Here is a 72,089-nt window from a genome sequence, read left to right on the forward strand (position 1 = left end):
GTTACCTAAAAAACCCTACGATATAGCTAATCTCGATACTTACTTCAAATTACGGCCTTAATTAGAGTTTATAGACAATGGGCTACAAGGCCAACCTAGCCCAGCCGGTGTGGCTCACACGGCTTAACACGCGCTCGTGTGATCCATATGGCTTACCACATGCTCGTGTGACCTACACGATCTAACACATAGTCGTGTGACGTCGATAGTGAGTTTTTGGCTTTGCGTCATTCACTATTTTTACGAGTTCGAGTCACACGCTTAGTCATTTTTTGATGCCATCACAACAACAACAATTCTAACACCAAAAACGATAATCGAAGCAACCAAATTAACAACGATACGAAGTCCAAAATAATTATGCATCCCTAAATGTAAGCAAAAACTTACCCGAAGAAGAATAACTACTTGGTAGCACGAAACGATGAAAACCAAAAAAGAAAAAGAAAAGAAAAGAGAAAATAATATGAGAAATGAAAAAGGAGGAAAGTCGAAAGAGAAAATGACAGAAAACTCAATAGAAAAAATTGAAAATTGAAACATGGAAAGAGGGGTGACAAGGACGAAAGTGGTGGATAGAAATTATGAGATAATTTTCAAAAAGATTTAAAAAAAATATTACCCGTATTCCCCCACACTAAATCTGATTAGTTATCCCATTAAATTTTTCCCTAGAGTTCAAATTCAAACCAATTTCTACCACATGGGCGGCACAGATAGGAAATAGCAAAAATATTTCTATTTTACACACACAAGATTCGAACACAATACCTCTAAATAAGCTGAAGCCTTACCACTGAACCAATAGGCTCATTCTTATTAACAATTGAGCAAAAATAATATAAAAGCTAGATATTCAAGGATAAAGGTTGGAACAAAAATAACATAAATTCAAGGGAAATGGCTTGAACACAAAACCTCCCACACACAACTAGAACACTTAGCCACTGAACCAAATAAATTAACATGACATGTTTCAATAATTTAAAAACAAGAATTTTGGGAAATTCAACTCTCCACTCCTTAAAAAAATTTCGACCTTGAAATTTACCTAACTCAAATAGATATGGGTATTGTTACCTAATCGAGTCTTCAAGTTCCCAAGTGGCTTCCTCAGTACCATGATTTCGCCATAGAACCTTAACCAATGAATATCTTTTCTTCACAGAACTTTTACCTCACAATCTAAAGTCTGAACCAACTCATCCTCAAAAGTCAAATCCAACCTCACCTCAATCTCTTTATTAGGCACACTATTAGATGGGTCAAACTGATACCATTTTAACATAGAGACGTGAAAAGTATCATGTATGCAATCTAGCTCCACAGGTAACTCCAACTGATAGGTGACCAACCCCACTCATCTCAAAATTTGATAAGGCCCAATGAACCTAAGGCTCAATTTGCCCTTACATCCAAATCTAAGGACTTTCTTCCATAGAGATACCTTAAGGATAACTTGATCTCCCACATCAAACTCAGTATCTTTCCTCTTAAGATCTGCATAAGACTTTTGTCTGTCAGAAGCTGCCTTAAGTTGATCCTGAATCAGTCTAACTTTTTTTTTAGTCTCAGTAACCATATCCGGACCCACAATCCTCTTTTTACCCAACTCATTCCAACAAAATGGAATGCGACATTTACGACCATATAGAGCATCGTATGGAGCCATTTGACTATTGGGTTGAAAGCTATTATTATAAGAAAATTCAGCCAGTGGTAGAAACTCATCCTAACTACCTTAAAAATCAATAATGCAACTTTGTAACATATCCTCCAATACATGAATCACCCTTTCGGACTGTCTATCAGTCTGTGGATGGAATACAGTACTAAAGTCCAACCGAGTACCCAAAGCCTCATGAAGATTCTTCCAAAACCAATATGTAAATTAAGGGTTTTGATCTAAAATAATTGATACAAGAAACCCTCAAAGTCTCACTATCTCGAAGATGTATAACTTCACTAACTTCTATAAAGAATAATCGGTTTGAACCTAAAGAAAGTGAGCAGGCTTGGTCAATCGATCCATGATGACCTAAATAGAATCCTTCTTAGTGGGTGTCATGGGCAACCCACTACCGAATTCCATGGTTACCTGTTCCCATTTCCACTGCAGAATCTTAACGAGTTGAAGCAAGCTAAAAGGAAGTTGGTACTCACGCTTAACCTGCAGACACATCAGACATCGAGACACATAATCGATCACTTCTCATTTTAAATCGAGCCACCAAAATAACTCCCAGAGATCACGATACATTTTGTTACCACTGACACATATTGCATAAGGCCTACTATGAGCTTTTCGTAGAATAATCTGCCTCAAATCCACATCACTCAACACACAAATCTGACATCGGAAACACAAAATACCCTCACTGTTAAACTCGAAAACCAAAGTCTTACCCTTTTCAATCTACTGAACCCGACTAACCAATGACTCATCCAAAAGTTGTTTATCCTGAATCTTATCAACCCAAGTCTGCTTAACCTGCAACTCAACCAATAATCCACCACCCTCAAACAGACTTAGGTGAACTAACATCACCCTTAACTCTTGCATCGATCTTCGACTAAGAGCATCAACCACCACATTGGCCTTACCAGGATGATACTCTACAGCGCAATCGTAGTCTTTAAGCAACTCAATCCATCTACGTTGCTTAAAGTTCAACTCTTTCTAAGTGAGGAGGTACTTGAGGCTTTTGTGATCAGTGTAGATGATACACCTCTCACCATACATGTAATGCCTCTATAGTTTTAATGCGAAGACAACCACAGCTAAATCAAGATCATGCATCAAATAATTGCCTTAATGTGGCTTAAACTGTTTAGATGCGTAAGCCACCACCTTACCCTGTTGTATCAAAACACAACCCAAATAGATGTGATATGCATCACATACATTATGAACTCTCTCTCAGATTAAGATAGTATCAAAACAGGTGCCTAAGTCAAAATTAACTTAAGCTTTTCAAAATTTGAATGTTTCTCATTAGTCCATGAGTGCCTTGCGTGGCACAACACAGGTCGACGTCCTTCCCAAGTAATTCGGGGTTATTTTCATCCCTGCAATCAAACTTATATGAAGACCTAGGACATGCCAAAGACCAAAGTTAGGTTGTCAACACCTCTATAAATAAGACATTAGGGGTATGTAACGAAGTCGTCCTAGATGCCTTAAAAAACCGTAATAGTTAAGAAGTAGATTTATATTAATTTTCTTTTGAATCTTCATAACTCTTTTATTTTCCTATTGAAATCAATTTTGATTCAAGAGTTTATCTATTTAGTTAAAATATTTCAGTTTATTTTCTTTTGCATTTGATTTAATTCTTTATTCCAATCAAGAGATTTACTACTCCTTTCCTCATTCGATATTTAATCCACGATTATTCAAATCTCTTTTCTTTCCCTAGTTGGTCATGTCTTCACATGATTCATGCAATCGAAGTTGTGATTATGAATATCATGAGTGGTTAAATCCTTTAGGGGAGATTTACTAGTGGATGAGGATGTGATTAACGGAGGGTTTAGGGTTTCTTGAGAGGCATTAGTTGGTATGAATTATGTGTGCTTAAACTACTAGGATTAACAACCGTAGGAAGTTATCTTAAGCTAGACGAGGTCGAAAGATAAGTCAAGCCAAGTAAATCGTAATTTATCCTTGTTGAGAAAGTAAGGTAGGGAGATAAGTGAGTATCAACCAATCAATTAGTTAATTAGAGGTCTGAAGGTAATAATTGGTTAGTCGGTAGCTAATCCACCCTAAAATCCTAATTCGAAGTTAGTTACAAATCCTAAAGCGAGTTAATATTCCTGATTTTTTTATTAATTTAGTTCATTTTTTTTATTTTTCTTATTTATTTAATTTCGTTATTTATTTATTTTTATCACATCAACTTATTTTATGGTTTATCATAATATATGAATTAATTAGTACTATTTATACTTATTATCGTAAAAAGCATTTTTATAATTTATTCTATCCTACCTTGGGTACGATCCTCGAAATACTTTCAAAGTATTTTATTGTACTAAACTATATTACAATTTCACTCATGCACTTGCAGACACTGCTGTTTTCAATTCCTATATTTTTTGTGTTATATTTTTATTATAAACGACTAAACGGTCAATAATAATTTATTAAATTCACTTAGTAAGGGCTCATGGATCTATTCTTTTTCACTTCTTTCACTTTTACTATTTCACATTTCACTTAGGTGATTTACCAACACGTATTCAAGCAATTATACACATTTATACAATTATTTTAACTTTCTCAACAAGGATTTATAACCATCACTTGACAATACCACTAATAACACTTTATAAAACCATCATGTCACTCAACTATAAATATTGTACATGCAACACCCTATACCTGACCCGGTTGTTGGATTCGATCTACGGGATGTCACATATATTTCCAGAACAACTATGATAAATTATATACATAATGCTACCATTTATACATGCAAATATGTATAATAGACATTTATAATATGTTACATAATCATTTCTGAGTCTTATAAGAGCTTACAAAAGCTCTTTTACTAATCTGAGATTAAATTTGGATCAAATTTTAAAATTTGTAAAATATCGAGTAGAAGTTGCGGCTTTTGGGGTTCCTCGTTGCAATACAACTTATTAACGATTTCTTGTCACGATAATAAAGGTTTGACATTGTGATGTGACCGTTTATTTCAAAAAGAGGACATTCGGTACCTATTCAAATCACCTAAACACATAATCAATTCTTGCATTTAGACATTTAATAAAAAATGGCACATTCATAGGCTTAATGCTAACCATTAAACAACAGTTATACATATACATTACACAAAATGTCATTCAATACTTTGATACCCATGAAAATTCTTCGTTTTTAACCATTTGAGCATTTGACACCAATTCATTTCATTTAACATAACATAACACATTCATATTAAGTTCATTTCATTTTCAACCATCTCAAAACATGTCATTTACAATACCGTTTGACCATATCAAGTTAACCATTTCCAATTAAATATCAACTTATCCATATACGATATACAAAACTGGCTCGAATATAGGTGCATGTCATATATTAAAACGAAAGGGACTATACAAACATTGCTAAGTTGAGGATCGCTAGCTGATGTTTAATCATGTCTTGAGACTTTAAGATTTACTTAAACCTGTGCACCAAATAAACAAATCGTATGTTGAGCGATAAAGCTCAATGGTACTTCCATGATTCAAGTCAATTAAACATTTATAACATCATATATATAAAATTTTTTATGAACATCTATTAATAACCAAAACTTTTATCATTCATGTATTAAAATCGGGATTATACACAATTTCAATTAACCAAATTCATAAACTTTCATCATTACAATCAAAGTAAAAAACACATACCATATCATCTACTAAACATTAATACATTCAATTCCAATTCAAATTTAAACATTTATATATACCATAATTCCATTTCTGAATTGAATTCATTGATTCACCAAGTGTAACATCCTAATTTTGGGCCTAGTCGGAACAGTGGTTTCGGGACCACAAACCTGATGAGGAAAAAAATTATTTTATTATATTTTTATGGTCTAAAATTTCACAAAATGATTTTTTGAAAATTTCGTTCGAAAATTTCGACGTTTGGGCACTCAATTTAGTCAAAAGAACTAAATTGTAAAAAGTGCAAAAGTTGTGTTCTACATGTTAGAGGTGTCCAATTGTTATGAAATTTTAAATTGGAGGTCCTTATATGGTAATTAGACAATTGGTAAAGTTTTTAGACAAAAATTGATATGGTTAGGCATGTTTCCAAAGTTTTTCATTAAGGGCATTTTGGTTATTTAGTTATTAAAATGAATTAAAAACAAAATTAAAAGCCAATTTTTGTCCATCTTCAACCCCATGGACGAATTTCACAAGGGGAAACCATGGCTAGGGTTTTTCAAGCTTCCAAACTCTATTGTAAGTCTGTTCTAGCCCTGTTTTTAATGTTTTTTACGTTTTCGGAGTCCCGGTAACTTGATTTAGCTTATTCTAGCAATAGTTTAACCTAGGGTTCATATTTGGAAAAATAATAATAGGTGAAATGTGTTTATTTTTATGTTTTATGGTAGAATATGAAGCTTGAAATTATGTTAAATAACTTTTTCTAAGTGATTTTAAGTGAAAACGAGTAAAACGACATAATCGGTAAAAATACCTAATGTTCATAAGTAAGTGTTAGAGTGGGAATTTGATGTTGCCATAGAAGGGAAAAATGTTTAGCATGTCATAAAACATAAGAATAATGGATTAAGTTTAATTTCCGAGATTTGGGAAAAAAGTGTAAATATGCAAAAGTTTAGGGGCAAAAATGTAATTTTGTCAAAGTTCGAGTTAAGGACTGTTTTGATGAATGTGAGTATTAAATAAGATAAATTTTCTATTATAGATCAAGAAGAACAAAATTCGGAGTTAGACCGCGGAAAGAAAAAGGTTGAGGACTAAAGTGTTAGATTTGATCATATTTTGTACCGAGGTAAGTTTACAGTAAATAAGTGCAATATTTTGATAATTATTATTAATGCTGTTATTTTCAGCAATTATGTATTTATTTCATGGAAATATCTAATGTTAACTCAAGTATGAGATGACAGAGAATTAGTGTTAAAAGGTCCCGTTGAAACATGATGAATGTATTGGATACAAATGTCATGACATTTGGGTAAAGAGATCCCATGTAAGACCATGTCTGGGACATGACATTGGCATCATTGAGATTATGAGAGGTCACATGTAAGACCATGTCTAGGACATGGCGTTGGCACCAAGATGAGAGGTCACCCGTAAGACCATGTCTGGGACATGTCATGGGCACCTATATGAGAACTCTCATGTAAGACCCTATCTGGGATATGACATTGGTAGTTCAAGAAACATCCCATGTAAGACTATGTCTGGGACATAGCTTTGGCATGTTATATTCAGACAGGAGACCGAGTATCCTTAGTATTCCAAGTGATTCAACGGGCTAATAAATAGACGATGTTACATGAAAGTTCAGGTAAAAGCCTAATAGACAAGTTCAGGTGAGTTAATAAGATTAAGAGTATCTTAGTTATCAGTTGAGAAAAGAAATTTCAGCAATGAAGGAGTAAGTTAAGCAAGCAAGAAAGTAAACGAGTAAGAGAGTAAGTAAAGAAGAAAGTAAAGATCTTAACGCTTAATAAAAATTTATGAATATAATTGTTTATGATAAATGTTGTTATTTATTTACTTGTAAACTTACTAAGGTTTATGCTTATTTCTTTTATTTCTTTTTCTTTCATATAGTATTATCAAGTATAGTCGGGATCTTGAAGGCGTCAGAGAGCGTTCACACTATCAACCACCACAACTCGGTATTTTAAGACGATAAATGTTTTGAGCTATGACATGTATAGGGACTTGGTCATTTCGGTTGTATATTCTTAAGATATGACCAAAAGATGATATGTAAATATTTTATGATGAATAGTTATTAAAATGGCTAAGTATGTAGGTGTTTCTTGTTATAAATGTCTAGGTGATAAATTATGCATAGAAATTATGAAAAAGTAAAAATTGGTAGTGAATCAGTTTTGAGACAACCGTAGTGACATGATTTTGAAAAATCACCAAGGATAGTAGAAAATGAATTAGAGGGTGGATGAGATATAGAATTAAATATTATTTAGTCTATTCTCATATAAAAATAACGGTGTAGACAAAGGAATTATGTATTCTGAGATATTTTCATTTTAGTTAGACAAGGTCAAAGTGATTTTTAGAATCCCCTGTTCTGACTTTGGAAAATCATTAAAATTGTACAAAAATATTTATAAGTTGTAATTTATATTTATAGATTCCTTATTGAGTCTATTTTCTGTAGAAACAAGTGAGAACACCATATGAAGTCTGTATAACAAGATAATTGAATTTTAGTGACGAGAGGTCAGGACAGTTGATCAGTGAAATAGGGGAGAATTTAACTAATAAACTGTACTAATTGGCTGAACCAAAAATTCTAAAAAATTTATGGTAAAAATATATTTGAGTCTAGTTTTAGGGAAAATTTACAGATCTAAATTTCAAGGTTTTTAGCTCATGTTATAATTTATTTAGTGACTACTGTGCAGGTGGACAACCTTATTATGAACAGTGAAATAACTTTTAAAAGTGAAGTTTTATGCCCTGAACTTTTAAGTTAAGTCAAGTAATGCCTCATGCTCGACTCTGGCAACGGTCTTGGGTAAGGGGTGTTACACCAAGTTTCCATATCGGCCCTTTGGGCTCAAATAATCGTTTCACATGGTCTTTCACATGCTATCGATATTCATATATTGCCAATATGCATCTGTAGTATCATTACTTATTATCAAATAAATATTAGCATGATTTAAGCAATTTACATTTTATATTCCCTATTAACATGACTTGGATTCGAACGGATATACGGATTCTAACCAACACACCAAATTAGCATCCAATGCATCATTAAAACGTCAGAAGTATAGAAATTACGCCCAATACTCATCGGTATAACCAACAAAAAAGTTATGCCTATCACTTATCGGAACGTTTGAAGGAATATACACCCAATGCTCATCGATATATAGTCAAAGTAACCCATACTCAATCTATCCCATGGCATGCCAACTATATCTAAATCTGCTTGAACAATTAATAGTGTGCCAATAATCCAATTTTCATTATATCATCCAGTTTATATATAATTTCACATTCAACTTCATAATCTTATTTCAGTTCATCATCAAAACACAATTATCTGATATCATGTAACATATTTCAATCCATTTTCATATCATATATCATATCTCAAATAACTCATGCTACTTTCTATTTTATTCAATCCCGTTCACTACCTCGATATTCAATATCAATCACAGAAAATAAATTCTTTTAACTCACCTCGATAATCAATCATGCAATTTAACATGAATATGCAAATAATTAGCTTGGTCTCAAATCATAGTAATACAAATCAAATTCCCTCGTCACTCATCGACAACTCTCGCTTTTCCTTTCATTCTCGATGACCTGATGTCATCTTTAGCAACTTCCTTGAGTATCGTAGTAATACACTTTTTGTACTTTGTGAATAGTTACTTTTCTCTCAGGATTTGCAACACAATTCTCAAACGAGTATCGTGCGCTTCCTCAGTTAGCGAATACACCGAAATATCATCAATGAACACTACCACACATCTATCCAAGTATTTATGAAATACTCGATTCATCAGGTCCATGAAAGTAACATGTGTGTTTGTTAACCCTAAGGGCATCACCAAAAACTCATTGTGCCTATACCTCATTTTGATTGTTATCTTCAACACATTAGACTCTTTCACTTTGTGTTGGTAGTGACTAGATAGCAAATCGATCTTGAAAACACAGTAGCACCTCGCAACTAGTCAAACAAATCATTGATTCTTGGTCAATGATACTTGTTTTTGACATTATATTTATTGAACTGCCTATAGTCGATACACATCCTTATGCTATCATCCTTTTTCTTCACAAACAGCACTGGTGAATCCTAAGGTGATATGCTTGGTCGAATGAAGTCTTGATCGAGCAACTCCTGAAGTTGTATTTTAAGCTCTCTAATCTCCTTGGGTGCCATGCGATATGGTGTAATAGACACTGGTGAACTACCAGGGTATAGCTCGATGGTGAACTCCACTTTGAGGTCTATGGGTAATCTAGGTAGCTCATTAGGAAACACGCCAGGAAAGTCTTTCACAGTTCGCATCTCACAAACCCCTTTTGCCACATCTTGCGAACCCATCAGACAAGCGAGATAAGCTTCCCAGCCTTTACCCAACATCTTTTATGCTTTCAACACTGAGACCATATTGGACATAAACTAAGTTTGCTCACCAACCAAAATAACTTACTTGCCTTCACTGCTTCGCAAGGTAACTCTTTTCAGCTCAAAGTCGATCTTGGCCTTATGTTCAATCAACCAATCCATTCCCAAAATCACGTTGAACCCATAAAATGGTAACTCCATCAACTTCACATAAAAAACTTGACCTTAAAACTTCATGGACACTTACAATATACTTTATTGACTAACACACAGTCCCCAAACAAACTAGTGATAGTCACACCCTTATCTATGGTTTCTACTGGAATTCCCAACTTACAAGCTAGCTTTTTTAAAACATATGAGTGTGTGGAACCAGAGTCAATCAATGAGAACAATGAAATAGTTCGTAAAGTAAAAGTACCTATAATAACATCAATGGCACCTTACTCATGGGGTTCCCTTACAGTATAGACTCGTGCGAGGCCTCCTAACACCTCTTGGGTCACAACAGTGTGAGCTAACGTTCGCTGCCGAACTGCTATTGTTTCACCTCCTCTACCTGTTCCTCGTCCGCGAACACCTATTCACACTTAACTAGAGGTCGCTGTCTAAGCTTGCGAACCCTCCCAAATTTTTGGACAGTCTTTTTATCAAGTGATCCTTAGAACCAGACTTTGAAAAAGCTCCAGTCATCTTATGACATTCCCCAAGATGTCTTCGCTCACAATGCTCACAAAAGGCCAACTCACAGACCTATATGAACCCTACTTTGCATCCTAGGTGTTGCTCCTCTATCGCAGACGTTCTTACCTGAGGCTTCACTTAACACTCTTACCAGAATTTTGTGAGTCGCGATCCCTCTTGGACACTAACCCAGACGCTTGCTTCCTAGCTCTAGTTTTAGTTCGCAATGCCTTCATCTCTTCAAAAGCTTTAGCTTTTGTCCACCAGATCATTAAATTTCACAGTATCATAAGTTACCAGGTATAGTTGGATATCATGATGTAGACAAAATGAAACCTTTGAAAATGATCCTTACCTTACGAAACCATATCTGCTACATTTAGGCTTAGTCGCACAAATCCTACCTCGTACTCAATCATAGACAATTCACCTTGTACCAAATTGATAAACTCACGCTTGCAAGCTTCCAAATATTGCTCACTCATGAACTTTTTGTTGGAAGTTTCTAGAAAAAACTCCTATGTCAATTGGTTCTCAGCAGTCTCTTACTCACGGTATTCCACCAATGATAGGCTTCACCTACAAGTAAGGACATAGTGCATCCCAACTTCTCATCCTTAAAAAATGCCATCTGCTCAAGGATTTTCTCAACACCTTAATGCCAATACTCAACTTTTGTAGGTCTGAATCCTCTAACACCACTGAATTCCCTACCACCTAGAGCTCGCAGAAGCTTTAGTGGCAGCCCTGATTTATAGGTGCAATGTTGGCACTAGAAACTCACTGAAAAGCCCCAGTCATGGCTTGCACTAGGGTCTCCATGCCTTATTCCAAAATATTTGCTCTTTGAGGTCGGTCTTGCGTAGCCAAAGTCTAGTCACCTTCAAAGGGGTTGCCAGCTCCATTCGCACAATTTGCATTCACTCTACGATGAGGCATTCTTACTTACTCTAAATGTACAGGAGATACTGAATAAGGTAAGACTTCAAACACACATAACTGGTATCCACAACATAGTATACATACAAGCGGACACGGTTCACACTTGACAAACTTACATGTGAACACAGTTTGCCAAAACACAACAAAATTACTAAGGTAACGAACAACAAAGGGAGGATCTAAGGCGTAATCCTACAAAAGATACTGCTAAGCCAAGGCGATATTGTTCCCAATCCTACCCCAATAAAGAAGCACACAAGCATACATAAGATGTCTAATACACACAAATTTGGCGAACTTACCTTATCAACTTCTGGTGAACACACCTCGTCATCTTGGCGAAGTTACCTGTCGAATGTTCAACCCGATGAACCTACTTGGCTAGCTTACTAACCTGAAAAAACTTTGCTCTTGTACCAACCAATGTAATACCTCAAATCCTACCGAGTAAGTTCAACCCAAATCCGGCGTGCCACATTAGCCATCAAAGTGACTCTCCATTAATTCCCAACCTAACTTCCAATACGTCATAGATTCACAACATGGAAGTTGTGCTGAGTTTCACACATTGCAGTGAAATGACATAACATCATGCATAAAACATGTGACCTTATAAAAAAAATAGAGGAAGTGTTTGCATGTCAATCTACAACATCTTAAGGGTTCACAAACATCACTCAATCATAAGTTTGCATAGCAACATTCAATGTGAGTTTGCATCACACATAAAGTATGAGTTCGCACATCAACCTAAGTTCACATATAGTATTATAAATTCGCATCCTAACGTTCATTATAGGTTCACTAAATAAACAGACTTCACAACAAAAGGAATTGTACATGCATAGGTTATCATAATATAATAGAGTTTGCATAAACACATGGGTTTGCTTTTTCCTGGGTTCACTAAGTAGTAAGGTTATCACTATCAAGGGTATGCATGTAATTTTTTGGAGTCGCAAACATCTAAGGATCGTAAAAAATAGTACCTAAAATCTGACTCGTATATTTTTGTAAAAGTTAAGGTAATACAACGTAGTACTTATGCATAAAAAACATCAACTTTATTCATAATAAAAAGATAATTAAATATTTTAGGACATGTTTCAAAAAACAAAAATAAACTTAAACTTTAAAGAAATTATTTCAAGAATCAAAATATAACAAGTCTAAAACCCCATCGCCTATTTTCCCAGGCTAGCCAATATCTATTCAAGGATGAGCTTTGCCAAACCATCCGCGACCTACTTACCTGCGATGTAAGAGAAGAGTGGATGAATTCATTGAGAATTAGTGAATAATCAAGAATCGATAAGGTATGCTTAAAATAAAGATTTTAAAGCAAAAAGAAGATTTAGTTTGAAAATCATGTCAGAAGTTGGGTTCACCGTAAAGATGCAAGACCCAAATCATTGTTTGTTTGCTTATCTGAAAAACATATAAGTTTGTAAAAACAATTTCAATTGTGCGTGTAGAAAAATCATACTTGAAAACTTAGTTCATAAATAAAGCTTGTATAACATGAAACACGCATACTTGTCTTATCAGAATGGTTGAGAAATATAAGATATATTCTCGCACTTAACACACTTATCAAAATTTGTTGGATATGCGGATTTCCTTATAACGCCACAGCATGACTTAAAAAGTCTTTATAACCTATCTTATAGGTGTAGCGCGAATCTATGCTGTCACGCCCCATATTTTATTTATTTCATTGTGTTAGTTTATGACACAAGGAATTAAATGGCCTAGTGGTTAAGTGAGTGAATTATTTTCAAAATGTCCCATGTTCAAGCCCCTACACTCTCACATTTTTATTTAATTTTTGACAATTCTAAGTGGGTCAAACCCCCTTAGCCGTCCACCTCACTTGCCTTGTGGGAAAAGATTCCTTTCGTTTTCTGTCTAGCAAAATTACCTTACATAGCCCCCTTTTCACTCCCATGATCCACTTTTGGTGCCTTTGTCCCCCTATTTCCTTTTTCCTCCCTTACAATACCTTGGTCAGCCATGTACCTAGACACATTTTTCTTTTTCTTTTTCTTTTTTCTCATCTTTTCTCTCCTCTTCTTTCTTTAGTTGCCCCTCTTCCTTGCTCATCCTTTTTCTCCTATTTTTTTTTGTTTTTACTACCCCTTCTCTTTATTTCTCCTCTATTCCACCACATCTAAAAGCCACCTCACCATTGCCGTTATTGTCGCTGTCACACTACCATCGCCATCAACCACACCCAAATTCTCTAATTCTTCTTATTTTCTCTTCCTTTTCTCGTAACTAATTTCTCTAATCCTTAAATTCTAATATTTTGTTCATAAAAAGGAGTATTTCACATCCTATTTCTAATTCTTTTTTTTTGTATATTATGTTATTTTTTGTCTAGTTGTGAATCCTCCTATTTATTAAACTCTCTGTGGGAAATTGTTGAGCCTTTATTCCTTCGATATTATGCAAGTTTTGATGATTCTTTGTCTACAATATTTTTTTTGCTTATTTATATATATTCGATAAGGACAATATTAACCATTTGGTTTATTGGATATTATGAAATGTTATTCGAAAATCTCGGATTCGTACCCCCACTTTTGGAAGTGTGCGATTGTACAATCGATTATATAAGTATTTCACCAAATCATAAATTGAGGGTTATTCATTAAAATAACTTGTTCTAATATGGTATGAATTGTTTATACGTAAGGATTCTAGATTTGATCTCTTCCTTTAGAAGTTGGGAATAGAGTCGTTGTTATCGGATTTGCGAAATCAAGTGTGGGGATTTTTCTTGATAAAATATATGATATTGTTTCTATTCGAGATAAATATATATATGAAAGGATTAAATAATTATTTAATAAAATTTTTAAAAAGTGAAAATGGGTGAGTACACTAAGTATTCATATAGATTGATAAAATCCGATAAAAATGAGGATTCCAAGTAAGTAATTCCAAAACTTCAGATCTATGATGTTTGTATGTGATTATGTGATTTTTCTAGTAAACGTGATATTGTATGTTTTCCTAATACTCATGATATGTGATGTATGGCGATATTGGTTATGCATGTATTATAAACATGACATTGATTTATTGATATTCTGATTCGCATGTTGAGCATGCTATTATTCTGATTCTGATTCACTTGTTAAGCTTGTCATTGTTCTAATTCTGATTCGCATATTAAACATGCCATTGTGATAAATCGTAATAAGATTTGATTCGCATGTAAAGCATGCCTACTGAAATTATGTTCTGTATGCCATATCACATGCATAGGGTTGGGATAATGTTGTACGGAGAAAGATTCTGACAGTTTAATAATCCACAATTTTTGGTGGCTTGACCACAATATTCTATATCTAGTAGTATATCTACATTATTTGGTGGCTCGACCACAATATTTTTTTCTGGCAACTCGACTACAACATCTGGTGGCTTTTCCACATTATTGGTGTGTTATTGGATGTACAAGTTCTAGGGAACTCATTATGGTGTGTAGCGGAGATGGGTAGGAACTCATTTTCTAAAAAATCTGCATTGTTTCTGTAATAGCCCAATTTTAGGCTTAGTCGGAACAGTGGTTTCGGGACCACAAATCTGACGAGGAAAAATTTATTTTTTATTATATTTTTATGGTCTACAATTTCACGAAATAATTTTGTGAAAATTTCGTTCAAAAATTTCGACGTTTGGGCACTCAATTTAGCCAAAAGGACTAAATTGTAAAAAGTACAAAAGTTGAGTTCTACATGTTAGAAATGTCCAATTGTTATGAAATTTTAAATTGGAGGTCCTTAAATGTCAATTAAACCATTTGTTAAATTGTGGACAAAAATGGACATGAGATAAGTGAAAGAGGAAATTTTTAAGTTAGGGGCATTTTGGTAATTTGGTAATTAAAATGTATTAAAAAGACAAAATAGGCCAAAAATCATCATCTCCAACCTCATGGCCGAAATTAGTAAGGGGGAAGCCATGGTTATGGTTTCTAGCTTCCAAGCTTGATAGTAAGTCCGTTCTAACCCCGTTTTTAATGTTCTTTTCATTTTTGGAGTCCCGGTAACTTGATTTAGCTTATTGTAAGAATAATTTAACCTAGGGTTTATATTTGAAAAATACCCATAGGTGAAATGTGTTATTTTGATGTTTTATGGAAGAATATGAAGCTAGAAATTATGTTAAACAACTTTTGCTAAGTTTGATGTTTAGCATGTCATAAAACATAAGAATAAGAGATGAAGTTTATTTTCCGAACTTTGAGGCAAAAGTGTAAATATGCAAAAGTTTAGAGTCAAAATCGTAATTTTGCCAAAGTTCGAGTCAATGACTGTTTTGATGAATGTGAGTGTTAAATAAGTTAAATGTGTTATTATAAGTCCAGAAAAACAAAGAATTGACTTTGATTAGTGAAAAAGAAAAGTGAGAAAAAGTGAGAAAAAAATGAGAAATTCCAGTTGAACATTCGGAATAAAAAGGGATACGAATGAAGTGACAGAAATGATCACATGTGTGGCACGGACTGTGTGTAGACCATTATGTGAAAGTGAAAGTGATGGTCACGTGTGTAGTAGTATGTGCAGGCTACTACGTGTACCAGAATGATAGGTCGCATGTGTAGTACTATGTGCAGGCTACTATGCGTACCGAATAGCTTCGATCACGTGTGTAGTACTATGTGCAGGCTACTTCGTGTATCGGATAGTGATGGTCACATGTGTAGTATTATGTGTAGGCTACTATGTGAACCAGTATCATTAATTATAAGGTGGTTGCTATGTGCTGATCCCACCGGATATCATTGATTAGAAAGGATGGTTGCTGTATGCTAAATCCACCGTGTATCTGTTATTATTCCGAAGTGCTCATCGGGAAATTGACTAAGTGAAAGTACATGATATCATGTAACGATTAAGTGTAATTGAATAATGAATATATGTGTGGAATTTAATTGAATATTGACTTGAAAATGGAAAAGAGAATTTTGAATTGAATAGTGAATGAAAGTGAAAAAGTGAAATTATGAAAAAGTAGAATTAACAACAAAATAGTTTTGGACAGTAACAGTTGTGTAACTTTTAAAAATCACCAAAAATGGTGGAAATTTAATTATAGAGTGAATAAGATATGAAATAAAATCTTAATGAGTCTATTTTACATAAAAGAAATAGAACAAGCAAAAGAGTTATATATTTTGAGATATTTGAATTTTAATGAGACATGGTTGGATTGATTTTGGAATCCCCTGTTCTTATTTTGGAAAATCAGTAAAAATTGTAAAACTATAATTATGAGTTATAATTTATATTACTAGAATCCTTAATGAGTCTATTTTCAAGATAAACAAACGGGAACACCATTTGAATTCTGTACAGTGAGATAATTCATTTTTAGTGAGGGTGGTGAGAACTGTCAAACTGCATAACAGGGTAAAATTTAAAGAATAAACTGTACTATTTGGCTAAACCAAAAATTCTGAAAATTTTATGGTAAGAATATATATGAGTCTAGTTTTAAGGAAAATTAACAGTTTTTAATTTGGAGTTTTGTAGCTCCAGATAAAAATAATTTAGTGATCCTGACTCGGATAGATAGCTTTGAAGATACATATGAGTGAATAATGAAACTATAGAAAATGTTATTTCTAAGAGTGTTAAGTACACTAATGATGTGGAATGGAGAGGAGGAGGATGAAAATTAAATATATGTGAATGATTTGTGTATAATTGGTTATATGATCGATTATAATCGATAAACGTGGAACTAGAAATAATGTTTACATTTGTATATTATTGATCATGGTTTAAGCTCTTATGGGAAAATAAAGTTTCATAGTATGTATGTATGGTATATTTGGTATATGATTTGGTATGAAGTAAGGCCATGAATGGTATATGGAGTAACCCATGTTGGTAAGTTATGTGTAAATAATAACAATATTTTTATATAAATTGTGAATTATATTTGATATGTTATTGTTTTGTGTGATATTCGTAGGAAATGGATGTGGAAAGGAAATGAAATACTAAATTCACACTTGAAGAGTAAAATGACGAAAAAGAGGATGATGAGTTGATTCAATGTTGTTATTTAAGCTTAAATGATGTTTGCATTGCAATACTAAGAATTTTATAAATGTGTTAATGAATGGTAAAATCGATAAACGTTGAGTTAAATGGTGAATACGTATTAGTATTGAACTTAATGATATTGAATTGTACGTGAATTAAACGGAAATTTCTAATGATTTTTTTGAATTAAAAGAATAATTGTGGTAATGAAATGTATATTTGGATTGATAAATTGATTTGAATTGTGAACATGAAAAATTGTGAATTAAATGAAATGGAAATGAAGCATTGAATTACATGAGTAAGTATCGGGTCTCGTAGGCCCTATTTGTTATAATTATAGTATTTTGAGTTATAATGTGAAGATTTATAAAAGCATGTTAATAATTTGGAAAACCTTAATTTGAATGAAATTTTGTAACTCGGTTTAATACGTATGCAAATGTATGTGTTCTAGTAATGCCTCGTACCCTATTCCGGCGTCGAATATGGGTAAGGGGTGTTACAGTTTCTGAAAAAGTGTTGAATTGATATCGTCATTATACATTCTGATAAATGTGATTCTATGGTTGTATATTTATCTATATATGTGATATGTTAAATTGATGATGTTTTGTATTAATTTCTGTTGATATGATTTGTAACCACACTAGACTTTAAAAAGCTCACCCCTTTAGGTTTCTGATTTTTCAGATAATAATAGATGCTAGGATGGGTTCAACTGACGGAGATGCACTAAAAAATTATCAAAAAAGCTATTATATTTTGATACTTGATATTTTGGGATTTGTTTTTATGTCTATGGACTATGGCTTGGGACTTTCTTTTGGATTTTGGTTTTTGGATTGTTTCACTTGATTTGAATTTTTTTTAAACTATCAACGAAGACAATTTACGAAATTGATAAGCAAAACTGGACTTTTCATAATAATGTCAAACTCAACTCAATGATTGTATTTTCAAACTCAATACTTCATTTTCAAAACTCAACACTACCTACTCATTAAACTGAAAATTTACTCACATGTTTTCAAAATGACGAATGTCTTATGTTATTTTTTCACTGCGACATTTACTTGAAATATGATGTTTTCTGTAAACCAAAAATACTTGAGTTTTTCTAAAGATAAACAATTTCAACAATACTTAGCTTTCTTTAAAGCAAATCAAAATGACGTTTTAAATAGATGTCAATTATTAAGAGAATATAGTTAAATGATTTTTTGTGCCAACAACATGGCGAATGTGATCTTCAAGATTTTCCCATAACGTTTAGGCTGAGTTTATAGCACTCTCCTATACACCAACATGTCTCAGTGAATAGAGCGTAGCTCAACATTCCCATATCTCTCCACATGTCCCAGAGCCTGAACGCCCAAAACACAAAGTACAAGTCTGCAAGGAAAGGGTGTTTAGTAAACTGTTATGAAGGGGAAGGATCCTACTGGACAATCCTGTAGAGTACAAGTCTGCAAGGAAAGGGTGTTTAGTAAACAACCAAATGTCAGATAGGGGAATGTAAGAGAAGTGGTTAGAATTAGGTCTTCCTTAAGAAAGAGTCTATACAAGGGCTAAGTCGAAAGAAGATAGTTACTAGTGTAATAAGGAAATCATAAGTTTGGTTCAGCGTAGAATGAATGGCTCAGGGTAAGGACTAACCATTGGGGCGACGACAATTGCAAGTGCGCCAGTAGAAGTTGATAGACTGAATGATTAGTGTGTGTAAAGATATCGTTCCCATGAAGACTAAAAGTACTAGTAGTTACTGTCTTTCTATTATTTAACTGAATAATTCAAATAATTTATTGAAAAGTAAAATTAACTAAGTTAATTAACTAATAAACACGACAAAGAACAAATCAGGAAAATACAAGATTAACAACCAAGAAATGAAACAATGCCCAGGAAAGAATTCACCTAGATTTCATTTGTCACTATCAATCTAAATTACGCAATTTATTTACTTAGTATCTTGATTCGTAGAAATCCTTAAATTATGCTAATATCTCTTTCAAGAGCAAAAACAACTAACTTTAGGTTGATTAATTGAAATTTCTTTCTAATTAAAACCTTATTATCGCATTAACTCGATCTATGGATTCCCCTATTGGATTTGACTCTAATCTGGTAAATTAATGTCTTCCTATTTCTAGAATTGCATGCAACTCCACTCAATTACGCAAGACCTATTCTTAAATAGGGTCTATTCCTCCTCTAATTTAAGCACATCAAACATGAATAAATAATCTAGAAATATCAAACCAAGAATTAAGTACACATAATTGAGAACAAGTGTAACACCCCTAACTCGTTTCCATCACCGGATTAGGGTTACAGAGTATTACAGTATAATTCAAAACATTTCAATTCATGTTGAAATAATTACACAAATTGTCTAATATCATTCAATAACTCCTTTAAATCAAGTAGAAAATACATTTATGGACCTTAAATCGAGCCTACAGGGCCCTAAATATAATTTGGAAATAATTAGGGGTCATTTTGAAAAAAATGGAAAATTTTGAAAAATTAGAAAACAAAGGTCACACGGTCGTATGGCCAGGCCATGTGACAGAGCCCAGATCGTATGGCTCAAAAATATGGCCGTGTGGCTACTACACACGCTCGTGTGACTTATTCACACACCCGTGTATGCTGACCGTGTAATATAAGGTCACACGGCCGTGTAACTAATTGTGACTGTGTAGCTCAGGGTCACACGGCCGTGTCACCAGGCCATGTAATTCTCTGTGCCAGTGTGGACCAACCTATAGTGAAACAATTAAGACACATGGTCGTGTGATAGCTCAAGTCCCAGGCCATGTGATCCAAAATGTGCCTTTAAACTCAAGTTTACCATATTTAACCTACTTGAACAACAAACAAACCAATTAGCATCAATTATAGCAACTCAAAACATGATTAAACAAGCTCAAAACATGTCAAAACATCTATCCTAAATGCCTAACCAATGTGTCCTCATTGACACCACAATTTAATTAATCAACCAAGTTACATTTCATAGATTTCATGATCACACAAAAACACATAATAAGTTTACTACTTATACTCAACATTCAAGTCAATTTCACCGTAGAATAACCATTCACTAATAGTATATAACAATAAAACCATATCACATACTCATGAACACCTATAAACCCATCATCAAAAGTATATATAATTGAACTAAGAATCCATCCATGACAAACCTCATTTACATGTAACAACCCCAAAAGTAACAAGTAACCCAACTATTTATATATCACCTATTACATGCCATATAACAGTAAGTAAAGTACTTAAAAGCTACCAAAATATAACTAGATAGTGTGATTTTCCTCGAGTTGATCTGATCACTCGATTTCCACAAAACATAATTTACAAGGAAATAAAATAAATAACAAGAGTGAGCTTTTATAGAGCTTAATAAGTTTGGGGGTTAAAATAATAAAGCTAATAGAATTAAACATAACAATTTTAATAACAAGATTAAAATTCAGAGTTTCCTGTCAACCACAATCCATAACAGGTGAGTTTATACATAAACAAGTACAAGATTATTCACTATCAAGCCACAATGCTATTAGGAGATACATGAATAATCTTTCAACCATTCAATACCAAGACAATTAACACAAGAAACATTGTCTGATGAAAGATATACAGATATGAGTACATTGTTATCCACCCGGAACACGCCAAACGCTCAAACAAGCTAATCCAACTGATAACATGCCTTGGCACCGAGGGCCTAGCTCATAGGCTAACATCCCTCCGGAAACATGGTTGGGCACTAAGTGCCAAGCTTGAAGGCTATACATCCACCCTCGGTAACACGCCAAAATCACTGTAATATATCGCGATATCCCGCAACAAATGTTAAACTTCGGTATATTAAGTGTAAAATCACAGGTCATGAATCATTGTCTCATCTCCAATCAACTCCGTATTGCGCACACTATAACCTATTGACATACCAATTGTACTCTATCCTACGTTCATCTGGCTCAGAGTTTTCATCGCTAAACTGTGTCACAAACAATTCACTATTTCAATTCTTATTAATTTAATATTAAGTATTTAAATAAAAATCATCAAACAAGTTTTTCATTCAATATGCATTAAATAACATATTAAACTAAACCAAACAAACTTACCAGGGCTAAACTGCAATAATGGCAAACGTCTAGGGAATATTTCACAACCTTCTATTTTCCTCGATTATAAACTTGTTCTTGATCTATAATATAATTTTATTTCAATTATTAACCTCAAATTCATATATTATTCAATTCACTACATATATCTTCTTATTTACAAATTTTTACATTTTCCCCAAACTTTTACACATTTTTCAATTTAATCCGTATAACCAAATCAATCTTAATTCTACAATTAAATCCTCAACCCATAGAACCTAATTTTAACCACATCCAAAACAGTCCATATATGTTAAAATTTCACAAGAAAACCATACGTATTTTTAATTTATTTTCAATTAAATCCCTAAATCTAAAAATCATACAAAATCTTTTAACAAAATATTTCTATTTAACACCCAAGCATAATAATTCACCATTAAAATTCAAGAACACACTAAATTCCTCAATGTAACATTCAAAAATATTTAACAATTCCAAAAATGGAGATACGAGGTAGTTGGACCAAGTTGCAACGTTCTCAAAAACATAAAATTCATGAAAAATTAACCAATAAACACTTACATGCAAACATGAATTCAAACCAAAGCTCCCCCTAGTCCTTCAATGGAGGTTGGGCCAACATAAAAGAAAAAAATGAAGAAAATGATACCATTCTTTACATTTTCTTCTAATTAATTTTACAATAATTACAAGTTTGCCATTATTTCATATTTTTAATCAATTTTCTACGTATCTACCGTCCACTAAGTATAGAAATGGCTTGATTTCCATAATAAACCATCCTAAATTATTTAAATATCCAATTGGCACTAAAACACCAATACCAATTTATATTTACACTTTTTACTATTTAGTCTTTTAAAATTAATTATCTAAACGTTAGAATTTTTAAACCAAATTTCAATACGACATTAATGACTTTGTAAATATTAATTATTTAATATTTACGGACTGATACATCAGAATTGTGGTCCCAAAAACACTGTTTTTGACACCACTAAAAACGAGCTATTATAACAAGATCTAAGTATTTATTGTGTAAAACAAAAATCAAACGACTGAATCAATTATAGGGTTCATCTTCCCTAGGTATTTAGAAAATTAGTTCATGCTTGAAAATAAAAACATCCTAGAGACAGTTAAACCGAAAGAAATAAAAAAAACTCATGATAATCTCTCAAGAAATCAACTGGAAGTCTTCAATATTGATGGAAATCTATTTCAAAATCAGCTTCAATGGTATTTTCTGAGTTTTTTTTCTTGAGTATTATATGACGAGTCACTCATATCTTCTTATTTTTGTCATATATACGTCTTAAAATGCCTGGAAAACCTAAAAATATCATTTTCCTATAGTCCAGATTGCCAATTCGCTAAATCAACACAGCCTACCACATGGTTGTGTGGCATCCGGTATGGCTCACATAGCCGTGTGTCCAAGCCTTGTGGAAGGGGTCAGCCCGTGTGGCTCCTATAGCTTACTTCAATTTTTTTTATTTTCGCTCCTTTTGTTCTCAAATGCTCTCCTAAGTATAAAAACACGAATTTAAAGGATTAGGAGTATAAAATTCACCATTAACATTGAATAGTCACCTAAAATTGCATTAAGAATGTCGAAACCATTTTTTTGAAAACAAAAATTTAGTTGTCGACTTTAAGACAAAAATTGGAGTCGCCACCGATCCTTTATTGAGGTGTGATCGGCTCACCTTAAAAGCGATTTTGGTTTGTGAAATTTGAGAAAACAGGTTCGGGAGTCAGTTACGCACGAGGAAGGGTTAGCACCCTCGTAACGCCCAAAATCGGTACCAAATTGATTATTTAATGTCTTGGTGTCAAAAGTTTAAAAAGATTTTTAAAATATGATCCTTGTATTTAAAAAACTTGTATAAACCAAATTACATATTAAAATACTCTTATTTAGGGAATATTCGATTGTTTAAGTTAGGTGAAGAAATTGAAACTCAATATGTTAGAGTACAATCTCTCAAAATTCCCAAACTTTGAATATTACCTTTTTTTATAGGAAAATTTTCATCTCAAGAAAACAATATGTCATACCCAATACATTAGGACACAACATGTTGAATTCCCAAAAATAATTTTTTTTATTCATGCATTTTGAAAAAAATATTCTCGATTATTTAGAGTTAACAAGGAAAATTGGAAGCCAATACGTTAGGGCTCAATCTTCTCGAAAATCCCAAATATTGAATATTACATTATCTTGAAAGCCTTTGCACAAAAATGATTTTAATGCTTTGATGAAACAAAATATATTTTTTAAAAAAAAGATAAAATGTTAATATACAACATAAAAAAAATATTTTAATATGAATTATATATGTATATGTATTTAGAAAATACGTATATATATAAGTACAATATATAAGTAAATTTGAAAATATGTGTATGCATATATTAAAACACATATATATAAGTATACATATAAAAAAAGAATGAAATATATAAAACAAAAAAACATATAATAATTTCTAAAAAATATGTATATATATTATAAAAAATACATGTATATGTGCATGGATTATAAAATAAGGAAAATGTATATGTATTATAAAATATAAATGTATATGTATATACATGTACATAAGAATTGTGAAGATAAAATAATAATAAATAAAATATGTACATGTATATCTTCTACAAAAGTTTAAAACATATATGCACATATATTTAAAAAAATGTATGTATGTCCATGGAAATAATGATAATAATAATAATAATAATAATGGAAAATAAGATAGCATTAAATTAATTAATTAAAAAAATAGCACAAATAACAAAAAGGACTAAATTAAGCCTAAAACAAAAGTCTGGGGTCAAATTTGAAAATAAATAAAAAGGGAGGACCACTTTTAATGCGCGAATGACAAGGAGGGATTAAAAGAGAAATTATCCCTTCTTCTTCAAAAAGCGCAGCTTCAAGGGATCATATTGTGAATCAAAACAAATTTCTAGGCTAAATTTAAAAAAAGAAGAACTTGAATGTAAAATTATTTAAAAGAGGAAGGGCTGGAAGCGCAATTAGCCCATCGAAGCAAAACACGCGGATCCTCCCTTCGGGTCGGGTCGACATGCGGGTAAGGAAGGGATTAACGCCAAAACGGTGTCGTTTTGACCACTGAACTTAAAACTCAAAAAGGCGCTGTTTTAATATGGGTATTTAAGCCCAAAATTTTTTTAAAAATTCATTTCAACCTTTGTTTTTTTAAAAAAACTTCAAAAACCTCTCCACTCTCTCTCAATTCTCTCTCAACTCCCTAGAATCCGGCCATGGCTCTGACGCCGGACCACGGTGGCCGGAAAATCAAAAAAAAAATTTTGGTTTTTTTCGACTCCCCTGATAAAAAAAAGCGTCGTTTGTCCTTGAAAATGACGAACCTCAGCCTCCACGACGGCGCCAAACGCGGCAAAGTAAGTAAGTTTCTTCCCTTTTTTTATTTTATGGTAAAAAATAAATAAATAATAAAAGTAAAACAAACGAAAAAAAATCAACTACCTCTCCACTTTTCTACCTTTTATTTCTCTTCGTTCTTGTCAAAAAAATCCCCCATTTTACAACTTTTCTCCTGTTTTTATAGTCAAAATTACAGTAAAATAAAAGTGATAAAAATCTTATTCCGTTTTTTGCTTCGTCTATAGCTGTTTGGATCCGCTTTTCTCGCAGGTATTGAGGCCGTGGAAGAGGCGCACATGCGCAGAGGAGGCGGCGACAGTTAAGGCATGCAGCGACTAGGGTTAGGGGCTAGGTTTTTGTTTTTTTTTTTCTGAAAGTGTTTTGGGCTAAAGTTTGTTATTGGGCTATTGAGTTGGGCTTTTCATTTTTGGTTTGTAATTTGGGCATTTTATTCTATATATTTTTAAAACTTGGTTTTATTTATTTATACACGAATCCGGGCAATAATTGAGTATTACAAAGAATGCTATTAAAACATGTTACTTTTAGCACTTATCAAGTCGGGTAAAAGGGTGTTACAATTCCAACCTTTCTAATAGTGAATCCTCACTCATACAAGCTCAAGAGCTCTCTCTTGCACCGTTTCAATTCTTTTCTTTAACAGCCATAAACAAACAAAATATCATTATACAAGCTTTAGAGCTTTCTTATGAAAATAACTTCAAATAGTACTTAGGAAATGTTGAGAACACCATTTCTTACTTCATGGAAACTTTCTCTCTATCTTCAACTTTTATCTCTTAAGAACTCATGAAACCCTAGGTTGAAAGAGAGATTTTTAAAGGTAGATTCAAGCTTGGAAGCTTCTAGTTGATTTTAACATGAAACCAATGTGGGAAGGTGTTGGACGCTTTAAAGATTTAAAGAAAAAGAAGGAAAATGAAGAACAATGGAGAACCTCCAAGGGGAGTGGGAGCCACGGCTGGAAGGAGTAGAAATGGCCAATTTTTGGCCTTTTGTTTCCTTTTTATAATACAAAAAATTAAGACCTAGTCAAATTGGTTAAAGTTCATTTTAAATTAGTGGTTCACACTCCATCATCTATAATTAATCCCATCTAATGGCTCACATTCTTTTCCATAAAATCAAATATCGGGTAAAAATATTTTTTCCAATATAAAATAATTGAAAAATGATTAAAATGTCCTTATGTGGTAAAACTATTGTTTTTCCCCTATTGCCTTCTTGTACAATTTCTTCACATCCATTAGTTACTAATAAATTCAAACATCATAATTCACTTTTAAATATTCACAATAGTCTTTGGGTGGTAAAAATTACATTGATGTGCTTTTTAGTAAAAATGAAAAAATTACAATTTAATCCACACTTTCAAATCTTTTCTATTTTTGTCTCAAAAATGATCTTCACCACACCAATACATATCCCAAGTTATTTTCATGCCAAATAACCAATAATAACTCATTTTTGGTCAAATTTACATTTTAAGACTCAGACTCTTTTAGAATTTATAATTTAGTCCTTTTTGCCACATTTCCACTTCCACAATTATTTTCATTGATTTCTATTTCCATTATAAATTTTACTTTCATAAAAATTATTTGTCTGACTCGCTTTCCAAATTTTTTTTGGAATTTCACTATGTTTGATTTCGAAATAGTGTCATTTACTATATTGAAAATTTTTGGGGTGTAATATCTTGTAAATACATATTTTTCAATAAAAATTATCTAAAAATAGTTGTAAAAATTTTTAAATATTATTTTTAGTCAAAATTGTTAAAAAAATAAAACTTTTTACTATTACAATTTACTGCTAAAAAATTATAAATGGTTAAAAACATAAATACAAATATTTTTTAATAATCTCATTATAGGTCTTGATAATATCTATTCTTTTTGACACAAAGTTTAGAAATACCCATAACCCCTCCCCAATCTGTAAATAAGAGGATAATGCGTTTCAGCGCACTCGAATTCACATCCTCCTGTATTAGCAACAATGTCTATGCCAATTGAGCTCAAACTCAATCGGCATAACTAAAAATGTTTTGAAAACATAGTTAATATAATTAAAAAATAATTACATTAACATTAAAGCTATTTAAAAAAATGGAATATAAATAATATAAGAAGCAAATATGAAATTAATGCGGAATTTAATAAATACCACGATATATTTGTGTAATATGTTTAAAAAACTCTTAAAATCTTTTAAAAACAAAGTTACACACGCAAATATTTTTTAAAAAATATTTTAATATTATTTAAAATATATTTCATTATCACATTCTTTTGAATGTATTATTTGTCAAATTCTTTATCTTAATTCTTTACTTATATTTATTTTAAATCTGTTATGTTAAAAAAATAATATGATTTAATTTAATTTATTTTAATTATTAAATAACATAAAATAAATACATGCATCACATAAGAATCAAACTAGTCACATATATATATTATCTAAAGTAAAGTTTTCATGCAAAATATGGAACAATTCTAGGTGGAGTGTGCGATATGTGGTGGGCCTAATTGATCAACACATAAATAGTTTATAACATTAAAATAAAAATTAAGACCCACTATTAATCAATATTTCATCTACTTTTGAAATTAATTTACTTTTATCATTTAATTTTGAAATCATTTCTATTAATTTTTTTATTTTATATTATATAATGTCTCATTTTTAATCACTATTTTTATAGTTTATAGGTTTTTAATATTTGATGTAACATTTTATTTTTTCTACCTGCTTTTTGTTACTTCTGAAAAATTTTAAATTTCCATAGAATGAAAACCATTCTAATATCAACGATCAAGATTTCAAAACTAAGCATATATATTATTGCATTTAATTTCTTAAATGGTTATATTTTAAAAAAGTTAACAGATATTTAAAAGTAATATATTTAATGCATATAACTAATTTGTGTATAGTATGGCTTAGTAAATCTAATATTTTTAATTTACATTAAACCATAATTGTTGAAATCAAACTGGACCGATCAATCAAACTAAAAATTATCCAATTGTAGGTCGTCGAGACCAACAAAAATAAATTCCTACCCAATAATATAAATTATTTTAGATAGCAGTAAGTAGGGCCGAATCTAAAGAGACTTTAAATAATTTTATTTTTTAGTAAAAACAAATAATATAAAAAAGGGGAATTTTGAAATTAAAAATTAAAACCATCAAAAAGAATATCACAATTTGAATTTTTAAAAGAAACCAATATGATGAAGATCTAGGCAAAGGCAAAATCTCAATTGTGATTCATGGGCTTGATCATCAATGCAAAGATAATTAATTTTAGTGTTCCTTAATAAATTAGTTATAATTGTCGACGTTCAGCCTAGTAGCCAATCTATCTTTACCTTACCAATAACCAAGAGAAATATCATTGAAGTTATTTCACTTATAAATAAACAACTCGATAACTTCACAACTAGGATTTAACTTACTGATAGCATTAAGAGCGAAAGAGACCTAATTCTAAACAACAAACACACACAAGGTGAATTTATTGAAATTAGTTTGCCTGTTCATACAACATAAATGGCATACGTAGTTTATATTGACCACCACCAGACGTGCAAATGTCTGGACTTGAAATACTGCAACAAAAAGATATAAAATTAAGCAACGGTGTTCGCAAGTATACGGGTCAAATTGTAATATAGGTTAGTGTTACAATGAAACACTTTGGGAAGCATTCCGAGGATCGTAGCCAAGGGAGGTTAAAGTAAACCTAAATTAATTCTCTACATTAATAAGTCTAAATAGTACCGATTTAAAATTATATTACAAAAAATTCAAATTAACATCAATTAATCGAATTATCCTAAAAATTATTTAAACTAAAAATCAACCAATTTAACAATGGAAAATAATTCAATAAAACAAGCAGGAGATCAACTCACTTCAGTGATCCTAATTAACTTCAGAACTTGGGTTTTATCAAGTCATCTATTAATTAACTAGTTATTATCTCTCGGCCTCTAACTAATTAACTAATCGACTAAAGCACACTTACCTTTCAGCCTCACTTTCTTGATCAGGATAAATTATGATGTACTTGGTAAACTTATCTCGCGATCTTGTTTATCCTAAATTACTTCATAGGGGTGTCACTTTCTAGGGTTTAACCGCACATAATTTAAACCAACTAAATCAAATTTCAACCGTCATTCATTCGTTAATTATCCACATATTTGTTCGTTAATCTCCCTGAGGAAATTAGCTACTCATGGATCTAGATGTAATCATTTTGGAACTCATATCTAACATGCAAAACAACAAATTAAATAAAAGTAAGAAGTAGAGAAATAAATTCATTTCTGGTATTGATTTGATCTCGAAAGAGAAATTTGTTGGAAAAAATTCGATTTGAAAACGATTTTCTTGCATAGCGAAAAATTAAAATTTTAAAAACTAACTCGGTATGTGATATTTATAACAATAAACCTTAATCGAATTCGTACTTGTGTTTTCAGTTTAGTGGACATTTGTTTTCTCGACTTTGAACCAAACGATCTTCTCCTCTATTCTCGTAACACAAACTGCTTCAAGTGTGGGCTAGAACCAATTGAATCGAAACACAGAACTAGAAAATTTTTTCTCTCCTTTTGGGGTGATATCGAAAATTATCTCTTCTTATAGAAACTAATAGAATTGTTGTGAATTTCACTTTTCATCAACCATGTAATGCCAATGAGAGGATATCATTTACCCATGTTTTTGGCTATGAATTCCACTGTTGTAAATGACGCTACATATTACAAAAGTTGTACACTTAACACACTAGCTTTCAGTTCCTTATCTATTTGAACTCATGCTTTTACTTACATCAAAGTGTACGAGTCACATATACATAGTCCTTCATCCATTCAGGATTTAGGTATGACACACTATGAATGTTACAAATGAATAAAAATGGATTTAGGATCTTTTCTGCTTGTGTCTTTTCCGATGTATTGTCAGTCCAGTCAATCACATCTATATCTTATCTTTTGAAAATCATTCGCTCTAATGCCCAAGACAATGCATCTCTCACTTGGACTTGATAAACGACATATTAGTCTTTTAATCGGTTTGCTCATTTTCAATTAGATTAGGGACATGTTTATGTGCTTCTACTAATACAAACTATCTTTCTGTACTACGATCCGACCACGTAATATCGCTTAGTATTAGTTCAATATTTAGACAATCAATGAGCAATATTTGCTTCCATTTTGCTTTGCATGCAAAAACCATGTGAGGACAATTATACAAAGTATATTATTGTAATCAATGAATCTATTTTATTAACCAATTTACTTGAAAACGTTACAAGTTTACAAATGAATATACTACACTCAGGGAACAAGATCCAACAGTCTCTCACTTGCCCTAGGGAAGTAGATGAGCCATATTTCACATTCTCATACTCTTCATCTGTTTCTCAAAACTCCTAACTAGTAGAGTCTTGGTAAACGGGTTCGCAAGGTTGTCCTCAAGTGTGACCTTAACTACATCCATGGTTCCTTCTACAGTTGCCTCCCTTATGATATGATACTTTCAATCGATATGTTTCGTCCTCTTGTGGTTTTTTGTCTGCTTGGTATTAGCTATTGCAGCACTTTTATCACAATTCAATGTGATAGCTTTTTCCATACCAGGAACAAATTCAAGATCGGTGAGGAACTTTTGAAGCCATATTGCTTATTTGGTAGCTTCAGAAGCAGCCACATATTCGACCTTTATAGTGGAGTTAGCAGTACATGTATGTTTTACACTTCTCCACACAATGGACCCATCGCTCAGGACAAAAACACATCCTGATATCGATTTCCTCGAATCTCAACATGTTTGGAAGTCAGAACTAGTATATTCTATAGAAGTAAGGTCCCTTCCAGAAACACAAGCATATAATCCCTCGTTCTCCGTAAATAATTGAGTATATGCTTAATTGTTTATTGGTGCCTTGGTCTTGGATTTTCTTGATATCGACTTATCGACCCCATTGCAAAATAAATATCTGAGCATGTGCATAACATAACATATCATACATGAGATTTCCTATTGTCGAAGCATAAAGAACCTTTCCCATGTTCTTTTTTTCTTCCGCTGTGTTAGGACAGTCCTCTAAAGAGAGATGAAATCCTAATATGGATGGTTGATTTCCCTTATTTAAATTTGTCATAGCTAACGCTCCAATATCTTGTCTATGTATGAAGCTTGACAAAGTGCTATCACTTTTTCTTTCAATCCCTCAAGATTTGAATTCCTAGAACAAATTTAGCTTCTCCCAAGTCTTTCATGCTAAACTATTGGGTTAACCACAGTTTAATTTATGACAATGTCCCTACATCATTGCCAATGAGTAGAATATCATCAACATATAAAACGAGAAAAACTACCTTTCCATCCCCTAAACGTTTATAAACACAAGCTTCATCTACATTTTTCTCAAATCTAAAAGTCTTGATCGCTTGATTGAATCTTTGATTCCATGAGCACGACACTTTCTTAAGTCCATATATGGATTTAAGCAATTTGTAAATTTTGTGCTCGTTTCCTTTAGCTATATATCTGGTGAATTGCATCATGTAGATACTCTCTTCAAGATAGTTGTTCAAAAATGTTGTCTTGATATCCATTTGTCAAGTCTCGTAATCGAGAGCCTTCGTAATGGATAGTAATATGTGAACTTAATTAAGTATGGCAACTTAAGAGAAGGTTTCTTCATAATCAATGCCTTTTTTCTAAGTATAATCTTTTGCTAAAAATCTGGCATTATAAGTTTTCACTTTTCCATCCTCATTACTTTTCCTCTTATAGATCCACTTACACCCTATGTGGTTTACCCCTTCCGGTAAGTCTACAAGTTCCTACACTGAGTTGGAATACATGGAGTCCATCTCAGCTTTCATAGTTATTTCTTAGAGCTTGGAATCAGTAGTCTAGATCACTTCATCATATGTAAGTGGGTCATCATCTTCCTGTTCAGTATACTCAATGTGAAGAATCCTTTTGCCAGATTGGAAAAACTCAGGCTTACGAGAGACCCTCCCACTGCAATGAGGCTCCCTATGTTGCTAATCGTTTGCATGTTTATTATTAGGAGTTGGTTCTGGAACCGTTTTCGTAAGGTTTTGTGTATTTCCTGAAAGCTCCTTAAGTACATTTTTATTTCATAGTTTGAATTCATTCATGTAACTTTTTTCAAGGAAAGTAGTATGAGTTGAGACTATAAAAATTTGCTCTTTCGGGTTATAAAACAAACCACCCTTTGTTCCCTTTTGATATCCTACAAACATGCACAATTCTATCTGTGAGTCCAACTTCCTTCCATCTTTATCCAATACTTAGGTCGGACATCCCTAAATCCTAAAATGATTAAGATTTGATTGCTTTTCATGCCACAATTCGTATGGGGTTTTCGATGTTACCTTAGTTGGGATATCATTCAAAATATAGCAAGTCATTTTTACAACTCGCATGTAACACTTAGAGACAACTCTCACTTCACCAGTTCGCAACTCCATCTCAGTTCACATGCAATGCTTAGAGACAGCTCGCACTTCACCAGTTTGTATCTCCATCTCTGTTCACATGCAATGCTTAGAGACAGCTCACACTTCACCAGTTCGCAACTCCATCTTAGTTTCCAAGCTCTTTGTTTGTAGCTCGTATGCAGCGCTTAGAGACAGTTCGCAAGCTCTTTATTCTCAGCTTGCAAGTAGCGCTTGTTGGCGAGTATTTCGCAGTATACTGTCTGTGGTACACAGTTTAGATACATTGCAGCTCACGATACATAGCTCGCATATATTACAACTTGCAGCACGTAACCCACAATCCTAAGGTCGCATGCATTGCTCCCCTACATAGAGCTCACAGTTCACAGCTCACATGTATGACAGCTCGCTGAACACAACTCGCATACATTGTAGCTTGCATGCATAGAGACCGCACATCACAGTTCCCATATTGCACTTTCCTAGTTCACAAATATGCGAGCTATGTCATGGTAGTCAATCTCCAACACATACACAAATGACTTTGTCTACTATCAGATAGTGAGAAGCGAAAATCATGGAACCAACGTCAAAGGAAATCATGAAACCACTATAATAGTAGAGTAAACTAATGAACCATTATGCCTAAAAATAAAAAAAGATGAAAGGATCTCAACAATATAAATAGGTAGTAAATTTCAGCATAACGAGAGCGAATGGAGATATAACACGACAGAACATAATAGAACGCAACACATAGAATTTGAGAGTAGAAAAATCAAAACATAAGAGTGTGAGTATTGAGGCTGAGAATGACGCAAAGAGTTTTTGAGAAGTAACGTGAGCTAGCTGCGGAGAACCACTGACATTAGACTAACATTCTTTCTTTCTCTTACCTATTTCTTTTTCTGTTGTTTTAAAATCATGGATGCAACTTTTTTTTTGTTGGTTTTCACTTTAATGATTTTGAATTAAATTTGTTATGCTAGAATATATATATGGATCCTTATCATGAAATTACCGATGCTTTGCTAATTATGTTTTGTGCAATTTGTTGTTTATTCATTCAAATGGTTTTCACGTTTAACACTTGCTAAAGAGTAGCTAATATTAGTAAGCAATTGAATTAATTGTTACATTTGAGAAGATAGTAATTAATAGACATACAACTCGAAAGGTGCATGTTTAATTATTCCAGTAATTAAATATGTAACTGTATAGACATATATTGTTACCTTGCATAATCCTTAAGACCGATGCCTGAAAATGTGATCTTGATGTTAACTTGACATAGACATATGTTAAGGTGATTAAAAGATTCAACGTAGTGACTTCGAGAAAAGCCTACAACCAGTGGATTCCAGATTAGTAAACTACCATACCACTACAACATTCTACAGCATTGCTTTCGATGATTGCATGTGAGGAGGAAATAAATGTTCTAGCCTTTAATGTCATTTTCATTGAATTTGTCTCACTGTTTCCACTGCTATTACATTTTGTGTTATTATTTTAATTTGTTTCGCATACTTAGTTAAATTTAATTTAAGTACGTAGTAACTCAATTCACTCATATTTTTGTTACTTTCCATTTTTCCATTAGTTAATCTTGCAATTAATTGAATTAAATTATGTCCCTGTAGAGATGATACTCTATACTTACTGCTTTATTACTTGTTGACAACTGTGTACACTTGCACATACTTATTAATATCGTGACATACAGTAAAAGGCTTGTGACAAAGGCACGCATAATAGTCTAAGGCAATCATTTGAGTAAATTCATATTACTAAACCCACCAAGATTGGCTTAGTTCTTGGAACATTCTAGAAGACCCATCTACTTGAAACTTAATGATTTAGTAAGCACTCTAGTAACTTGAAATTTAGCATGTTAAAAATTCTAAGGATAAAGATAATAGAAAGTTTAAATTTCTTTTAGAACTTTATGTTATAGATAAGTTTGAATCTAAGCCATTGATATAATTTAATTTATATAGTTGATAATCATTTATAAATGCAGATTTTCCGTGACTTTACTTGTATCATTCAACATTGAGTAACCCGTACACAGAGAGCATTTACTCTAGAGCTTTCTTTAGTTTTCTTACTTTTTGCTTGTTTTGTGCTTTAGTGCCTTTGAAATTTTTTTAGGATTCTCATCTTCAATAGGGCAAGCTGACTTTGGGCAATTTAAAGTGAATTCTTCATCAAAGGCCACACAATTTGCTTTGCTAAAATCTAGCTCATAAAATACCTCTAATTAAGTACTAAATGTTGCTCAAAACCTTCATTAGCAAACATTAATTGCTTGGCCTATATTTTAGAGTAAGGGTTAGGCATTTTGGAACAGTCTCTAAATTAACAAGCACCACTTCATTATATATATATATAAAAAAAAGAGATAACAATAATAATGGAAGGTAAATTATTTCATCCTTGACAACGAAAATTTCAAATCTTATAAACGAAATGATCAGTTGGCACATTTTAAAATCTTTTTAGAAAATTTTTAAAAATAGATTTCACTTCAACGCATATAATTAAAAAAAGATGAGAGAGTGGAAAACTTTAATATTTGAACTTCGAATATTTAATATAAACTAAAAAACAAAGAAGTTAAATTGCATTTAATTTCAAGCTGCAATTTTGATAAAATTTTGGATTTATATCACATTTGGTGGCACGTCCTTTATAAACAAATAGTCAAAACCCAATCTGTAAACGTGCCGCCCCTCTCTCCCCCTAAATTTAAAAAGGACCAACCTCTTTGTTTCTTCTTCTTCTTCTTCGACCTAGCCAGTTCGCTCTCTCTCTTCTTCCTTTACGATTTATCAACGGTCATCATAAGATCTTCTGATCATCAATCATGGACGCTGGTGACAGTAATTTCAATAAAGCCGGCAACCCTTTTGTCTCTGAACAACAAGTAGAAGGAAACGACAATGTTTCGTTAGAAACCGGCGCTGAATCTCCTCCTCCTACTACTACTTTCAACGACATGAAACTCCCCTCCCCTAGAAAAGGGTAATGATCTTTCGTTCTTTATTTTTGACCGAGAAAATTCTGTTAAGTACGTTGTTTGCTCTCTTTTTTTTCGGTTTTGACGTAATGGGTTTTGTTACAGTAGAAAACCTATACAGAAAAGAGTGGTGTCAGTGCCAATCAAGGACGTTGATAGTTCGCGCCTAAAAGGGGAAAGTGCTCCACCGTCTGATTCTTGGGCTTGGCGAAAGTACGGCCAAAAACCCATCAAAGGCTCTCCTTACCCCAGGTATGTAACTCAACTAGCCGTAAACTTAACCCATGTTTTGTCTGCATCGAGGAGTAACTTTCAAAGTTTGATAAAGATTTCTGTTTTTATCTTACGGCGGACAGAGGTTATTACCGGTGTAGTAGCTCAAAGGGATGTCCAGCAAGGAAACAAGTTGAGAGGAGCCGCGTGGACCCTAAAATGTTAGTGGTCACCTATTCCTACGAACACAATCACCCTTGGCCCGCTTCTAGAAACAACACCGCAGCCGCCAAACAAGCGGTGGCGGCAGCAGAAGCGGAGACACCAACCATGACCACGACGGCAGCAGTAAAGCCCGAGCCATCTACTTCGCAGCTGGACACGGAACCGGAATCAGGAAGCGAAGAAAGGTTCGCTGATCTGACGGACGACTCCATTCTCAAAACACGGGATGAATTTGGTTGGTTGGGAGAGATGGAAACGACGTCGTCGACGGTTTTGGAAAGCCAGATATTTTCGGAAAGAGACAACGGAGAGGGTGACGTTGGTATGGTATTCCCGATGAGGGAAGAAGACGAGTTGTTATTCGCTGATCTGGGCGAGCTGCCCGAATGCTCCTTTGTGTTTAGACACCAACGGAAGATGGGACCACAAGTTGGGATCTGCTGACAAGTGGCTGAATAGGATTTCAGAATCGGCGGAGGAGGAACCGTTAGTTTCAACGCGGTGCGGTTATCGTCTGGCACAAGATACGAAACGGAAAACAATAAAAGGAAAACGGATTTCTTATTTAAAATATTTTTTAAACAAAAAACTCTGTTACATTACATTTATCTTTGTTGTAACAATTTCCGGCGGCTTAAGGGACTTGATTGAATAGAAACAATTTTAACGTGACTCATAGCAGCAATTCTCGATTCTCAAATTTTAATTCTACCGTTGGTTAAAATGAATCAGAACCATTTGATTTATTATGTAATTCCCACATTTTCTTCATCAAAATTATGAGATAATTTTCTACGTTCAATCATGTCGTGGCCTGGGTTATCGCAAAATGAACAAAGTCAATGGTTCTAGATTATTTATGTTCAAAATTCAGTCTCTATCGCTCATGAAAAGAATATTGCATAAATAATAATTGCTCTTTTGCAAATGGTTGTGTCTTCATGTTATTTGAATTTAAAATGACTGCCGAAAATAAATATAATGTTTTTTTAATTTTATGGATAAAATAAATATAAATTATGAAAACCATGGAAAAAAAATCATATAACATATCTTAAGACAAGTTGGACGGTCATGACTTTCATCCAAAGGAAAAATAAAATAAAATCTTGCTTACCTAAGCTTTGCTTGTATCTTAAGCTTCTTCCTTTTTTTTCTCAGCTAATTAGCCAGCCAAGCAGAGAATTACAATATGATAATCCCTGATATAAAATAAAAGAAAACAAATACTAATATAATACAAGGAGTAGTTGAGGAAGAGGATAAGAATTGAGGGACCCAAGTGGATATTAAAGGATGAAACGTTTTAATTGTTTTTGGCATAATAATAAATTTAGCCTTTAATATTTACATTTTTTGTTAATTTTATCCTTATTATTTTTTAGCTAAATTTAGTCATTAACATTTCAAAAAGAGTCAAATCACTTTTTTTTAATGAAAACGCACACTAAAATATCAGTTTTTTAATGATCTTGGTGTGGCAACCCGGGTGACTGTTCACTTGTATTTCATTCTGACATGACATTATTTCTTTTATATGTGATGACATCAACAAATATTTTAAAAATTTTAAAATATATATTATTATAAAGTACATAAAAATTAAAAACAAAAACAAGAAGTACACGTGGTTGCCATGCGGGCTGCCATATTTAAAAATTTTAAATTTTAAAAAATATATAATTATAAAGTACATAAAAATTAAAAACAAAAACATGAAGTACATGTAGGTTGCCATGCGGGCTGTCATATTTCAAAATTTAATGTTTTAGTCAATATTTTCATTAAAAAAATAATTCAATTCTTTTTTAAAGATTGATGGTCAAATTTAACTCTTTTTTAAAAGCTTGAGATCAAATTTAACTAAAAAAAATTTAAGGATCAAATTGACAAAAAATATAAATATTAAGGACTAAATTTATCATTATGCTTTTGTATACCCAACAGTTTACGCAAAAAAATAAATATGGGTTTAGCCCCAAACAAATATAAAGGGGTTTTTACCTAAATAATTTTAAAAAAAAATTAAATACTGAAATAAGTTGTCAGCTGGATTATATACGAAAATGGTATTTTTTTGGATCGCGTCTATCTGACAGGCGCAACCCCGCTTTTTATATTAAAATATTTCTTTTTTATTTTTTTAAAATTATTATTTTATTGGTGGCTCCTTTCTCATAGGCGTCATTGCTTGTATCTTTTTTCACAGGCGCGATTGGTGCTTAATTTTTCCCCTATATATACTCTCCCGAAAATTAAATGAGCAGAAGACACAAAATTTAGCAGAACAGAAGTAAGAAGATAAGGAGAAGAAAGAAAGAAAGGAAAACAAAAAGAATGATAAAGTATTTTTGTTTATTTCTTTTTAAATAAAATGTGAGTTTTGTTAGTAATTTTATTATTTGAAAGTTATTTTGTTAGGTTATTAATTTTGTTAGCTTCTGAATGAAAAATTTTGCATTAAAAATTTTATGTAACTTTTTGCTATTCAAAACTGTTTTGAGAATTTTGAATTTTTTTAACAGATCTAGTATTGAAGATAGAGAATCAATTTTTCATATGCGTTTATTTCGATGGAGAAATTTTGACAACAACCGTGGGATGTATATTTGAATGTCGCAAACAAGTAGCAATAAGATTTAATAGAAATATCTCGTTCGATGATATGAAGGAAAAAATTAGTGAAAAAAATTTATAGACGTCGTGGGAGAAGGATCTCGAAACTTTTCTACAAGTTTCCAGTTTCGACAGATCCCATAAAATTCACCGAAATGGAACTTGTAGATGATGAAGACGTGGAGGCAATGTTCGCTCTTTATTGTAGGACTCTGAACAACCAAAATGCACCGATTCAGTTATTTGCTGACTTAGCTAGTGTGGAGTCAATTGAATATCTCACTCTATTAGGTGAAGAAGATGGAGCTCAAGAGCCGTGTATGGTGGTTCCGATATCGTACGTTGATAGTTAATCAACTATACACGGGATCGACATTGATATTAACGCTGCACCCGATATTGATGTGGTTGGTGATGATGTATACCATAGTAGTGATCTTTCTGATCACGAGGTCAATAGTGATAGTGATCCCAACGTGGACGAGGTCCCAGATGATATTAACGACGAAGGCATGAATGACGATGGAAACATTAACGCGTCTTTAGTTGGGAACCAGATTCATCGTATTGTGATACACAATAATCCTAGGGCATACATGTCTCGGATAGACCCTGATGCGCAGCACGTGGCCGAGTTCTCGGAGTACCTTGAAATACTACATGCTCACTGGCTGGCCATATATTCCGATCATGAGGAGTTGTTCGTGGGCCAGAGATTCGAAAGTAAAGAAGAGTGCGTATTTTCCATTAAGCAGTATAGCATGAATATATTAGTGGACTACAAAGTCGTCGTGTAAACTGACAGTATATATTGGGGAGTGTTGGAGGTTGGCGGAAGGCTACAATTGACGGATATGAGCTGCATTTATCCAAAAGTCGCAAATGTGGGAAATACGAAAATTTGTTGAGCTTCACACATATACTTTAACATGTATGACAGAAGATCATCGAAAACTTGATTCCAAAACTATCTGTACGTGCATCATGCCAATGGTGAAAGACATGCTGACCATTAAAGTTTTAGTACTGATTGCCGAAATCCAGGCACGATTCTAGTATCGAGTATTATACCGGAAGGTGTGGATAGCTAAGCAGATGGAAATGGAGTAATTGTATGGAGATTTCGATGCATCGTACAATGAGTTACAGTGATCTATAGTCGCTATGTGGGAGTACGTGCCGAGAATTGTCATTGAGTTGCAGACACGATCTTATTACATCTTGGATGATCAACTACAACCGGGAAAAAGAATTTTTCAACAAATGTTCCGGACGTTTGATCCATGCGTGCGTGCATTTCCCTACTGCAAGCCGCTTGAGCAAGTAGATGAGACATGGCTATACGGTAAATATACACAGATCCTACTTTTTGTTGTTGCTCAAGATGGGAATAAGAACGTGCTCCCAATTGCGTTTGTCATTGTAGATAAGGAGAACATGGAGTCGTGTGAATTCTTCCTTACAAACATTCGGAGGTATGTTATTAGTAATGATAATATTTGCATCATCTCCGATAGAAAGAAAGTATTAATTGCCGCCATTAGGCATTCTAGTGTGCCATGGAGATTCGTTTACTGCATTCAGCACATCGCGGCTAACTTCCATCGAGATTATAAGAATGTAGACTGGCGGTGACAAGTTGTGAGAATGGGTAAAGAATAACCTTATCCTTTCAATATATAACCTAATGTTTTAGGGCGAGACTGTAACTTATATTTTCTCAATACATACACAGCGCACGAGCTAGAGCCATACATTTTATAGAAAAGGATGACTCGACTTGAGGCTGACATGGAAGGTCAGACGAACACATCTTTTCGACAATGATTGGGTACCATGGAGTCGTTTCAATGGGCTCAAAGTTTTGACGAGGGCTTTCGTTATGGTAATTGACCACAAACTTGGTGGAGGGGATCAACGCTGTGTTATTGAAAACACGACATTTTTCAATTTCATCTGTCTTCTCGACTACATTCTATAGGTTGGCTACCCTGATGCCAAGAAAGATTCAGCAACAAGTCAACTAGATGGAGGCGGGACACGTGTTTGTCGAAGATGTCAAGGATGCAATGGTTGCAAACCATCGGATGGTGAGGTCAATGAATGTAGAAGTATATTCACGATGTAATGAAATGTTTCGAGTTACAGAGACCATCGGTCATCGACCCAGTATATGGAACGATGGAAATGTGCAAGTTTACACAATCGCAACAAGTAATAAAGTGACAAGTAAATGTCGAGTTATCGTACTCACTGGGCTGTGAAAATAATTATTTATGAATGCTATTTAAAACACTTTGGTGAAGAAAATATTTTGTTTGAAGAGGGTGATTAAAAATTAAGATTTTAAACTAAGCGAACTAAATAAATAAATCTCAAATGAATGATTTCAAAATACGATTTTAATCAAGATGACATAACTGTGTTAGATTAATTACATTTCTTAACTTAGAATTATTAAACTCATGTTTATATTGTTACGAATAAGTTCACAGCAACTCAGTAATTTGCTAACTTATGAACATACTCACCTACCAAAATGCATTTATCTCTTGACTATATCCCTATGTCAATTCAACCGATTAAACAAATCTTAATAGGCAAATATGTTATTACACATACATACTTATTAAATCGAAATAATCTCTTGTACATATCCCTATGTCAATTCAAACAATTAACTCGATTTAATAAGCACATAAAAGACTATGTGAGGTAACAAAGTATCCTTACCTTGGAACAGTTTAATCACAATAATCTTGAAAATTATGCAAGGCAGATGTATCGTCAGATACCGTTGCTAACCTAACCCTCAGCTACTTTAGGTGATTAAACATGCACTGATTAAGTACTGTGCCCATTAATTACAATTTCAATCCGTTTAAATAATTAATTCATTAGTTACCTAAAAATTGTAATGCAAGAATAACTTATTCATGATTTTACTTAATCAAGCTCTTATCGAAACCTATAACAACATAAACACAATTTCAATAATTTTAACAAACGAAATGCAATCAACATAACACGAATTAAATTCAAGCTAAATTGATTAAATTAACCATTCCAAAAACATAAATATCCATAGATATGTTCAGCATAACAACAACAAAAATTAAAGAGATAGGGAACAAGAATCAAATCTGGTGTTTTCCCTGGCTTGACTAGTTACTTCGTTCTTTCTTCTCTGTTGTCCTCGTTGACCAAGGCTACTATGAACACTAAATTACTACTCCAAATAGCTGCTGAATGCCCCTTTCCCAAGAGGAGAAATCGACAAGAGAGTAAGGGAATTTTGGAATGGAAAAGAAGAGAGAAAATGGAGAGAAGAGAGGAAAGATGTGAATGCTTGAGGTGTGTTTCTAAAATGACCAGCCTAAGAGGGTTTTTATAGCTGAGGAGGACTACTAAAAATAGCTAAAATTATCAGCCAAAGAGCCCTCCCTTGGCCGGCCACACTTGTGGCAAGGTTGATAGTTTCAACTTTGCTAATTTAGGCTTGAGGCAAATCTATAAAGCCACCAATTGTGGAGGGGTTTGAATGCAACTTGAACAAGTATTCAAGGGCCTCTTTGCAAGCTTAAATAATCAGCTAATAAGCTGATTTGGGTCAGCTCTTGGGACATTTTTTGGGTTGTCCATTTCTTGGTTGGTTCGGTTCACTCGGTTCAGTTCAACTGGACCACTTTTTTTTATAATTAATTAATAATAATTTATTAACCCAAATTAAATTAGATATAAATTAAAATTAATTATATTATGAATTAATACATATAATTTTGGACCATCTTAGGCTGATATTTATTTTGCCACGATACTTCAAATTGCTTCTCGATTTTGTGCTTCTAGTAGTGTCTGCCAAGCCACTTTTCGCCCTTTGTGCAAATCTGTTGAAAATAACCAAAATTCATCAAAATTAATTATAAAATTAACTAAAATTAAACATGTTCATATTTTAAGTGCACTTTAATTATTTTGTAAAAATTAATTATTTTTTCGACAAGAATTTTATCGAAACTGTATAATTTTAAGTTAAAAAGGGTATGTAAAAATGTGTAAATTTTCGTGTTTCCAGTATACCACCTAGGTCCTACGAAGTTGATCTCTGAAACAGATGGTGTGATTGCAGGAGGTTCTAGACACTTCATTATCCCTGTGCACATGTCGTGGTAGCTTGTGCTAAAGTCTCGCTCAATGTAGAACAATTTATCGATGAAGTGTACACCCTCGAGCGCACGTTGTGTGTATGGGAGAACGAGTTCCCTGCGCTTCCTGACCTATCTACATGGGAGGTTCCTCCACAACCTTCGAGCTTGTCCCAGACAAAGGGTTGTGTAGGAACCCGAAAGGTTATCCGTAATGATCTAGAATCTATAACGAAATGGACATTAGAGACAATTCTGACGGGAAGCTGTGTGATGTATGCAAATTAGCCGATCATAATAGGAGTAAATGTCCGCTTTGAAACTACCATATTGGACAATCATCGCAATCAGGTAGAAATTGAGATGTTGTTCATTACATGTTGAGAGGATTGAATCTAACATTTGTCTAGAAATTGTTGCAATTAATCTAATTTGAATTATAAAGCTAGTCTAAAGTTTATTTATTTAAATACAAAGTTGACTATTTAAATTGTAAAAAAAACAACATAAAATTGATAAATAAAATGACAACAAATTCATTACATAAATATGAAGTTGACTATTTAAATTGAAAAAAAAATCATAAAATTGATAAATAAAATGGCAACAAATTCATTACATAAATATGAAGTTGACTATTTAAATCGAAAAAAATAAATCATAAAATTGATAAATAAAATGGGAAAAAAATCATTACATAAATATGAAGTTATTTATATTAAAAAAAAACCCCTAAAATTGATGGTTTGATGGTGTGGTTCTAGGGGTATATTTTTGCGGAGCTCGACGTTCACGTTACGGGAGATTACAGTGATCAACTTTCTCTTCATCTGTTTGTGGGGGTGTGCGAAACATAGACGAAAAATCATGTCTCAAAAGCCATCGATGAACTTGAGCCGGGAGAAGTGGTGTACGACGGTGGATACGGGCCGGGAGAAGTGGAGTACGACGGTGGATACAGGTTGGAAGGAGTGGAGTACTGAGTTGGATATGAGCCAGGATAGTTGGAGTACTGAGGTGGTAGTGGGCTGAAGATATCAAACTCTAAATGATACCCGTGCCTGACGAGCTCGAGAAATAATCATTGCCCCCTAAATCTGGATGATAAGAACTATCTTTAGAGTGTAGTTCCAGCTCTACCTCCGGCTCTAGCTCTGGCTCTGCCTCCGGCTATGGTGCATGATGCGGATCTGGAAGGGGTTGCCCAAGTCGTGCCGTATACGGGGGGACTACCATCGACCACCCACCAAACAAAAATGGTTTCCTTATCTCACAGTACCACTGTATGTACTCTAACGAGGGCTGCAGATCCAAAGCACGATCCATCTAAGGTACTCTCCCTTACCGGTTGTTCCACATCGTAATATATTCTTCATGCACTTCTCCCCAATCATTTCCATGCTTCCCCCTCCTGTTAATCCCATGGATCTCCCCTAATCGTACTGGCAGTGTCGGGATATACTATATGCAATCGAATTACCGGAGTACTCGATTGCCATGATACCACTCCACTATCTGAAAATTAATAACGGGTGCGCTAATGCACCATAGATTTGAGTGGATGTGGACAGACGAGGGAATAACTGCCATAATTTCTGGAATAGAATACGACATCCAAATGAATTGCATAATTAATAAATTGTTATATTAAAGCGGGTCGAGTAAGATAAAATAATAAAATTAAGTTGATATTAGAAAAACTTACCCCCTCTCCAGCATGATTCTCGATCATCAGACGGTATATTGGAACCGTGTATGACCTCCCGATACCCAGATTAGTGGTCCATCTACAAAAGCAAATTGTTAAAACAATATAATCCGAGAAAAAGTCAACTAATTATTATAACAAGTAAAAATCATCACCTATTAACGAGTGGAAATACATATGATTGGTGACTAATGGATGCCAAGAATGAAATCTGGTAAAGTGCCCACAACTGCAACAGTATGAGGCATCCGCCTATGTCCATCGTAGAAGGATTTGTCATCCGACGAAGTTCGCAATACAACATGGGTAACACTACGGACCCCCAACTGTATGAACGGGTGTTATGCAAATTGGATAATAGGGGTAAGTACATCAAGTGGACCGTATTGCCGTTTGCATCTGGCATGAGTACACCCCCTATAAGGTGCATAATGTAATCTCAAACGGCCTGCATCACCTCCCATTCATTGGCAGTACTCGGAAAATACTTAAAATTGACCTTTAGCCATGAAAACCTCAAACTAGTAAATTTCCCTTCACTTGGCGAGCGCCCAAGTAAGTCATAGCAAAAGGCAGCCAGCCTAGAGATCGAACTTACGCCCGTGACCGCATTCCCGTCAATAGGGAGCCCGAGCTGTAGTGCAACATCCTCTAGAGTGATGGTGCACTCCCCACATGGCAAATGAAATGTGTGGTTCTCCAAACGCCATCGCTCGACTAAAGCGAAAATCAAGTCGTATCGCAGATCAAAAGTCCAGATCAATGCCGCTGATCCGAACTAGGCTAACTCCAAGTATGGCATTAGGCGTTCATTTGGCAGAAACCCTACACTATTAACATGACCCCTCAATACACGGTACGGGCTCTAACATTATTAGATTAGCAAAATAGTTAATACAATATAATTTAATTTAATTCCGCAAATAAAAATTTCATTACCATCTCATTAATAGTACTTGATATGTGATTATTATTATTAATCAAAGAACCCATTTGTTGCAAATCTGTAATTAAAAAAATGAATTCATTTAATTTGTTTCAAAAAATACAATAAATTATTTTAAATTTCAGAAAAAAAGGATAAATATATCATAATTTCCCATAATTTACCTACAATAAAAGAAAATTATGTTAGTTTTAATAATATAATTAAAATAAATATAAACTATCTAAACATAAAAAAACATACGAATTAAAAAAATAAAAATAGAAATAGGAACATACCTGATTAGTTTCTTTCAAACAACCTATAAAATTAAATAACAACAAATTTAATCAACATTTTAATAAATTACTAACAATTTGTAACCTAATTCCATAAATTACTAACAAAATAAATAACTATAACAAAACACAAAACACTAACAATTTATAACCTAATCATAAACTACTAACAAAATAACTATAAAATTATTTTTTTTTTAAATTTACATTACTAAAAACTCACAAAACCCAATAATTTATAATAAATTACTAACAAAATAATTTTACATTACTAAAAACTCACTGAATACTAAACTAAACACAACAATTTATAACATAATCCTAAATTACTAATAAATTAATTTTAAAATAATTATAAAAAACAAAAAATTACATTCTTACAAAATATTAACCCAAAACCATAAACACTAAACATAAACAATTTATAAATAATAATTAATAACAAAAACAATTTATAAACAAAATTATTTACTAAAATAATACTTACCTTTTCTTTCTTTCTTCTTCTTCTTTTTCTTTTTTTTTTTCTTCTCTTTTCTCTCCTTTCTTTCTCTCTTCCGGTGCACCTTCAACTTGGGGGCCATATAAGGTCCCCATTAAAAAAAAAATTTCCTGTGAAGGGACTAAACACTGCCAATGCAGTGTATCAGAGGGGCACAGGCGCACAGAGGGGCGCAGGGGGGGCTGTGTGGGGGCAGAGGGGCACTAGGGAGAGGCAGTTGAGGCTACCTGTTAGGCGCGACCAGTTGTGCCTATCTGACAGGCGCGACTTGTCTCGAGTATTTTTAACCCGTATTTTGACCAGTTGACTGGATTTTGACATGTATATATATTTAAATATTTTTAATAAAAATAAAATAATAATATTTTATTTAAAGTAAAAAAATATTTTAATATAAAAAAGTGGTTGCAGCTGTCAGATAGGTGCGACCCAAAAAAATACCATTTTTGTATATAATCCAGCTGACAACCTATTTCAATATTTATTTTTTAAAAATTATTTAGGTAAAAAACCCAAATATAAACCAGCTACTTTCAAAAAAAAAATCAAATATAAACAGCTGAATAAACAGATTAGGCAAACAACAAAAGTCCATTGAGGTATATTAACATTTTTATCACTTAACTATTGAAGAAGTTATAATTTGTCAAAACTTATTTTGTTAATATTTGCTTCATTATCAATATTTTCATTCTGGACTTTTATAACAATTTAATAGACAATTATTTAAATTTCGCTATACTTTTTTTTTATCTACATTAAAATATGTTGAAATGATAGTTAAATAAGCATTCCAATTTTATAAAATTAAAAAAATATTTTAATTTTTATCTTTTATAATTATACCTTTTAAATTTATTTTTTTAAAATAAATCTAGTCAGTTGAAACAAAAATTATTAAATATATATATATTTAAATACTTAATACATCAGTCAATTAAGAAATTATAACTAAACTATTAAACTTTTTAACGTCAACATAAAATATTAATCATTTTAAAAATGAAGGACCAAATTGCGAACATTTCATAATTTAGACCAATTAAATTTTTTTTCTAAAAAGTTTAAGTAACCAAAAATAAAAAATAAAATGATTTCTTTTAAAAATTCATAATTCCACACCAGATGTTAAATGTTATGATAACTAATACATGCTATATTATTATGTAATCTAATCATTAGTTAATATCAATTAAGTGATCAAAATTTTCAATGTTATTGATTCTAAAGCCTAAATTGACTTTTTTTTTATATATTTTGATGATCAAATCAAACCTGTTATTCATATCTGTAATTTACCTTCTTGTTTTCAATTATATATTACTATTTATCAATCCTTAAATTTTAAGGAGTCCCTATACTTATCAAAATTTATGTGGATTTAGTTCATTTGTGTAACACCCTCGATCCAGTTTAGGAGTTTCGGCTAAGTCGAAAGCGTTACATTAGATCACTAAGGTGATCATGTAAAGCCTCTCTTTTCCTTGCGTTGATTTGTATGAAAATCGCTCTTTTGTTTTTAGGAAAACATTCATTTGATTTAAACTGGTTTTACTTAACAATTCAATTACAATAGTGTTAGTGTAAAGATTTTGGAAAACGAGATAAGGTTTTTCAAAAAGGACTTATCAAAACTTTTAAGAATTTTATAAAGCAACGGAAAAAATTTAAAGTGATGTATTTCTAAATGGAAAGGCAAAACATGCAGATATCAAATTATTATCTAAGTGTCATGCCTTAGAATGAATAAGCTAAACAACTTCCCCCTAAACATAAAAGCGAGAAATAATTAAAAACTAAAATCCCGAAAACAAATAAAGAAAACTTTAATAAAAACTTTTAGAATAATAATAATGAAAAACGAGCTACTAGTCCGAGGTTCCTCCGATGTCTTTCCGTGTCCTAGTTTTCTATGCTACCTGTGAGGGAAAGAAAGGGGAAATGAATTTAAAACGGCTCAGTGTGAGACTAAATTCTAAATCATTACATATAATTGACAACAATAACGCATATGAATTCAGTAGAAATTAAAGCATTCATCATGAAACATATAATGAATCAATGAATAACAATTATATATGATTCAATTAACGTTTTAAAGTTCCCAGTCGTCCATCCTATCCGCCCTCGAGTGTTGCTCGGCACTCCAAAAACCCACTACAATAGTTGGCCATCCCGGTTTGATTTTCGATGATGATGGTCATTCACTTGTCATCTGTGACGGTGACTTTTACTACAATAACTTACCATCCCGGTTGCCCGATTTTGATGGCTTTTTAAATTATCATCCCTGTTTAGTTCAGTTTTGATGGTGTTTTTAATCTACCATCCCGTCTTGTCCGGTTTTGATGACATTGCTGTCTACTTCCTGCAGTACTGACTTCGGTGTGGACTTATTTTTCCACTATCTTCTACGAAACTTCTCCGTCCTTCATACCCGATTTCGTGTAATGATGCACATGAACTTAGCAAGTTCTATGCACATGAACTTAGCAAGTTCTATGCTTTTTATCATCATTTTATGCTACCTTCAATATTTGATGTTGGCATTATGGGGCATGTATTTAAACATACATTTATCTCATTATCACACAATTACATATAATTGGTGCAAGTAAATAAAGAAAACATAGTGTCACATGTACACGATTTTATGTGAATTAGTAGTCTAATTATTTAACACATTTACGGGTTTGCATGATCATATAGGCTCGCATGTACCTAGGGTTCACATGGCATATAGGCATGCATGCTCTTAGGGATCGCATAAAGGCTCGTAAGTTTCTAGGGTTCGCACATAGGCTCGCATGTACCTAGGGTTCGCATGTAGGGTCGCATGTACCTAAGGTTCACATATAGGCTCACATAATTCTAGGGTTCTTATATAATCAACATATGGTTCGCATAACATGACTTGCATATAATAAACACATGGTTCACATATCATGGCTCGCATATAGATTCAAATAAGTTCGTATATATTATTAGTAAGGTGCTCGCAAGTAATAGCATGTAAGGGAGTTCACATGTCATAAACAGATAGGGTTCACATGTATGCTCTAAGAGCTCACTTATTCAATCCTATATGGTTTTACATATAGGTTCGCTTAACAAGGGCTCGTACGTACAAGTTCGTATGAAAACGGGGATTCACATACAAGGGGTTCACATATTCTAGGGCTCGCACTCACAGGCTGACATTTAGGCTTGCACCTACAGGAGTTTGCATGCAAATGGGGTCTCGCCTACAAAGGGTTCAGACATGAAAAAAGAGCGGTTCGCATAAGGGCTTGCATAAGGTCTCGTACTCAAGGTTTCTGTAACACCTTTTAACCTGAATTTGTCGCTAGATTAGGGTTACGAGACATTACCGATCAAAACACGGTTCAGAACAGTCATTTCATTTTCATTTCATTTTACTTACTTTTTTTAAAACAATTAGAATAGTACCTAGATAACCAACCAATCATTTATAAAACATATTTATTCTTTGTCATCATTTAATCATCAAAACCTATCATAATAAGTATGCTAAACACAATTCCATCATATACACTATTTCCAAGCCAAATCACATGGCTAGAATTACAATTCAAAAGTATAATAATAGTTTACTAGCCTATACATGCCATATGACATATGTACAAAGCTTCAAAAGTACCAACAAAATGATCGATAGTGCGATGGTGTTTCCTGACGATCCCTGAGTCTGAGCTAACTTCGATAATCTATAAAACAGTGGAACACTGCATAAAGTAAGCTTTGGAAGCTTAGTAAGTCATAAGCAAATAAATCATTTCAATGAAAATTATAATTCAATTCAACTAAGCTGAACTCAAACATATCACAAACGCATATACAATTAACTATCTCATATGAACTCATATTATTATATTAAGTTATAACTTACCTTTATATTTTTATAAACATATAAATTCACACATACCTGAGCCATTCAGTTTAAAACCACATTCAGATTTGTTAAAAACACACAGAAATCTTATAAAACCCGTACAATGGCATATCTCGGATATTGTCTTACATGTTAACGCATATCGATGCCACTATCCCAGACAGGGTCTTATACGAATCATATATGATGCCAATGTCCCAGACATGGTCTTACACAAAAAACACTTCTTGAAGTCTTATTATCATGTCATCAATATCAAATACATTTTCTATGGTTCATTCAGAGCTATCGACTTCATAATTAAATCATTTCATACGCAAAACAGGTCATCAAATGCTCAAATCAATTCAACAATGTATATTCATATACGAATCCAATTCAGGAATGAATATCGATATACCCAACAATTCAACAATGTATAACTATTCACGAATCAAGATCGGCAATATATAATCAGACACAAATCAAATTCAGCATCCTATATTCATAAACAATTCACTATCGACAATATATAACCAAGTACGAATTAATTTCAACAATGTACAACCCTGTACGAATCAAGTCAGCAACTTATATCCATATACCAAACAATTCAGCAATGTATAACCATACACGAATCAAGATCGGCAATATATAATCATACACAAATTAAATTCGGCATCCTATATTCATAAACAATTCACTATCGACAATATATAACCAAGTACGAATTAATTTTAGTAATGTACAACCCTGTATGAATCAAGTCAGCAACTTATATCCATATACCAAATAATTCGACAATGTATAACCATACACGAATCAAGTTCGATAATGTATAATCAAATACAAATCCAATTCGGCATCCTATATACATAACAAATTCAATATCGCCAATATATAACCATGTACAAGTTAATTTCAGCAAGGTAAAACATTTATATTTAATTTCAAAAACATTTATTTACTTACAAACTTACCTCGTATTCCCAATTAACAGATCGAATCAATTACTAGTCAACCTTCGATTTCCCCCGATCTAAATCCATTTTCTTTCTTTCTTGATCTATATATTATCAAAATTAGCTTATTTAATCAACTATTTATTCAATTTAGTCCAAAATACACATTAGGGTTATTTTACACATTTGCCCCTAAACTTTCACATTTTTACAATTTAGTCTCTATTTTAAAACAACACAAAGTACACATAATTTCAATCCACCCATGCTTAGCTGAATTCACTAGGGGTCCCTAGCAGCCCAAAACTTGCATTTATTTCATATTACAACCACCTAATTTACACATTTCACAATTTAATCCCTAATTTACATTTTCATCAAAAATCACTTTATAAAACATGATAATCTAACATCAAATATTTATTTTTCGTCAGCAAATAACAAAAACATCAAGCTATCATCAATGGAAACTCACACATTCATCAACCAATCCAAAAATTAAGGCATGGGCTAGCTAGAATACAAAGCAACGATATCAAAAACGTAAAAATCATCAAAAATCGAGCTCAAAACATACCTCAATCAAGAATATAAAGGGCCGACCCCTAAAATGCTTCAAATGGTCTTTCTTCTTTTTATTTTTGGTGAGAAAAAAGATGAATGAAATAAAAAAAATGACTTTTGTTTTATTAATATTAACCTTAATTACCTATTTACCTTCATACCCTTTAAAAACTTTAATAATTTCTATAAAACCAAACTCATAAATGTCCACTAACACAAAAATGGTATAATTACCACCTAAGTACTCTTATATTAAGGTTCTATAGCCATTTAGTGTATTTAACTTATAGAACTCAAGTTTTGCACTTTACGCAATTTAGTTCTTTTTATATAATCGAGCACACAAACAATAAAATTTTCACACAAAACTTTCACACATATTAATTCACATACTGTAAACACCAAAACTATTTTTAAAATATTTTTTTGACTCAAATTTGTGGTCTCAAAACCACCGTCTGACTAGAGTTTAAACCGGGCTGTTATAACTCTCCCCCTTTTAGGATTTCGTCCTCTAAAATCCTACTGGCGAATAGGTTTGGGTAACATTCACTCATAGCATCCTCGGGCTCTCACGTAGCTTCGTCAATCTCATGCTGATGCCATAAGACTTTCACTAAAGAGATTTTCTTATTTCTCAATTCTTTAACCTTGCGATCTAAAATCCGGATCGGTTCTTCTTCGTATGTCATATCAGGCTTAATTTCAATCTAAGACGGAGAAATCACATATGAGAAATACATTATGAATCTTTTCTAACTCAGATGGCAACAACAACCTATAAGCAACCGGCTCGATAAGCTCAATAATTTCATACAACTCGATGAATCTCGGACTTAACTTGCCTTTTCTGCCAAATCTAAGAATTTTCTTCCACGAAGATACTTCCAAAAACACTCGATCCCCAATCTAAAACTCAATATCTTTTCGTTTTAAGTCTGCGTATGATTTCTGACGATCTGACGTTGCTTTCAGACTAACACGGATCACTTTCACTTTCTGTTCAGCCTCTTTAATCAAATCAACCCCGTGAATTTTATTCTCACTAAGTTCAGTCCAATACAAAGTTGTTCGACATTTGTGACCGTACAAAGCCTCGTAAGGTGCCATTTTGATACTCGATTGAAAGCTATTATTATACGCAAATTCAATCAGTGGAAAGTATCATTCCCACGTACCTTCAAACTCAAGAATGCAACATCTCAACATATCCTTGAGTATATGAATAATCCGCTCAGACTGACCATCCATCTATGGGTGAAAAGCAGTGTTAAAGTGTAATTTTGTACCTAATGCATCTTGCAATTTCTTCTAAAACTGCGATGTGAATCTCAAATCTCTATTCGAAACAATAAATATAGGTACTCCGTGGATTTCACAACCTGAGAAATGTACATTTCAGCCAGTTTATCAAGCGAATAATCTGTGCGTACTAGAATGAAATGAGCCGATTTAGTCAATCTGTCGACAACTACCCAGATTGCATCTTTCTTACTCGATGACAGAGGCAAACCCGATACAAAATCCATCATGATTCTGTCCAATTTCCACTCGAGAATCATAATCGGCTGCAGTAACCCAAATGGTACCTGATACTCAGCTTTAACTTGCTAATAGATTAGACATTTTGAAACAAATTGAAAGATATCTCGTTTCATACTAGGCCACCAGTAAAGTTGTTTCAGATCGTTATACATTTTTGTACTTCATGGGTGAACAAATAACTGACTGCTATGAGCTTCATTTAAAATCATCTGGATCAATTCTAAATTTCTCGAAACACATATTCAGCCTCTAAACCTCAAACAACCCTCAGCATCAACTCAAAACTCTGAATCAGTATTCAAATCACATTGAGTCCGTTTTGCTAACAATTCGTTATCGACTTTTTGAGCTTCGCAAATCTACTGTACAAATAACGTTCTCGCTTTCAATTCAGTTGCAATCGATCCATCATGATTTAGATCCAAATACGAATTCATTAGACGAAGAGCAAACAGAGATTTTTGACTTAGAGCATCAGCAACAACATTGGCCTTTCCCGGATGGTAGTCAATCACTAACTCGTAATCTTTTAATAACTCTAACCATCTTCGCTGTCATAAATTCAGATCTTTCTGAGTCATCAAATATTTTAAGCTTTTGTGATCAGAATAGATGTGACATTTCTCACCGAACAGATAGTGGCGCCAAATTTTCAACGCAAATACAATAGCTGTCAATTCCAGATCGTGTGTCAGATAGTTCTTTTTGTGCGGCTTTAACTGTCTTGAGGCATAAGCTATGACTTTGCCTACCTGCATCAAAACACATCCCAGTCCATTCAACGATGCCTCATTATAGATTATGAATTCTTTACCCGATTCTGGCTGTACTAACACTGGAGCTTCAGTCAAAAGAGCTTTCAGCTGATCAAAAATTTTCTGGCACTTGTCTGACCACTCGAACTTAACATCTTTCTGAAGTAGTCTCATCAATGGAGTTGTAATCATTGAGAAACCTTTTACAAATCGTCTGTAATAACCGACGAGTTCCAAAAAGCTTTAGACTTTAGATACATTTTTCGGAGGCTTCCAATCTAGAATTGCAGAAATTTTGCTCGGATCAACTTTAATACCCGATGTTGATACAACATGTCCCAGAAAACTGACTTATCGTAACCAGAACTCACATTTACTAAAATTTTCATACAATTGCTTATCATGCAAAGTCTATAGCACTATTCTCAAATGCTCAGCATGTTCAGATTCATCACGGGAATAAATCGGGATATCATCTATGAACAAAACCACAAATCTATCCAAATATGATCTGAAGATCCGATTCATTAGATCCATAAAAACAACAGGTGCATTTGTAAGTCCGAAAGGTATAACTAGAAACTCATAGTGTCCATACCTCGTTCGAAAAATAGTTTTCGGCACATAGGAGTCTTTTACCCGCAGCTAATAATAACCCGATCTCAGATCTATCTTTGAAAACACAGTAGCACCTTCAAACTGATCAAATAAATCGTCAATTCTGGGCAAAGGAGATTTTTTCCTTATAGTCACTTTGTTAAACTGATGGTAATCAATGCACATTCTCATCGTGCCATCTTTCTTTTTCATAAACAGAATCAGAGCACCCCAAGGTGAGAAACTAGGTCTAGCGAACCCTCTATCTGTAAATTCTTGCAACTGAGACTTTAATTCTTTTAACTCGGTCGAAGCCATTCTATATGAAGCTATCGAAATCGAAGTTTTTCCCGGCACTAATTCAATGCAAAAATTCAACTTCTCGAATTGGAGGTAATCCAGGGAGTTCTTCAGGAAACACATCAGAGAACTCACAAACAACAGGCACTGATTCTATTTTCTTTTCTGACACATTCGAATCAATCACATAAGCAAAATAGGCTTCGCATCCCTTTTTCACATAATTCATAACTTTCATCGATGATATCATAGCTGGCAGCCTACTTAAATCACTGGACACAATTCGAATTATCTCATCATTCTTGCATCTCAAATCAATAGTTTTCCGTTTACAATTCACAATAGCATCGTGCAAAGTTAGCCAATCCATACCTAGAATTGTATCAAATTCATCAAAAGGTAATAGCATCAGATTAGCCAGAAAACAGATATCTTGAATCATCAATGGACAATTCTTGCGCACTTTATCGATCAAGACACTTTTGCCTATGGGGTTCGATACTCTAATCACAAATTTAGTAGACTCTACAGGCAAAGTCTTACTGGATACTATATTCATGCATATATACGAATACGTTGATCCTAGATCTATTAATGCAATCACAGAAGTATCGAAAAGAGTAAAAGTACCAGTTATCACATCTGGAGACGAAGCTTCTTCACGAGATCGGATGACATAGGCTCTAGCAGGTGCCCTAGCCTCAGATCGAACAACTGTATCTTTTGTAGCTCTTTGACTTCCACACACATTTCTCGTATTTCTAGGAGGCCTGCCTCTAGCTGAGGTGTTACTTGGTCTTGGATTCTGTGCAATCTCTTCCTCAGCAGACTCAAGACAGTCTCGGATAAAATGATCTAAAGATCCACATCTAAAGCGAGCTCGATCATTTAATCTACAACTTCCCAAATGTCTTTTACCACAATGCTTGCACTCAAGTCGATCGGATCGAACATTTCCAACACTTGCAAATGAAGTAGTAGGAGATTTGAAGCTCGAATGTGATCTAGCACGATCTCTATTCAAAGGTCCCATATTAGCCTTTGAACGAATAAAATTGTCTCGAAGTTTCTTTGATATAAACTGAAATGATTTACTCGATGGTCTCTTTCATGCATCTCTAAATTCTGAATAAGCTTTTCTTTTCTCTTTCCTGAGTTCTTCGGCTTTACATGCTCGATCAACGAGCACAAAAAACTCTTTGATTTCTAAAATCCTGACTAACAGATAGATATCTTCACTTAAACCATCTTCGAATCTTTTGCACATTATTTCTTCAGTTGATACACATTCTTGTGCATACCGACTCAGTCGAACAACTTAACGCTCATATTCCGTAACTGACATACGATCCTATTTTAGCTCCAAAAATTCTTTACGTTTCTGATCAATAAATCTCTGACTGATATATTTCTTCTGGAATTCAGATTGAAAAAATCTCAAGTAATTTGTTATTTCAGAACTACAGAAGTCAGAGTTTTCCACCATTGATAGGTTGCATCTCCCAACAAAGAAACGAAACATTTAACACATTCATCGAGAGTACACGTCATTTCATCAAACACTCAAATTGTGTTCTCGAGCCAAAACTCAGCTCTCTCAGCATTGTCATCATTAGTGGCCCTAAACTCTTCGGCCCTATATTTTCAGATTTTATCGACCAGAGGCTTATTCCTTAGAATCGAATTTGTAACTTAAGTAATCACAGGTATTTGACGAAGTTTAAAAGGGGGTGGAGGTTGTTGAGTAGCCGAATTCATTCTAATGAACTTCACAAACCATTCATTCATCATTTGGAAGAAGGCTTGTTTAGCCTCTCCCTCGTGGCTACTCGAAATTTACCTAAAATTAGTCGGCGCTACCCCTTGAATGGGAGCGGGCGCATTACTTTCCACATCATCAGTTACAGCTCGTTCGAGATTCATTTACTATACAAAAACACATTTTAATCGTCAGAAATCATCACACTATTGCATTTTTATATATATGACATGTATAGCTAGACTCACATGCGCTACATTAGTCCTAGAAGCGACTAAACCATAGCTCTGATACCAATAAAATATAACACCCTCTAAACTAAATCTGTCGTTAGATTAGGGTTACGAGGCATTATCGATCAAAACAAGATTCAAAATAGTCATTTCATTTTCATTTCATTTTACTTACTTTTTTTTAAAACAATTAGAACTGTACCTAGATAACCAACCAATCATTCATAAAGCATATTCATTCTTTGTCATCATTTAATCATCAAAACATCACCTATAATAATAAGCATGCTAAACACAATTCCATCATATACACTATTTCCAAGCCAAATCACATGGCTAGAATTACAATTCAAAAATATAATAATAGTTTACGAGCCTATACATGTCATATGTCATATGTACAAAGCTTTAAAAGTACCAACAAAATTATCGATAGTGCGATGACGTTTCCCGACAATCTCTGAGTCTAAGCTAACTTCGATAATCTATAAAATAGTGGAAGACTGCACAAAGTAAGTTTTGGAAGCTTAGTAAGTCATAAGCAAATAAATCATTTCAATGAAAATTATAATTCAATTCAACTAAGCTGAACTCAAACATATCACAAACACATATACAATTAACTAGCTTATATGAACTCATATTATTACAATAAGTGCTAACTTACCTTTATATTTTTATAAACATATAAATTCACACATACCTAAGCCATTCAATTTAAAACCACATTTAGATTTGTTAAGAACACACAGAAATCTTATAAAACTCGTACAATTGCATATCCCATCTATGGTCTTACATGTTAACGCATATCGATGCCACTGTCCCAGACAGGGTCCTATACGAATCATATATGATGCTAATGTCCCAGACATGGTCTTACATGTTTTCTTACTTTGATGCCAATGTCCCGGACATGGTCTTTCATAAAAATCGCATCTTGAAGTCCTATTATCATGTCATCAATATCAAATTAATCAACCTTCGATTTCCCCCGATCTAAATCCGTTTTCTTTCTTTCTTGATCTATATATTATCAAAACCAACTTAATTAATCAACTATTTGTTCAATTTAGTCCAAAAAACACTTTAGGGTTATTTTACACATTTGCCCCTAAACTTTTACATTTTTACAATTTAGTCCATATTTCAGAACAACACAAAGTACACATAATTTGAATCTACCCATGCTTAGCTAAATTTACTAGGGGTCCCTAGCAGCCCAAAACTTGCATTTATTTCATATTACAACCGCCTAATTTACACATTTCACAATTTAATCCCTAATTTACATTTTCATCAAAAATCACTTTATAAAAAATGATAATCTAACATCAAATATTTATTTTTCATCAGCAAACAACAAAAAAATCAAGCTATCATCAATGGAAACTCACAAATTCATCAACCAATCCAAAAATTAAGGCATGGGCTAGCTAGAATACGAAGCAACGATTTCAAAAATGTAAAAATAATCAGAAATCGAGCTCAAAACATACCTCAATCAAGAATATAAAGGGTCAAACCCTAAAATGCTTCAAATGGTCTTTCTTCTTTTTATTTTTGGTGAGAAAGAAGATGAATGAAATAAAAAAATGACTTTTTTTTATTAATATTAACCTTAATTACCTATTTACCTTTATACCCTTTAAAATTTTAATAATTTTTATAAAACCAAACTCATAAATATCCAATGACACAAAAATGGTATAATTACCACCTAAGTACTCTTATATTAAGTTTTTATAGCCATTTAGTGCATTTAACTTATAGAACTCAAGTTTTGCACTTTACGCGATTTAGTCCTTTTTATAAAATCGAGCACACAAACGATAAAATTTTCACACGGAACTTTCACACATATTAATTCACATACTGTAAACACCAAAAATAATTTTAAAATATTTTTATAACTCGAATTTGTGGTTTCAAAACCACTATCCGTCTAGGGTCTAAACCGAGCTATTACAGTTTCGCCCACTGAGGGTTTCTTTCTAGGGTTCGCCTAAGCTAGTTCTCTACTTCCTATAAATTTTTATTATACACATGATTTAGGTTTATATCCCACACCTATTTTGAGGACTTAAACACCGTTAGTTTGGAGAGGAGATTAAAGATCCACTTAAGGGATGATTTTGAAAACTTTTGAGTCCTTTCGCTTTGAAATTTTGATTTGAGAGAGAAAGTGTTTATAGGTATTTTCTTGAAAATTTTATACGTAAATTCTAGGGTTTGTTTTTAAATTCACTATTTATAAAGCTTGTTTTCCTAATGGAAATAGGTTTTACAAATTCATGTAGGATTAGAACTAAATTGGAAAAAAAATAGTTTTTGGGTTGGGTTGTTTTTTTAAATTTCGTCACTTTTAGGGGCAAAAATAAGGAAAAAAATATTTTGGTTTAATGCTCACTAAAGGATTCAAACTTGGGACCTATGGATAGGCTAAAGCCTTACCAGTTGAACCAACAGGCTTATTCTTTTAATTTTCTAACAAAAAATAATTTTAAAGCATTCTAATTTCATTACCCTATTTTTAAAGAAAATAAATAACAATATAAATTTTATCCTATTTCTTTTAGGCTCACTTTTGGGATGTGACAAATCTCCCTCCCTTAAGAAAATTCATCCTCGAATTTCACTTACCTAGATTGAACAAGTGAGGATTATTGTTTGATGAATCAACTCATCAGGTTCCCACATTGCTTCTTTGGTTTCATGGTTTTGCTACAAAACTAGAGGAATTTGCTTATTTCTAAGCATTCTAACCTTCTTATCTACAATACTAATTGGCTCTTTCTCAAAAGATAAATCTGATTAGAGTTCGATCTCTTTGATAGAGACAATATGGGAAGGATGTAACCTCCCAAACCCGACCTAGATGTTATGGCTAGATTGAGAAGGCTACATTAGCCACCGAAATTGCTAAGCTAACTTACGTTACTTTTGAAGACCTTAAATAAACTCATTTTAGAGAAAACCGTAGTTGTATTTTGAGTTAGCTTAAAAAATTCATTCATTACGTTGTATATACTGAGGATTCATTTTATTGTTGATGGTGTTGTTTTATAAAAATCGTTTGCTTGTAGCTCTTCTTTAAAAGAAAACTCAATATTAAACTAATGCAGCGGAAAAACCATTTTTCAAGTCATTTTGGAAATTTAGTTGCCTTACCAATTTGTTTTTCAAAAATAGTTCCTTTGTAATGCAGCGAAAACTAGGGAACAATATCTAATTTTACTTAAGCCTGATATCATGCATTATCCAGTTATTATGCTTCAGTAATCCATGCATGCAAAACTCCCAGAAGAAAAGTTATCAAGCCACAATTTAGAAGTCATTAAAAATTACAAACCAAAACCATTAAAGATTGATTAGTACTTATTAAAAAATAATCTGAGGTCCAAGGAGATTCTCCGAATGCTGAGTCCGATCCTAATTTCGAGGTCTACTTGAAAAGTTAAGCACTATTAGCGGGTGAGCTAATGAAAAGCTCAGTGTGAGTAGAACAATTATTTAAACAAACATAAATATTGAATACAATGAAACATATTAGCTTTAACAGAAGAAAATAGAACCATCACAGGAATTTTATATCATTACATGGCCATTATCAAATTAATGTCAAACGGTGTATGAGCATGGGACATCATTCATTTGAGTAACAATCATTAATTTCGATATCATTCAATAAAAAAATACAATACGTAGCATAAATCAATAACATTCAATATGTCATGCACATGATGCAATGCAAAAAGGTTCTTACCCATGCCATCCGCTACACACCACGAGTTCCCCAGAACCCATCATCCGAGCTCCAAAATTTTATGAGATTAAGCTCGTTGTGGTTAAAACCACCGATAGCAATATGCAAAAAATTCTGCAAGTACAAATTGCAGACAAGCTACCAGTAAAAATGCGATAAATCGCCATTCCCTTCGATATTCCAAGTGCAGTGCATTGACTACGAATAATGCGGATTTAATATGTCGTCAGTACTCCACGAAACTCCTTCGTCAACCACAAAATCCCAACCCAATGCATATGCAATATGTCACACAATCTCATACATAATCATATCTCAATACTTTTCACATTCATTTGGCATGCTCAACATTTCCTCAATAATCACATACTTTCCGTAAATGGAAACAATGTTCCAATCTTTCAAATTACCATTGCGTTAGTATCAATCAATATCGTTCAGTTTCACATACTTTACGAATTTTCATTGTGCATAAATAGCATTATTTTCAGTACACGATATAACAAATATCTCATACATTTAAATCATACATAAGCTTAATATCTCAACACATTATATCATTCAGTCAAACATTCTCATATCTCATAACTCAAATATGTAATTACAAACTCAATCAAATATTCATACTATCAAACTAGCAATTTTACCAACATGTCAATCTTTTAAGGCTCGAAACATACCTAGTTCGGCCACTCACAGAATCAATAATTTGACTATTAAGTCAATCTAATCAGGAAACTAATTTATCAAATATAACATGATATTTAGCATTTTCAAATAATTTTATGAGTTTAGGACCCATACCTTATTTTTCGCTTCCTCACAACACACTAGCGAATCTTTCAATTTTCATTAATAATTCCTTAAACGAACCAAAACCAAAATTCAGTATAAATTCAATCAATTTACAATTAAACTAGCCCCCAAACACTCACTTATGATTTCAAACTAATCATTCAAATTATAACTATTTTATGAATCTAATCTACTTAGATTCCTTACACTGTATCGATGTGAACCGTACGTACAATCATTTTTTGTCTTTACGGATGTTTTGGGGATCTTAGGTTAGCACCTAATTCAATAATATACTAGAAAATTAGAAGCTAATTAATGATTAAATTCCTTCATTTAATCAATACATAACCTTTACCTAACAACTATGTCAAAATAACAAACTAGTTACCCTTAATTGCATTTACGTTTCACGATTTGTGGGTTTTCGAATGGCCAATCGATAAAGAACGTTTTTCCCTAATTGAAATGAGTTTAAAATATAATTAGGAGGGTTCAAGAACTTAAATTAATGATGGAAAAGTATAGGCAAGAACCAAGAAACAAAACAACCCCATTTCTTGCACATAGGCACACGCACCACCACCTATGGTGGCCAAAATTGGGGTTGAATTTTAAAATGGTTTGAGATCTCATAAAAATATAGAAAAAATACCTTTAAAATCATCTAAAATCCCCCAAATTCCAGATCTAAAAATTTTGGTTTTTAATTGACAAAATTAATCAAGAAATAGAAGCGAAAATAGACATTACCCAAGCTAGTCGAGAAAAATAGCAATGACACTTTCTTGGCAATGTTCAGGATCGATCTTGGAGTTCAAGATTTCAGATTTGGGGCTTATTTTAATGAGGAAAAGTTACATAAATATGGTTTAGAATATGTTAACAAATCTTGTGGCAAAAAGAAAAAAAAAAGAAAGAGATGGTAAAACTAGGTGTAGGCAACGACAACAATGAAGGAAAGGAAAAAAAATTAAAATCAAAGAGAATAAGAGGATGAGAGGAACAGCTACGGCAATGAGGAGGAAGATTAAAGGCTGATTATTAGTGAAAAATATTTATACCTAGGTTAACTAGGCTTGGATGGCCCACACATTAAAACAATGGGTTTTTGTTAAAAAATTAAATTAATTTGCATGTGAATAAAATTGAAGTTAGGATCTCAAGGATAAATTCACTAATGTTTAACCATCAAATAAATAACTCATTATTGATATAATTTTAAAATATTTATTTAAAAAATAAGACATGTCACAAACTACGGTTTAAGGCAAAATTTGCAAAATAATAAAAATGGTAATAGAGAAGGGATTTGAACTTGGGTTTCAAGGAACATTTCACTAACACTTAACAAACAAACCAATACCTCATTTCTTTCCTAAAAATGCATAGATAATCTCAAAAATTAAGGCATGACCACTCTCTGTCGGTTCCTAAACCCGATTTTACTAACCCCTACTTTTTTAAATGTTACAATTCTCCCCTCCTTAAAGAAATTTCGTCCTCGAAATTTTCTTAGTCACAAAATCTATTACCCCTTTTCCTTCAAACCAGACGACCAAGCTTTCACTGTGCAACTCTGATTCCTACCCAATTCAGACAATACATCTCCTTAAAATCCCAACATATATCTTACATATCTAATTACGAAAATGTTACTATCAAAATACTTTACTCGAATTCTCAATTTTAACAGAAACTCTACTGCATGATGCTTACCACTATATCTATATAACTAAAACCTTAGCTGATCTAAAAATTTCTCCAATAATAACTACTACAACCTTTCGTTGAGGTCTGACTCATCTGGCCCACTTTAAAGGTCGCGGATTTGGTCCAGTGGAAGAAGACTCTCTCCTTTTTCGAACTTTATTCTTTTCCTTTCTTTTGCGCTCCAAGCATTTAGTCTCTTCCTCCATATTAGTCCTTTCAACCTAATTTTGAAAACCTTTTCTAAGACTCCCAATATTTCTTGAGACACTGCATCATCCCCAACCTCCTGCTTTTCTCCTTTAGAAATAGGCGCAATCACGATGTCATTTGTCTCAGGGTTAGGCACAATTCCTTGAAAAGAAAATGACTCACATTGGGTAGCTCGACACTGAGCCCCACTGTCCCTCATTCTACGGTTGCTCATTATGCATCTATGGTCTTAAATTTGATCTACAATTTCAGAAAAAAATAACCACTAGCTAACTTCAATCAATTTTTCAATTTCCTATCTTACAATTTCAAAGAAAAATTAAATACTAACTATTTTAGTTCTTTAACACCCTAAATTTCTTAACTTGGTTTTTGTGAATTCTGACATAAATGTGTATTTGATTCAGTGGCCAAGTGTTCTGGATGTGTGTTTGAGGTCATTGGTTTAAGTCCCTTTTATGAATTTTATTTTTTTATTTTTTATCCTAGCCTGATCTCTATTGGGTGGGATTATATTATATTTTTGGTAAACTCATATCAGAATGAGCCTATTAGTTCAAGTGGTAAGGTGTTAGCTTGCTTGAGGACTCGTTTTTGAATCCTTGTGCGACCGTGAATGACAATTTTCGCTTCAAATGTCTAATAAAGGTTCAGTAGAACCGAAACTCTGAGGTTGTAAGATGAGGATCAAGTTGTGGGACAGTGGGTATTGAGTTGCTAGTGGGAAGTTAGGATATACCTTATTTTGTTTTATTCTATTTTATTTTTTTCCTTTTTCTCTCTCTTCTCAACTTTCCTGACGTTTTTCTTTTCTTCTTCTTTCCCACTTCGACGTTTTTCCCCTTTCTCTGTAAAATCCTTTTTCACTCTTCTCTTCATTATGTTTGCGAATCATTTGTTCAATCGTTACAACTTGGATTCTCGGATTCTTTAATCGACTTGGTAAGTAGAGCTTCGCTTGTCGTAACATTAGAAGTTTTGTATGCTAGTAATGTTTTTGTTACTTTTAACTAGTAGGTTTTGCATTTAGGGGAAGGTGGTGAAGCAATGAGTTACGCTCCAACAGTCTAATTAGTGTGAGCGGTGGTTTCCATCGGCGATAAGTTTTTGGGTGTTGTTGAATTTTTGTTGTGAACTCGTAAATTGGTTGCTAAATCGGTATTGGGTGTTGTTTCTTAGGTTTCAGAGGGCTCGGGATTGTTGTAGCATAAAAAATGAACTAGGTGTGTAACGAAAACACGAGAAATTAAAATTTGGTGAAAGCCAAAAAGTGGCCTATCGAAGCTACACAGACGTGTGCTCAGCCGTATGACTGGCTGTGTCCGACACACGCTCGTGTGAAAGGCAAGTGTGTGGCTAGTGGACTGCACGAGCTAAGCTGATTCGTGTGTATGGGCTACACGGGCAAGGCAATTTGGGTCTGTGGGTCACATAAGTGTGTACGCCTACACAGGCATGTGGGCTCAAAATTCTAAAATTTTCTCTAGGGTCGTATAAGTCATTCCGATCGACTGGCCTTCCATAGGGTTGGTAAGGGTAAGCAAACCCTAATGCATGATACGTTCCTAATCTGATAGACTGATTTAAGTTTAAGAAATTGATATGCATGATTTGTCTGTTTTGTAAAAGCATGTAAGATATATGTATGTGAGCATGCGAGACACGTTAATTTTGTATATCTGTATCTATTATTTGTATCTGTATATGGGGCGAGTTTGGTTTATGTGGAGGAAGTGTTCTGTAAGGTGACATATCGCTGATTTATTGGCAACTTGTCTACATACTATTCTGATAAGTGTCGTTTAGACACTATGTTGTGTGTAGGGATGGGTGAGTGTTTTATACCCCACATTGTGTGTTGGGATAGACAGAGATGGTGTGTAGAGGATGGGGGTAGGACTCTGTATATCTGTATATCTTTATGTTCTGAAAATCTATTCTGAAAAACTGGAAATCTAAATTTTATGCATGTTTGTCTCTGTTAAGTTACACACTGAGTTTATAAAAACTCACATATGTTGTCTGTTCTGTTCAAGTAATCCTCAGGCATAGGTGGACCAGTGCGACGGAGTCTCATCGGTGACCACTAGTTCACGAACTGGTTTAATTAATAGTTTTATTTAATTCTGGATTTTTTTGAGGATTTGTAATTTTTGGGACTCTTCGGACTGTTTGATTTAATTTTGGTTTTGGATGTGTTTTTTTATATTATTTTACAACTTTTAACAAAAAGATTTACGGAAACAATTGTTTACAGAAACAATTTTTTTTTTCAAAATCAAACTTGGTTTTCAACTATATCACCTTATAAACATCCGCTGCAACTAATGATTTACATAAAATGACTATAAATGATGGATTCATTAAAGAGAAAAATATTAAGTTTTTCGAAAATGTGGGCTCTTTTAGAACAATTAATACGATGAGTTTTAACACGAGAGTTGGTTTCAAAACCCTTCTTCGTAACATTTCCAGATCTGGCCATAATGTCTAGGCCGAGTTTAGGGTGTTACAAGTTCTATGTCTACCGTAATACACCTCAAGTGTTTACCTATAACTTAACAATATCTTTTCTTTGGCAACCGACATCGGAGTCTCGAACCTGATTTTCCTTGTAAAATATCATTTTCAAAATTTTCTGTGGCTTGTTTTTCCCAAATTTCCCATTTTTCATGTATGTATGCATGAAGACTTAATTAAATTTAAAAACTCAGTCCGAGATTTTGAACCAAGGCTCTGATACCACTAAATTTAACCTCCGAAACCCGACCTAGACGTTATGGCTAGATTGAGAAGGCTACATTAGCCACCGAAATTGCTAAGCTAACTTATGTTACTTTTGAAGACATTAAATAAACTCATTTTAGAGAAAACCGTAGTTGTACTTTGAGTTAGCTTAAAAGCATTTATTCATTAGGTTGCGTATACTTAGGATTCATTTTATTATTGATGGTGTTGTTTTAGAAAAATCGTTTGCTTGTCGTTCTTCTTTAAAAAAAAACTCAATATTAAACTAATGCAGTGAAAAAACCATTTTTCAAGTCATTTTGCAAACTTAGTTGCCTTATCGATTTGTTTTTCAGAAAAAATTCCTTTGTAATGCAATGAAAACTAGGGAATAATTTCAAATTTTACTTAAGCCCGGTATCATGCATTATCTGGTTATTATGCTTAAGTAATCCATGCATGCAAAACTCCCAGAAGAAAAGTTACCAAGCCAGAATTCAGAAGTCATTAAAAATTACAAACCAAAACCATTAAAAATTAATTAATACTTATTAAAAAATAATTCGAGGTCCAAGGAGATTCTCCGAATGCAAAGTCTGGTCCTAATTTCGAGGTTTACCTAAAAAGTTAAAGACTATTAGGGGGTGAGCTTATAAAAAGCTCAATGTGAGTCGAACTATTATTTAAAGAAACATAAATATCGAATACACTGAAACATATTAGCTTTAATAGAAGAAAACAAAACCATCATAGGAATTTCATATCATTACATGACCATTATTAAATTAATTTCAAACGATGTATGAGCATGGGACATCATTCATTCGAGTAACAATCATTAATTTTAATACCTTTCGATACCATTCAATAGAAAAAACATACAATACGTAGCATAAATCAATAACATTTGAATCTGTCGTGCACATGATGCAATGTAAAAAAGTTCCTACCCATACCATTCGTTACACACCACGATTTCTTCAGAACTCGTCATCCGAACTCCAAAACATTATGGGTTTAAGCCTATTATGGTTAAAACCACTGATAACAATATGTAGAAAATTCTGCAAGTAAAAATTGCAGACAAACTGCCAGTAAAAATACAATAAATCGCCATTCCCCATGGTACTCCAAGTGCAGTGCACTGACTACGAATAATGTGGACATAATATGTCACCGGTAGTCCATGGAACTCCTCCGTCAACCATAAAATCCCAACCCAATGCATATGCAATATGTCACACAATCTCATACATAATCATATCTCAATACTTTTCACATTCATTTGACATGCTCAACATGTCCTTAATAATCACATACTTTCAGTAAATGGAAACAGTGTTTCAATCTTTCAAATTACCATTGCGTTAGTATCAATCAATATCGTTCAGTTTCACATACTTTACGGATTTTCATTGTGCATAACTAGCATCCTTTTCAGTACACAATATAACAAATATCTCATGCGTTTAAATCATACATAAGCTTAATATCTCAACACATTATATCGTTCAGTCAAACATTCTCATATCTCATAACTCAAATATGCAATTACAAACTCAATCAAATATTCATACTATCAAACTAGCAATTTTGCCAACATGTCAATCTTTTAAGGCTCGAAACATACCTAGTTTGACCACTCACAAAATCAATAATTTGACTATTAAGCCAATCCAATCAGCAAGCTAATTTATCAAATATAACATGATATTTAATATTTTCAAATAATTTTATGAGTTTAGGACCCACACCTTATTTTTTGCTTCCTCGCAGCATACTAGCGAATCTTTCAATTTTCCTTAATAATTCCTTAAACGAACCAGAACCAAAATTCAGTATAAATTCAATCAATTTACCCTTAAAATATCCCTCAAACAACCACTTATGAGTTAAACCAATCGTTTAAATTATAACTATTTTATGAATCCAATCCGGTTAGATTCCTTACACTGTATCGATGCGAACCTTATGTACAATCGTTCTTCGCCTTTACGGATGATTTAGGGCATTTGGGTTAGCACCTAATTCAATAATATACTGGAAAATCAGTAGCTAATTAATGATTCAATTCCTTCATTTAATCAATTCATAACCTTTACCCAACAACTATGTCGAAATGACAAACTAGTTACCCTTAATTGCACTTACACTTCACGATTTGTGGGTTTCGGATGGCCAATCGATCAAGAACATTTTTCCCTAATTCAAATGGGTTTAAAAGATGATTAGGAGGGTTCAAGTACTCAAATTAATTCTGGAAAATATAGGAAAGAACCAAGAAACAAAACAGCCCCCTTTCTTGCACATAGGCGCACATACCACCACCCATGGTGGCCAAAATTTGGGCTGAATTTTAAAATGGTTTGGGATCTAATTAAAATCTGGAAAAATACCTTTGAAATCATTTAAAGTCTCACAGATTCTATATCATGAAAGTTTTTTTAATTGAAAAAATTAATCAAGAAATTGAAGCGAAAAGAGACCTTACCCAAGCTAGTTGAGAGAAACGGCAATGACACTTTCTTGGCAATGTTTGGGATCGATCTTGAAGTTAAAAATTTCAAATTAGGGGCTGATTTTAATGAGGAAAAATAAAATTAATATGGTTGAGAATATGTTAACAAATCTTGTGGCAAAAAGAAAAAAAGAAAGAGATGGTAAAACTAGGTGTAGGCGACGACAACAATAGAAGAAAGGAAAAAAAATTTAAAATCAAAGAGGATGAAAGGATGAGAGGATTGGATAGGGCTATGTGGAGGAATATTAAAGGCTGATTATTAGTGAAAAATTAATATTTATACCTAGGTTAACTAGGCTTGGATGGCCCACACATTAAAACAAAGGGGTTTTGTCAAAAAAGTAAATTATTTGTATGGGAATAAAATTGAAGTTAGGACCTCAAGGATAATTTCACTAATGTTTAACCATCAAACCAATAACTCATTCTTGATATAATTTTGAAATATTTATTTTAAAAAATAAGACATGTGACAAACTAGGGTTTAAGGTAAAAATTGCAAAATAATAAAAATGGTGAGAGAGAAGGGATTTGAACTTGGGTTTCAAGGAACATTTCAGAAACACTTAACCAACAAACCAATACCTCATTTATTTCCTAAAAATGCATAGATAATTTCAAAAATTAAGGCATGATGACACTCTCTCGATTACTAAACCCGATTCTACTAACCCTCGATTTTTTGGATGTTACAAAGGATCAGAACAATAGCATCGCAATATCGACACATGGAACACATTGTGGATTCGATCTAACTTAGGAGGTAGCTCAAGTTGATTGGCTAGTAAGCCGATTTGCTTTTGTACTTTGTAGGGACCAATGAAACTAGGGCTCAATTTTGCTTTTCTTTCGAACCTTAAAACCTTTTTCCATGGCGAAACTTTTAGGGAAACTTGCTCACTGACGTGGAATTCAATATCTTTTCTTTTTAGGTCTGCATATGATTTTTTTCTGTTAGAAGTTGTTTTTAACCTCTCTTGAATTACTCAAATTTTTTCTTCGGTTTCTTGTACTAACTCAGGACCCATTATTAGGTCTGCATATGATTTTTGTCTGTTAGAAGTTGTTTTTAACCTCTCTTGAATTACTCAAATTTTGTCTTCAGTTTCCTGTACTAACTCAGGACCCATTATTTTTCTTTCTTTCAATTTCGTCCAACATAAGGGCGTACGACATTTTCTTTCATAAGTGCCTCATATGGTGCCATCTTTATGCTTTTTGATAAGCAAACTCGGTAAGTGGTAGAAATTCTTTCCAACTGGCTCAGAAGTCAATGACACAACTTCTCAACATGTCTTCTAATATTTGAATTGTTCTTTCAGATTGCCCATCATTTTGTGGGTGGACAGTTGTTCTAAAGTCAAGTATTGTTCCTAATGCTTCGTGTAATTTCTTCCAAAACCTCAAAGTGAAACGAGGATCTCGATCTAATATAATCAAAATCGATACTCCATGTAATTTAGCAATCTCCGTAACATACAAATTTGCTAATTTTACTAAGGGGTAATCGGTTCGAACAGGGATGAAGTGAGATGACTTGGTGAGTCGGTCCACTATTACCCATACTAAGTCTTTTTTTGAGGGAGTTAGAGGTAATCCACTTACGAAATCCATTATTATCCCCTCCCATTTCCATTGTGGAATCCTAATTGGTTGAAGTAACCCCAATGAAAATTTGTATTTCGCTTTTACTTGTTGAAATGTTAAACACTTTTCCATAAAGTCTGTTGCATCTCTTTTTAATCCTGACCACAAATATAATTATTTTAAGTCTTGGTATACTTTATTACTTTCGGGGTGCATAGCATATGGGCTATTATGGGCTTCCCGTAATATTTTCTATTTCAATTCTGGATCGTTTGGGACACAAAATCTTTCTCTAAAGCAAAAGACCCCTTTTTCCTTAATCGAGAAGTCTTCTGTCGATCCATCTTCCACCCTTTTTATGTGCGATAATAACTCTATGTCTAAGGGTTGTTTGATTTTTATTTCCTCTTCTAAGGATGGTTTAACTTGTAATTCTGCTAAGATGCCTCCACCATCGTAAAGACTTAATCTATCAAACATTACCCTTAGCTCCACTTTTGCTTTTCTACTTAAAGCATCTGCTACAATGTTGTCTTTTCCTAGATGGTATTCAATGGTATAGTCATAATCTTTGAATAACTCGATCCACCTCCTTTGCCTTAGGTTGAGTTCTTTTTTAGTTAGAAGATATTTCAAACTTTTGTGATCTGTATAACTCACGCACTTTTCTCCATATAGATAATATTTCCATATTTTAAGCGCGAAGACTACTGCGGCTAACTCTAGGTCATGTGTAAGATAATTGCGTTCGTGAGTCTTAAGTTACCTTGAAGCATAGGCAACCACTTTTCCATCTTGCATTAAGACACTACTGAGTCTCGCATGTGATGCATCATTATAAATAACGTATTATTTTCCTGATTCGAGTTGAATTAAAATTAGGGCTTGAGTTAGAATTGATTTTAATTTTTCAAAAATTCTTTGCTACTCCTTGATCTACTTAAAAGGTTTGTCTTTCCTTAACAACTTAATTAAGGGGGCGGCTACTAAGGAAAGCCCTCGACAACAATGACTTTGTGCTTGGGAACGATGGCTTTCTCAATCTGAACAAACTGTCACTCTGGATTGCCCGACAATAATGAATCTATGCATATAATCTACCACCCCAAGTTGTCCAAAAATGATGGTTTTAATCAGTAATTTACCCTATGGCATGCCAACTATATCTGACTCGATCCGAACAACTAATAGGGTAACTCAATTTTCGATTCATTATATATAGTTAAAATCATATTTAATCATATCCAATTAACCACCAATTCATCAAATTATCATATAATACAACATATTTCAACTCATTTTTATACCAATGATCACATATCAATCAATCTCAATCAATTCTATTCAATTTAGTCCCTATCTCGATAATCAATCTCAATCAAAGTAATTCATTTAAAAAATTCCAATAACAACCCACCTCAATATTATATGATGCATAATGACATGAATATGAAATAATTAAATCGGTCCCTAATCATAGAAATACAAATCAAATTTCTAAGTTATTCGTCGTCGACTTTCAATTTTTCTTTCCCTCTTGACGGTTCCGTGTCAATGTTAGCTATCATAAAACATATAATATTATCAAATTCCATTCAAATAATAATCAATCACAATATCAAATATATTTTACAATTTATTCAATTTAGTCCCTAAATCCAAGACAAATATAACTTTCAATCTAAAGTTTCGGATTGAAATTTGGTTTCACAATTACTCATTATGGACCTCCATTTCATATTCCTACTAAAATTCCTTTTCAATTTTACATTTTATTCAATTTGATCCCTAATGTACAAAAATATCAATTAAGTTTTACAATTTAGTCATTTCCTTAAACTAAGCTTAATCTCTA

General features: G+C 33.1%; 2 protein-coding genes across 3 annotated transcripts; one reads left to right on the forward strand and one right to left on the reverse strand.

Moving 5' to 3' along the window:
- Positions 1–9,574: 9,574 nt before the first annotated feature.
- LOC107900087 (uncharacterized) lies at positions 9,575–10,051 on the reverse strand. The gene is made up of 2 exons (XM_016825796.1): positions 9,940–10,051; positions 9,575–9,852 (listed from the first exon to the last, which is right to left on the reverse strand). The coding sequence occupies exons 1-2, from the start codon at positions 10,049–10,051 to the stop codon at positions 9,575–9,577; spliced, it is 390 nt and encodes a 129-aa protein (XP_016681285.1).
- Positions 10,052–35,354: 25,303 nt separating this feature from the next.
- On the forward strand, positions 35,355–36,785 carry LOC107901703 (probable WRKY transcription factor 65). Of its 2 annotated transcripts, none has more exons than XM_016827796.2 (3): positions 35,355–35,680; positions 35,784–35,927; positions 36,032–36,785. In XM_016827796.2, the coding sequence occupies exons 1-3, from the start codon at positions 35,523–35,525 to the stop codon at positions 36,555–36,557; spliced, it is 828 nt and encodes a 275-aa protein (XP_016683285.1). In that variant the 5' UTR covers positions 35,355–35,522; the 3' UTR covers positions 36,558–36,785. The 2 variants fall into 2 exon arrangements, with proteins under 2 accessions (XP_016683285.1, NP_001313839.1); NM_001326910.1 differs by having other exon boundaries at positions 35,513–35,680; positions 35,781–35,927; positions 36,032–36,573.
- Positions 36,786–72,089: the final 35,304 nt, after the last annotated feature.

This window comes from Gossypium hirsutum, chromosome D06 (genome assembly GCF_007990345.1).
Source record: "Gossypium hirsutum isolate 1008001.06 chromosome D06, Gossypium_hirsutum_v2.1, whole genome shotgun sequence".
Lineage (NCBI taxonomy): Eukaryota > Viridiplantae > Streptophyta > Magnoliopsida > Malvales > Malvaceae > Gossypium > Gossypium hirsutum.

What these genes read in the sequence shown, in the direction of transcription:
- LOC107900087 (XM_016825796.1), bottom strand. Translation starts at nt 10,051, where the DNA reads ATGGAGTTACCATTTTATGGGTTCAACGTGATTTTGGGAATGGATTGG. An exon ending in TACCTTGCGAAGCAGTGAAG is followed by an intron (nt 9,853 to 9,939) that starts GCAAGTAAGTTA and finishes TGTTGGGTAAAG; the next exon opens with GCTGGGAAGCTTATCTCGCT.
- LOC107901703 (NM_001326910.1), top strand. Translation starts at nt 35,523, where the DNA reads ATGGACGCTGGTGACAGTAATTTCAATAAAGCCGGCAACCCTTTTGTC. An exon ending in CTCCCCTCCCCTAGAAAAGG is followed by an intron (nt 35,681 to 35,780) that starts GTAATGATCTTT and finishes GTTTTGTTACAG; the next exon opens with TAGAAAACCTATACAGAAAA. An exon ending in AAAGGCTCTCCTTACCCCAG is followed by an intron (nt 35,928 to 36,031) that starts GTATGTAACTCA and finishes TACGGCGGACAG; the next exon opens with AGGTTATTACCGGTGTAGTA.